This window comes from Athene noctua, chromosome 6 (assembly GCF_965140245.1).
Source record: "Athene noctua chromosome 6, bAthNoc1.hap1.1, whole genome shotgun sequence".
NCBI classification, from domain to species: domain Eukaryota; kingdom Metazoa; phylum Chordata; class Aves; order Strigiformes; family Strigidae; genus Athene; species Athene noctua.
In genome coordinates this window covers 43,096,412-43,157,359 of record NC_134042.1, presented here as the reverse complement: position 1 = coordinate 43,157,359, position 60,948 = coordinate 43,096,412, and the positions used below count along the sequence as shown (strand labels likewise).

At 40.0% G+C, this 60,948-nt stretch overlaps 2 protein-coding genes across 3 annotated transcripts; both read right to left on the bottom strand.

Moving 5' to 3' along the window:
• Positions 1-1,464: 1,464 nt before the first annotated feature.
• Positions 1,465-3,462, bottom strand: SIVA1 (SIVA1 apoptosis inducing factor). Of its 2 annotated transcripts, none has more exons than XM_074909313.1 (4): positions 3,328-3,462; positions 2,927-3,145; positions 2,361-2,520; positions 1,465-1,866 (listed from the first exon to the last, which is right to left on the bottom strand). In XM_074909313.1, the coding sequence occupies exons 1-4, from the start codon at positions 3,443-3,445 to the stop codon at positions 1,809-1,811; spliced, it is 555 nt and encodes a 184-aa protein (XP_074765414.1). In that variant the 5' UTR covers positions 3,446-3,462; the 3' UTR covers positions 1,465-1,808. The 2 variants fall into 2 exon arrangements, with proteins under 2 accessions (XP_074765414.1, XP_074765415.1); XM_074909314.1 differs by having other exon boundaries at positions 1,470-1,866; positions 2,361-2,517.
• An 11,738-nt stretch (positions 3,463-15,200) lies between these two features.
• Positions 15,201-45,440, bottom strand: ADSS1 (adenylosuccinate synthase 1). Its single transcript, XM_074908784.1, has 13 exons — positions 45,192-45,440; positions 31,281-31,383; positions 29,797-29,859; positions 28,972-29,022; positions 28,566-28,632; positions 27,329-27,436; positions 26,895-26,976; positions 25,853-25,979; positions 24,516-24,670; positions 23,209-23,333; positions 21,156-21,253; positions 19,907-20,056; positions 15,201-18,525 (listed from the first exon to the last, which is right to left on the bottom strand). Exons 1-13 carry the CDS (start codon positions 45,372-45,374, stop codon positions 18,473-18,475), a joined length of 1,365 nt encoding a protein of 454 aa, XP_074764885.1. The 5' UTR covers positions 45,375-45,440; the 3' UTR covers positions 15,201-18,472.
• Between the last annotated feature and the right edge of the window lie 15,508 nt (positions 45,441-60,948).

The following is a 60,948-nucleotide window of genomic DNA, read 5'->3' as shown; positions in this document are numbered from 1 at the left end:
TAATACTGCACCCTGACTAATACTATCACTACTAGTTCACCTGACTGACCTGGACTTGTTTGTTTGTTTCTTGTGGGGGTGGGGACAAGATACATTTTACAGTTGCTCAAAATCAAGACTGGAGCAAGAACTAGTAAACTCTCCCATTTTAACTGGCTGCAAAGCATGCAGAACAGGCAAACAAACTGGATCCACCAGCCAGACTAGGCTAGCACACAGATGGTTGACCTAGTAGAGAACTGACCACCTCTAGGATACCCTAAAGGGCACAAATGCTTTTAAAGTGTCTCAGCATAGTTATACGAAGTATTACACTGGGGCTAGAAAGAATATTACCTTGCACCTCATTGTGATGGATATATCCAAAGCCACGCAACGTGCAGCTATGACGAAGTACTGCTATTCAGCCATGGCCCACCCTTTGCTAGAGCAGTTACTAGTTACTTTGCTAGTTCAGTTAGCTGTGGTATTCCAATATGTAAAAATACCCCACATGCTTTCAACAGCACGTCAAATACAGATGTCCCTACAAGAGAGAAGTAAGTCTCTCAACTTGCCTTGCAAAAGGGCCTTGCAATTTCTTCAAATAGAAGTGTCCAGTGGAAGGGAAGAGGTAAAATAAAGCATACTAATCACAGCTGAGAAGACCGCAAAGCGCGAGTGGCAGACTTTGCTTTGGGAATTCAGGACAAATAATCTGGAAAACAGCATTAGCTATAAGTGCCATGAGAGCATACCTTTTCTCTCAAATTTGTTCTTTTTTTCCTACAGTCTGAAATCAGCCCCTTAAGTCATTATTTTCCTGAAGTAAAGTACACTAGTTTTCTTATACATGATTGGTTTGCAAGATGAAAAGTCTGGTGTTTTTATTGTTAAAAACATAGCAAAAATAGTAAGAAGAAAATCACTTTGAGGAGCTTTTCCAGTAGTACTTAATAATAGCCTCACTCCTATAGCACAAACAATACTAAACAAACTGTTCTCTGCAGTGAAAGGAAAATGAGGAATGAGCTAGTTTTATGGAGATGTACGCTTGAGTGCTGACCATTTTTCAGACCACTTCATGAGGTATTTTTGAGTGGGTATTCAGGACAACATGAAGTTTACAGTGTAAGTGATCAATTTACAAAAACCTAGCTGCTTTCCAAGAAAGATCTTGCAAGGAGAGTACAGGAAAATTAGTCTTTGACACTTAACTATTGAAAAAAACCCTTTTCTACTCCAAGCCTGGTGTACCACTGTTCTTTCTATCAAAGTTACCATGGAAAGAACAATTAAAACCATTTAAGCTGTCAGTAATCTTAAAATGTTTGTAATAGTTTTAAAAAAATTTAACCAGAAATCAGCAAATTCTCTATTTGGAAAAGCCTTCAGGCATGGCTGATTTTCCTAGTTAGCTGACAAAGAAAGTGTTGTGTGTCCCCACTCACCTGAAAGCACACAAGGAGCAACTGATTTCTCTTCTGATCCCACAAAAGTGTGTCCTAACATGAGCAACAAGTGGAGAGACACTGAGTCAATGTTCCAAATTCTGTATCACGTAAGGAACACCAGGTAAGAGCACAAAGTGGCTCCTTCCAGACAGGCATACCACAACTATGGAAAAGGAGAAAGTTGACTCGAAATAATCTAGAAAGCCTTAAAATATAAAAGTTTATTTAGCTACAATATTAAAAAGTACAATATAAAGATATAAAACATAGAAATTCCATAATTAATTCACGTGCTAAAAGGATTAACTGACCAGCCGTAAGGAGACTTCATGAAATTTATGGACGTCTTAGCCATAAAGGCTATTTCATCAACTTTCAGACTTGAAATATTGAACAACCGTTGCAGAGAACTTGCTCTCCCATATCACCATAACTAGGAAAAAAAAAAAAAAAAAGAAAACCAAAAGAAACAAAGTCAGTGTGTCTCCTGTTTCTGGAACACAAAGAACACCATCCTATTCCATTATCAACTGTAACCGCAGGACTCCCACACAACACACTCAAGATTTCTTTATAATGTACAACTGTTAACAGTGATGGCAAATGCTTAGGATTACTCCTTGGAAGTTCATTCATTCATCACTAGCCAGCATACTCTATTGCTGGTGGGCAAGCAAGAGGAATTTTTGCCTCCTAGAACATTTAAATGAGAAGCTAAACTAGATTTGCACAAAGATTGATTAGACTATGTCACATAAGCATTTTGTCTTCCATGTTTCAGACAGCTTTACCGCTGCTAATGCAACATGAGAAAAGTTCAAGTCCTTTACATGGATAAGCTAGGTATCTGTTGGCTTTGCGCCTGCTACAGCCAATTTCCAGAGCATACAGAACTAAAATAATCTTAAAAATTCAAAAGGCACTTACTCGATAGTGGAGCACAAAGAGCAGGTAACTGCGTTACAGCAGCTGCAGAGCTTGCTGCAGTTCTGGCAGACGAACTGGTCGCACTGCGTACACGCTTCCTTGACATCAGCAGTTCTCACACACGATGAACAGGCTTTGGAAACTCCCACGGGTGGAACTGCTTGGGAAAGATGCAATTAAGACGAGATGTACTTTAGAGCGAAACAGAGAAAGCACCTGGAAGCTCCAAGGGCGGCAGCACGGGGTATCCCCCGCTCAGCGTCGCGGCCGCGGGTGGCAGCGCTTCACTGAACGCACCAGCAGGCACCAGCACGGGGCCCACTGCTTCAAACTTTGCTGGTGCTTTTTCAGCTCGACGGCAAGACCACTAAGCGATTCTCACGCAGACCACAGGCGCGACAGTTTCTAAATCCGCCAGTGAAGCTCTAATCTAACACTTTCTTTAAAAAAAAAAAAGAGGCGATACGGGAAGAACTACCAAGGGGCGCCCCCCGCCCCAGCGTTTGCCAGGGAGGCGGGGCGGGGAGCCGCAGCGCCGGTCGCCCGCCCGCTGCGGGGCCACTCACCCTTCTCCGCGGCGCTGGCGGGGGCTGCGGGGCGCCTCAGCAGTTTCCCGTCGTGGCCGATGAGCAGCTGCCCGCTCCAGCGGCGCCCCGCGCCGCCGTCCTGGGCCTCCCCGCCCGGCTCCGGCGAACGGGTGACCGCGCAGGTGGCGGTGGGGCTGGCGGGCCAGGCACCCCCCATATACGCCTGGGCACCCCTGAAGAGCAACCGCCGGGTCCTCTCTGCCGGCGGGAGAAGAGAGGAGAATTAGCGGCGGCTTCCCCTCAGGCCCCGCCACCGCCAGGCCCGGCAAGTGAAAGGCAGCGGCGGCTGCGGGGAGAGGCCTGTAGGACCAGGCCGAACCCGGCGGGGCAGCAGCCCCGCCGCTCCCCCCTCCCCGCCCTCAGCCCTGCTGCCGCCTCACCGCAGACCTCCCGCCGGTACTCCTCGCCCCGCACGCCGCGGCTAAGCTCACGCAGCCCCACGCGGGTTTTCAGCTGGAGCGGAGCCGCCTCACCGAAGGGGCAGGAGCGCTTCGGCATGGCGGGCCCGGCCCCGCGCCGCCTCCAGGGGGCGCCCGCGCCCCCTGGAAGCGGCGCGGGGCCGGGGCGGGCGGCGGCGGCGCCTCAGGCCCGGCCGCCAACACGGAGCCGGCACGGCAGGGAACCGATCGGCTTCGTCTGTAGGAAAATTTCTCTCCCTGCCGCGCCCCGAGCGCCCGCTGGGGTTGCCGTCGGCCTCCAACCGTTCACCCGGCCGCCGCTCCTTCACGCGTCTCGACGGCTGGCAGCCCTCTCCTCCCTGCGCCGGTCCCCGGTGTAAGAAACCCGGCGGGACAAAACAAAACAAGGGTTTAAAACCCGGGCTTGACGGTGAACTCTTTTTCCCCGTTAGTGTTTTTGGACTCGCCTTTTTCCACAAGACCCGCGGGTTGTGTTCGGGCTCACCTAAGTGCTTCTCAAGACTTAAACCACCTGCCAAAGTTTTCGCTGTCTAAACGCGGTAGAACCGACGAAAAACGTGCACAAGTGCAAGAATTCAGGTTTTTTTAAAAAGCTCCACTGGCCTGGGGGGCTCCTCAGCACCTGCTGACGAAAACCGATTCCCCGCTCCTGGTGAGGTTTGGGGGACTGACGCTCAGTTTCAGCCAAATCATGGAGCTCCCCCAAGATTTTCCGCTGGCGGTGTGTGGCAGGGAATTACTACAACCGGTTTGCTATTTCTAGGTAAGCTGTCTAGGTACAGTTTCATGGATTAAACCCCTCAAGTTCAATTCCAAGTAGCACTCAGCCCGGTTACTATGTATATGTTGAAAATACATTGTTTTCCTCTGGGCAAACAAGATCTTTCTAACTGGTGGTGGTGGTGCTGGTGCAATGTTTTGTGTCATTTGAGGAACATAATCAGTCACTACAGTTGTGTTTCTTCCAGAGAGGTTTCTGAATTCAGACCTTCATCTGTATGTACACTATGATTCTGGACAAAATTACAAGCGAGCATAGAAGTGATTTTTCCATCAATGAACACGAAAACCATGCCTCCATGAGCTGCTGAACTGCTACTAGTTTGCAGGTAGAACCGCACTGATTTCATACAGGTTAATGTGATTTGATCTTTTTTTTTTTTAACGTAGAGCTGATCAGCCCAGCCTTGTGGTCTCTGGAGTGGAAGCTATCGTTATAATGCACAGTAATTCACAAAAATCCCCTCTGAGCTCCAAAGTCTGACTCTTGCCACACTTCCTTTGCTATGAGAATTTCTGCTTCTGCTTTTTCTGCGCGCACTTGCAAAAGCACACTTAAAGATATTCAGCAGATAATTTTCCACTGCCCATTGAAAACTCACAGTCTTTTCTTTCTCTTTAAGGATTTTTTTTTTTTTTTTTGGTAAATATTCATTAGATACACACTGATGTCCCTGAAGCTCTCTGGGGAATATGGGTGAATCAGAATGTGACCTCAGTCAGACAGAGCCCTGTCAGGATGGAGGGCAGCAGATCCACACGTTTCATTAATATGACACGAGATAAGTGTGGATGGAGCTTGACTGCTCAAGAACTGGATGAAATACAAAGAAAAAAGCTAAAAACGCTGTTCTGCTTGTAAAGAAGCAGTGTTCTGAAATGCTGATCTCAAAATATGAAGTAGATTTGAAAGTGAGTGGCACATGCTGCATCAGTGCTGCTGGTGCTGTCACTAAAGGGTAAATTTAAGGGCACTTTCCTAGAGGGCTGATTACATGTGACATGAGCCATTGCCACCCCACTGCATGGCAGATGCAGAAATCTTCTGTTGCAGATATCCGAATCAGCCTCAGGTGATGACATCTTTTAATTGCTTTGCAAGCCTCAACCTTAACAACATCTGTTGCTGATCAGCTATTTCCTATTCCTAAGCTACGAAGGCAAAATAATTGTCTGGTCTGTATCAGCGTATGGACAGGGAGGGAACTGGTTCATCTGCCAGTCTGCTGACTTGCTACCCAACAGAATGATTCCGAGTATTTCATAAGTTTATAGCAGTAAGCCTTGAGGAATATCCACTGGTGATTTGGAAGTAGAAGAAAGGCTGAGATCTGATCTGGTGAAGCTTGCTGTCATTGAGCGTTCATGAAAATTAATACTGACAGTTTCCCAGGTTAGTTAATGAGATTGTGTGTTATGTTACGTAGCTTCTGAATGTGAAAAAGTAACCCAAACAAATCCCAAACCACTAATGGTAATTGTGAAGTATGATGATTTGGGTTTATCCTTGAAAACATGTTTATGAAAGAAAGCAGAGAATAAAAATTGTCTTGCTACTTTGCTTCTCCTGTGCCTGTGTGAATATTACAGAGAAATTGCCTGGCTGATAGCTTTGTCACTTACAGAACAAAGAAAGATTGCATTTCATTTTTTTCAATAGTTTCCACTTTCAGTAAGCAAATTTAAAGAACAAAATGGACTGTGTTCACTAAGTCTGTCTTTCCTAATATTCTGTTTCTACCAGTGCTTCAAGAAAGTCAGGACAGATGCAGGAGGACTGTAGCTATAGTTTGCCTTCATTGCTTCTAGCAGTTTAGAGTTCAGAAATTTTCTGAGACAAAATTCCATCAGGATCTTAATGTGTAATAATTGTCAGGAGGCCCGCTCTTCAGGAATTTATCCTGTCCCCTTCTCAAAACTGGTAATGTTTAAATACCTATTTTGACTAGCAAGGTCTATAACTTAGCAATATATTATTTTTTTAAAAATGCTTAATCAGGTTTGTTTTCAGTTTGCTGGCTCTAAATTTCCTTGGGTGTCTCCTATGTCTGGATTTGTAAAAAATAATGAATAACCATTCCCTATTGACTCTGCATAACATCCACGACTATAAAGACATCTGCTCTATCACCTTCCTACATCTTTTATTCAAGCCAAAATATTTTGTCACGTTCCTTTGCAGCATGTCCTGATCCACATCACCTGTGCCACATCCCAGTGCGCGGCACGGGGAGGCCCAAACATGCACTGTTGCTCTGGAGAGCAACTGGGGTGCGTGGGGAGGGAGCCCTGAGTGCCCCAAGAGCTCTGGGCAGTGGGGGACTAGGCAGCTAAGTGCCCCCAGCAAACCTAGGCTGCAGGGTACAGCCATCCTCAGGTCCCCTTTTCTGTACCTCTCACAGTCTCTAACGTCCTTCCTGAAGCTGGGTGGCCAGTGCAGCAGCTGTGGGCATGCTGTACAGCTGGACAGCACAAATCCAGAGGTGTTTCCTTCTTGGTCCCTTCCCTAATAATTCCTAACATCTCATTTGTCGTTTTGATGACTGCTGAAGAACCAAACAGATGCTTTCAGGGCACTATTCATAAATGGTTCACAGCATCACTCCCCTGAGTGCTGATCACTTCATTCAGAACCCATCACTATGTATATCACCGAGGTTATTTTTCCCCGACATGTAACTGCGTACTTACAACACTGCCAATTTCTTGCCCGTTTGGTATCGTGACAGCCTTTGAAATACACAGCTGTAGCTCTTCCCAGTTGGCTTTTGGATTTGACTTTTAACACTAATGCAGGAAACACTGATACCTCACTGCTCATCTCCCTTCCTCAGAGTACTTTTAAATAGATTAAATTGCCAGAAGCTTCCTCAGGTTTACTGATATACAGTCCTCAGGACTACACCAATCCCCTTGCAAGAACTGGCATCGCATTTCTTTTGCACTGAGACCAGTTTAATTAAATATATCACATTCAGACATGAACTACAACAGACTTTGCCTACAAAATGTTTAGATTTAGATTTTAAGTACTCCAGTAAGCAATTACAGGTTTTAAGAAATTTGTTTCTGATTCATCTGTAAGACAACAATAAATGTTTGCCTGTTAGCCAATGCTTCCAATGATTCCAGAATATAATTAGAAATAAACAGGTAGACTGGAATAAAAATCACAGACAGCATAAATCACAGGCACTGCAAATCAAGACGGGGTGCTTTCTTAAAAGGAAGAGAACTTACAAGCTTGGAAAAGAACAAACAGGGGAAAATTCTGCCTTCTGTTTTAGGAAGTGTCAGACAAAATATCCACGATGGCTGATTTGGCTTTGTGAATCTAAATATTCACCAGCCGTCTTCCCCTCTATGCCTTGTTTTGCAAGCAACCTTTATCCATTTACTGTAACAAGTTAAAAGTGTTCCATTTTAGGAACAGATGGCAGATAAACAGCAATCCAGGAGGTGATTATATTAGCTTTTAAACTGTTACAAATGCCTAATAGGTTCCCATAAGCATTGGAAGGGCCTTAAAAATACTTTGTCTTTCTCTCCAGCTTCACTTATACCAAAGCCCTTCCCTCCATGGGCTTGTAGTAAAAAATTCCCATTTATTCTATTCTTTATTAGGCCATTAGAAATAAAATGAAACACAATACCTAGAGGTAGGACTCTGTCTCTTATACCACTTTAAATAAGGAGTTTCCTTAATGATTCCTCTCAGTTTGTATCAATATAAAAAGAGTGGGTTTTGGCCAACAACTCACTGGGTTTTTTTCTAATTTTTTCATGCTAAAATGGTGAAAGCAATATTCTGGAAATTCTTTTAAGTGGAATATATATTATAGTGGCTGATGTAGTGGGCTGTGCGCCAGCATGCAGCCTGTGCTAAATCAGCTGGACTATCAGGATGCTCACACATCCTCGGTGTGGGACTGAAGTAAAGCACCGTGCCCCGTGCACTCAGTACCACTGTACTCTTCTGTGCTCTGCAATATGGAAGATATTGAAGATATAAAAAAAACCTCCTTGAATAAACCTGTTTGTGCTAGAATAGCTCAGGGTCATTTCCTTTCTTCTGTCCTCTTTCCTTTTCATATAGTACTGTGGCCACAGCCAGCCTGAACAGACAACACGTTTAAAACTCAGACCAAAGAGCTACACATGGTTCAGACATTACCTATTTGCAAGTGCCTGTCTTTTTACTGTGACTTGTTAGCAACAGAGTTCGTGCCCTCATCTTGATGTGTTGATTTGTGCATCAAAAAACGTTTGATAAACCAGTGATGTGCAGGATTAAGGGCTGGCTCTTGAAGTATACTGCTGTTAAACCAAGGTTCTGCCATCTTGGCGTGTCAGCCAGTATTCACTCTTAATTTAGCATGGTGTAGTTGAATTTCATTGCATGTTACTATTCTGCCAGCTATGAGCTACACCAGTTCCCCTCAGTAGATCAAAACACTGAAAGGTCCCACTTATATTAGAGGGCACTCTCAAGACTATAAATCCTTTTTGCTGTTGCAAAGATGTTATTGTTCTGCTTACAGCGATGTGCAGGGTTTACAAAGGAGATGCTTTGTCCAGTTTGGGGTTTTGTTTTTTTTTTATCGTTGTTGTTCCTGGCCTTTCCAGTTGTGTGGCTTCATTTCTGCTGCACAGCTTCCTTTTATTTTTCCTCTTTCCAGGTTATTTTAATCTATGAAGAAAAAAGGAAATTGAGCTCTGACAGTGATAACTGTCATCCTTGACCTAATGTGCTGCCATGGCATTCTGGTTTCTTTCTCTGAAGGCAACAATGTTTCTCATTTAATGCTAGGTGGTTGTCCAAAGAACTCCTTAAATCTGTGTCCAAATGGTGCTATTCCATTATTCAATGTGGATTTGCCTGGTAGAGGTTACAGGTAGCTCTGTCCTTTCACCAGCCCCACACAGTATAGGACATCTCCCTCACATGGCATGGGAAGGGCTGGGCAAAACCTTCTTCTCTTCACGTTGCAGCTGCATCCAGCCCTGGTCTTGTTGTTTTGTTGTGGAAGTGAATCTTTGCTTCAAGACAGCTTTGTATGTTATGCCTCACATGCTCGCCTTTATCCCCTCCCTAAAGCAGCCGTTTAGCTGGAATAACTCAAGCTACATCCATTCAGCTGGCAAAGAACCTGGCTCTCTGCATTCACTATGTCTAACAAACGATTCCCCAGCAGCAGCCCACAATGTGTGTTTTTTTTAAATATGTGTGGCTGTACTGTCAGTCCTGGATAGAGATCTCTGTCCAGAAAACAGAAGCTGCACAGAGCCCATGCAAGTCCCTGAACGTTGCCAGGATAACATGCCACAGCTACAGGAACCATCACTAGGGCCGATGTGGAAATTTTGTTAGAACAAGCTTTTTTGGTTGAAATCTGTTTACACTGGGAAGTCTTGAAGGCACTCATTGTCTTTGCTCTCTGCTGAGCAGTTTGGACGAGTGGTGTGATATCAGCTATAAAAGTAGTGTTCAGTCCTAGGCACTGCCATCCAGGGTGTAAATTAATAGAATGAGACTTTTTTGTACTGCTGGCATGTTTCCCCGGGATGGGAATCATCAATACATTTTGTGTAGGGCTCAGACTTCCATCAGTACTAGCTCTGGTATTTTAATTATGTAGTCTGGTGCAAATCAATCTCTAATAGACAAAATGTCTTATCCAATTTGTAATGCCTTAACTAGCCAACATCTTTTATTTCTCCCACTTGATCACTTTTTCACGTATATTAGAATGTATTATAACTTATTCTATATATATTCATGCTCAGTATATTCTTGCCATTTATATGCATTCATCTTTTTTCTTTTTTCTTTTTTTTCCTGCTCTCCTGGTTTCAGCTGGAATAGAGCTAATTTTCCTTCTTTGTAGCTAGAATAGTACTGTGTTTTGGATTCAGTACGGGATTTGATATGAGAAGAATAGTGATAATACACTGATGTATTTAGTTGTTGCTAAGAAATCAAGGACTTTTCAACTTCCCACGTCCTGCTAGCATGCAGGTGCATGCAAAGCTGGGAGGGAGCACAGCCAGAGCAACAGACCCAAATTGGCCAATGAAATATTCCATATCATCTAACGTCATGCTCAGTATATAGATGAGGGATGGTCGGGAAGCTCTGGCTCTTCTGGGACTGTGGTTTGGGGATATTCTGTTCTCTGGGATTGCTACCTGGGGACCAGCTGGGCATTGGTTGATGGGTGGTGAGCACTTCCATCGTGCACCATTCATTTCTATATTTCATTATTACTATTATGATTATTTCAATTTTTATTTAATTTCAATTATTACATTGTTTTTATCTCAACCTACAAGTCTCCTTACCTTTACCCCTCTGATTCCCTTCCCCATCCCCCGAGTACGGGAGGGTGTCTGGCTGCCGTCCAGGTTTAAACCATAACACCTGCATGAGAATTTCAGAGAAGATGTTGGTGTGACATAACCATACCTTCTTTTCTTCCATTTTATCTTTCTTGTCTGCAAGATCTCCAGATTGATGGTGAAGGTGTTCAGTATTGCCTGTTTCTCATACTGATTCTTTATGACTACCCAAACTCTAGGAAGGACTACCTATACATACAAATATGTCACCACTGAAACTGGTGCAAATATAAAACTGTAATATTGGCATTGAATAACTGACTGAGTAATGGGGAGAGTAACCTGACAATTCCTCCTAGCCCTTCAAAATTCCCATCCCTCCAGTGTTTGTCCCAGACACTAGCTGTTCTTTTGGCCAAGTTCAGCACCCATCACATGAGTCTGCTGGTGGTTTTTTCCAACTTCAGTTCTTGTGGCAAAGTTGAAGATGCTTCTTTGTCCAGCCCCATATTTATTTCAGTACCCAGTATAGTAAGTCGAGATCACTGAAAGTATATTCTTAATTTTTCTGCAGAATGTATACGCTTAAAATCAGTGGACCGGATCCTCAGGAAATGGGGTTGATGGATTTGTTACTTTTTCCAGTAATCTTTAGAAGCTACAGATAGAAACTTAACACTGTTTCAGAATGGTAAGGCAAACCTTTTGCAAACTTACTCAGTAAATGTCTTCAAACTATATTTTATCTCACATAGACATGATTATGACCCTGGTGGTACAAACTGCATTCCTGAATTCTGAAAGAATGGCTCTATGCAATTGCAGGACAGGAAGAAATGCTTCTAATAAACTTTCCAGTTGAGAGTGGTATTGTATTATCTGAGAAATAAAAAGGTAATACTTTTAAAGGAGGCAGTGAAAAAATTATGCTGACAACCAGAGGGTTAATAGTCTAGACTCAGTAGTTTGCAAGACTTCAGCAATGTTTTCAAGGAAAGGCTCACTGAAAACATGGAGGTAATAAATGCAAAATGGGATAAAATGCAAAATGGACTTAAAAATAGATGATCCCTGAGTAGCCTGGATAACGGCTGATTTTATGGACAAAGGAAATGCAGTGGTTATAATCTACTTAGACTTCATTAAGCATTTGATATAGAACCATACAGGGAAAAATTAGTCATTAGTTAGGGAATAGTATAAAGTGAACAAAGAACTGGATAAGGAAAGATGGAATGGCTGATGTTCAAAAGCTGTGTCTATATTAGCAAGCATTGCAGCACTACAGGAACAAATATACCAGGTAGTTGGTGCTCAGGACCCAGTATCCACGCTGTAGGTGGAGGGTTGCTTCTGACCAGCTCTTGTCTGGTCCCATGGTCCGAACTCTGATTAGCATCTGGAGCACAGTGGGGGCAATGCTGGAGAGCATCTCTTGCTTAGTTTCATCTGAACACAGCCCAGTTTCCACGCTGGCTGCACTGCTTCGTAGTGCAAATCAAAGTGTGGAACAGTGGTAACAGTCACTTCAAGCATGATGAAGCCACCAGAAGGGCACAGCCTCAATTGCTGGAACAATTAAAGCAGAATAAATTTGAGTATGAAACGCAAAGTTCAAAATTTGAACTGCATTGCCCATTTTTGATGCTATAGGATGCTAACTAATCATTAAAGTTGTAACCGTGGCACTGACATACATGTGACAGTGCACTGGGAACGTAGCTAGTCTTATCTGTAGCAAGGCAAATTCTTGAAACAAGAATGTCACATCATCTCCCCAGTTCTTTTCTTCTTCACCCATTTACTAAGGATACAAAACGTGCTATTACAATGGATGTCAGTGGACATTTAGTACAAAACAGTGGTACTACTCACCAACACGAGTAATGGGAAATATCTTCCCTCCATCTCCTGGCCATCATCCTTCTTGTATAGCCCAGCAGGCCATCTGCTTTATTCAAGATGAAAGTGCACTGTTGGCTCACATTCACCCTGACACCTGCTGTAAACCTCAGGTCATTTTTGGAAGAGCTGCTCCTCAGCCAGGTGCTTCCCAATCTGTTTTGAGACATGGGGAACCCTGCACTTCTTCCTGAGCTTCATGAGCTTTCCGTTGCCTCACCTTACCAAGGTCTTTGACATTTGTTGTCAGCCAGTTCAGAATTCACAACTCAGAGGACAGGTTTCCATTCATGATAGAGCGCTGCACTATTTTAAGAATCTCGGTGGAAACGTTAAATACAATAGTTTTGTAACTGGGAATTTCCTCTTCAAAAGCAAACATCACCATGAAACACCTTTTTATGATAGCAACTAGTAATACACTGTATTTACCAAGTTTGTAATTTTGCCAGACTCACCAAAGATTGACTCCAGCACCCCTTGCATGGGACCATCTCCATTTACAAGCCAGCCAGGCTTCCACAAACCTCAGCAGCAAACACCATTTCCACACATTTGAAGAATCAGGCCCAGTTAGCATTAGCAATTTTGTCTCCTATAGGGGAAGATGAAGATGGATACAGCCACTCTGCTGTAAGGGCGCATGTAGCTGACTGTGTTCTGCAGTCCTTAAGTAAACATGTCTCCAGTGCTTCTGCCCAGGATATTTTAAGAACTTCAGCAGACATCTAAACTGTCTGAAGTGCTCTGCCACTTATCAAGCACTACAAAGGTACTTCCTGAAACCTAACACTGTTGTGTGGGACACTATTTACAGCCTGCAATGTAAACTCCGGTGTGTGTACTTGAAGGTAATACCTGTCAAAGGAAGGGTACGTTATCTCAAGACTGTGTAAACATTCAAATACACTAGTGCTATCTTTTTCCTGACAAAGACATTTCCTTGCCAAAGACATTTTTGTGGATTGTTAAAATTTGTACTGTTTCCAACCACTGAAAAATGCAGCTCAGCTGCTGCCCAAAATTTTCAACATTAAAGGAAGCTATAAAGTGTATATGCATACAGAAGAGCTTCCTTCCTGGTTTTTTGTTGGTTTTTTTCTTACAGTCTCACAGAGCTGATGGGCAAATATTTAATGCACAGTCACTAGTCCAGAAACGTATGGATATTAGTAACACATGAAGATATCTTAGAACAACTAATTTCCTGTAAGTATATATGAGATTAAAAGGCAAAATCTTGAAATCCTTATTTCAACTTCACTTCTTTAATGACTCACTCTATGGCTGAAATCCACATGGATAAATTTTACTTTAAATTTGAGCGATATGTAAGGGTTCAGCCAGCCCCATCCAAGAGTAAAAGGTGTTCTTTACTGAAGGCCCTTTGTGATGGACCTGTGATCTGGGAAAGAAAGAACCATTTCCTACCTCCCTGGAGCAGGCTGTAAAATACCACTTCTCTCACACCACGAATCCCATGCAGCACTGCAATGGTCAAGCAGGCTCCACGCCTCAGGCATCCTCTTTTTCACTGGCAACACAGATCTAATAAAGAAACAAAACCAGCACTAACAAACTCACTTAGATTAGTAGCCAACAAAATCCACACGCTATTCCCCTAATAGAGTGTCTATACCACAATCAAGGATTTCTAAAGATGGCTGGAGCTGATTTTTCTGTCTTGCCTGATGCCTAGTTAAAAGGGTGATGTCAGCTCATCATTTTTGCAGACATCCAGCACTTGAAACCAGCTCTCTGATGGGTATGTTACTGTAAAGGAAGCTGGGCCTCTTCCACAAGGAATAAGGAGTGGACTAGACCTTGACCCTATGTAGAGTATTTACTAGAAGAGGGTAGGGACAGGAAAGTCATCTATTAATTGCAGCTCTTCAAAGGCAAGACAAGTCACAGCCTTCACATTTTTACCAGGCTATCTTCTTTCCTCCCTCCAATCATAAGACTCGGATCTCCAGGGGACAGAAGACAGACCAGTAACAAACCAGTTTTCCCAGTGGGTAATTTCAGCAAAGAGAGACTCCCTCAGTTGGGGTTTTTTTTTGGTTGTTGTTTTTGGTTTTTTTTTTTCCTTGAGCATTGCCAGCATCACACAGTTAGATGAAACTGCTTCAGATGCTTTGGCTACCAAAGACCATTCTACATACATTTTTTTTATATATACGATACAAAGGAAATGAAGAAACACTAGTTGACTAGCAGAGCAGTTCTCATATGCTCTCAGACATTACCCTTAATTGTGTATTAACCTGCTGCCATTTACTGGACAGTTCACTCACCTGCTGTTCCAGGCTCCTTTTAAAACAGATGAGAAAAAAGAGTGATTTCTATAAAGGCTTCTGAAAGCTCTAACTTGTCTGAAGCCCACTCATGTTTTAAAGGCGGTATTTATCTGAGTCAGTATCTACTTTATCAACAGCACCCTGTGAGAAAGGCAAAGAACTATATGAAGTTCATGGCAGCTGTTCTGAGCCAGCTGGTAGAGCAAGAACATTTTTGCATCAATTATAAAATGCTTTTTTACTTCATAAAACCATTGTCCACTGAGGTGAGCTAACTAAAGAGGACTAACCATGAATCCCCAGTGGTAAAGGTAGATCCTGCTCAGTTTGTAAGTGGGAAAGTGTGACTGTTTATAGAATACGATAAAAAAAATGTCAAACACTCAAAATTCATGGATTTAAATAAAATATCCATTCATTCAATAATGCTGCTAATTATTTTTTTAAATCTATGAAATATGGAACCAGGTTTTTGTATGAAGTGTATTGTGTTAAAAAAGACACCAAGCACTGTTACTTTAAATCAGTTTTAATGTGTCTTTCAGGACAAAATGAACAGGTGTGGATCCAAAATTCATCTGAAAAAAATCTGCATAAGGTGTAAGTATAGTTTGCACATTACTATGGAAATGCTTAATTTTCTTTCCTTTTATAAAGTGCATTATGCCAGAACTGTAAGACCATATATAGCCAAATTAAAAATTACAAAAGCTTAAAAATCCTATACTGCATGTGTTAGGAAGCATACACCTGAATATGAAGGCCATATTGTAAGGGTAAGTGTGAGAAAATGTCAAATACATTAATGTGCATGACAATCAGTAATTGCTACTTTTAAAAAACCATAATCTTTACCACAAATCATGCCATTTTGTTAGACATTTACTCTTATTCTTCCATCCAGATATCTAACAGGATGATGCATCAACCAGTTTGTCATTATTATTGCATTTGGCTGAGAAAGAAGAAATTAAATTCATCACAGTGATTGTTATTAAAATGAAATGCCAAACAATACAAAGTAATACTCACGGGAAATGGCCAAAATGAAAGCAAATTTACATAAAAATGTTCTTATTAAGTATTGTGTCAGTAGATTAAAGAGCTTTTTGATAAAAGCCTGAACTTAGCCACATTTAACTCAATGACAACACATATGAAATTCAATAGGAGCAGAACTTTAATTTAAAAAAATCCATGCTATGAAATGAAATGCATATTATTTTTACGGTAACAGAGTAAGTCAGAGGATAATTGCCTGTTACATCATGCCCATTGACAACATCACTGTTTTTTTTATGAATCCTTGAATGCAAAGACAGGCAATGTGGATCTAACAGAGACTTAATGGAAAAATTACTTCATGGAAAATAAAAAGATTAGATGAACAAGAGAAAGTAATCCTGTGAAAATTAAGCTATAAACCCTAATTTTTCAATATGCCAAATACTTCATTTAGAGTTGATCATTTAACCCAGTTATTCAGCACACTGAGTGGCTTGTTAGTCATTGTGAACTTCGCTTGTAAATCAACCAAAGCTTAAATATAGCGGCAACCTCCAAGCACAAACGCACGGATGCAGATGGGGCCAAGAAAAGGAACGGGTCTAGATCATCCAGTAGGCAAATGTCACAAGGTTAAGCCATATGAAAACAAAACTTAATTACTGTACCTCCAAGGATCTGTTATGCTTAAATTACCTCATATAAATGAGGCACATTTCACAGTGCTTGTATTAATTAGCACTTACCAAGCACCTTTCAGAAGTGCGTGGCAAACATTACATGAGGTCAGAAATCTCATTGCTCTTTCATTAGAACACCCATAAATACTATGGGGCGAGTTTCCTCATCAATGACAGAGCAAGGACTGCAAGGCTTGACCCATAGGCCTCCAAAAAAACAGTGCAAAAGTGGTGAGGGTGTAATCTTAATTGCCATTTTACAGATTGCAAAAACAGCAGCAGGGAGATTATTTAATGTGTCAAAGATCAACAAAGGAGTTGTAGGTGAATTAAGGATTCATGGCTTTGGGCGCTTTTTTTTTCTGTTTTAGAGATAAAGGGTATTTGCTTGCGGCATAAAGCCAAAGTCTGTGACGAACTGGGGTACAAAGAATGCACTGCAGCTGGAGGGTGTAAGAATTCTGCCTTACAAGCAGCAATACCTCCATAAATAGTTAAATTTAGAGCTTGCTATGTGCTTGTACCAGTACTTCCATAATTGCTTCCTGACACAAATGGGTTTGAGTATTAGCTATTATTTAAAATTGAGCAAGAAAAAACAAAGGGGATTTGCATGACACAAGATAGTCTGGCTAGGTTTTTCTTTTTCATCGTTTTGTATCCTTGGAGTTCTCAGAAAAGGGATATTATCACACACTACATAATGGCATTACGGGGGTTGTGATGCCATTTCCACAGCCCCTGGGAATGATACAAAAATACCATTAGAGCTCTTTGAGACATATATAGAAAAGGAACATTTACTAGGAAAATTCCACAGTTAGGGAATAACTCAGTTTCTACAGTATTCTTTTTCCTCTACAAGAGGTAGGCCTTTTTTGAAAGCTCTTGATGTATAACCATTATAAATTAGAAGATCCACAAAGAAATCCAAGTTTATCCTTCAAGATTCTGGGACCTCTCCACGGCTTCTACATGTCCCAACCCTGGCTGCCACATGTCATCCCCATCTATAAATAGGTATTACATTTTGCTGAGGAAGGTCAAAATGTGTGAGGGGTGTAAATACTGCAGCAGTCATCATTAAGTCATGCATTGATTTATTCTTGGAAACCTAGGAGCTGTGGAAGCGAGTGTGCCTTACAGGGCCGCAAGTCCCAAATTCCTCAGCAGAGAACTACAGTAAAACTTTGGAAGTTACAATCACTGCATTAGCAGGAAGAAATGTCTCCGGTTCACTGAGAAAACACAGCGTGCTGTCTCAGCTCCACTCTTCCCATGTGTTTTGTACCCTGAGGACTCCCTTCCTTCCACCTTCACTCACTCCTTCCCTACTGCATAAAATAAAGACTGCACACTGGACAGTCTCCCCAGGGATTGTCTGTTAGTACACAGGGTGTTGGAAAGAATTTTTAGACAGGTCAACTTCCTCCAGTTTGGCCCCTCTACAGATGTTATCTCAGTTATTAGAATAGGCTCTGTGATAAAAATATTTTAGCTGCTCTCCATTCAGTTTAGTGGGCTATTAAAAAAATCATTATATAAAAATTATAGATAATTGTGTTTGTTTTGTGCAGTCAAAAATACCTACCTAACTTCACCGTTATTTTAGAAACTGAAAAGCTGTATAATCCAACCAATTTAAGTACACTGTATCTGCCTTATTAATGCCAACCCAGATACATGGACATCTTAACATTTGAAGTTGAACAACAAATCCAAGCTTCACAATTCTAGTTACCCAGTAAGTACTGGAAAAGGCTTTAATACTGGTTTCAGCAAGAAGAAATAACTCTATATGGATGTAAAATACCTTCAAATAGTAACATGGCTCAAATTTAAAAAAATATTTTCTCCTTATTTTGTTAAGAATACTTCTATGAATTGTTTTTTTATGTTGACCATCAAGGAGATTTTTACACTTGAATTTACTGAGAACTTAAAGATAAATAAAATGTTATAATACAGAATATATGTTTTGTTTCTATTCAATTCCTAGAAGAACATGTTGGTTTTAAATAGCATCTCCATTTAAGAGGAAGCAGTAAGGAACAGATGAACACTAAATTGTGCTTCTCATCACTGAAGTTCTTCATTTGTTTAGAATAGCTGGATCATCGATTCTCTTGATTTTCCAACTCCGACCCATTTAACTAGGGAGGAAAACACATTTATTAGAACAATTACTGAATGCAAATATTATAATCAATGAATTGGAATAATTTTCACCTTTCATCACACTTCACTACAAACTGGCCAACTTTGTGCTGAAACACAATGCTAGGCAGTTTTACCGCCAAAAATCTCTTTACTCCTGCTGCATTACCGGACTAGAAGTGAAACATACTGAATTCTGAAAGCATGAAATAATTATACCATAAACACAAAGTATTGTAGATGGAAGGCCTAACAGAAGGTCAAGCATGCTTGTTACAGGTTTAACTGTTATTGCCTTGAGTGATAGGATGTCTAGCTAAACCCCTGCAGAGAGGAAGCGAGAGCTCTGCCAGACTGTGAAGTTTTCCTGCTGTGGACCAGAAGATAGCGATGCACACATGCTATAATATTATTAAATGTAAGGCTGCAATTAAAAACATTACCCAGTGTGAGCAGCCACCCAAATACCATATAATTGTTCCACTAGATTTTGTTGTTCATGGATACACAGAGAATTGACTGTAGGTAGGTCTCCTTTAGCCAAAGCCAGTAAGGCACCCTGCCTTCACACTGAGAAACAGAAATAAAGTAAGGGGAGCTTTATTTACATATCCCATCACACACATCTGTGTCCACGACCTCACACGGGACATTCACTGAGTTTCAGGCTCTGCTATAAAATGCTTCCTAATCCTAATCCATGAGCAATACTGAATTGCCACAGTTGTAACTGTGTTGAGGTGTTTGATGGAAAACAAAGTACACATGCCAGCTTTTAAGTTTGCTGCTGTGGAAATTCCCTTCCAAACTCCACCACTGATGATATACCTAGGTCTTGGCACCTCTAGAGCTCGAGCAACTAGACTGGAAGAAAACAGGGTGGCTTAACGTTTGGAGATTATCATGTTAAGATTCTAATTTTCTCAAAGCGGCAGAACTGTGCTAAACAGTCTTGTATCCATTATGCAATACATCTCCTTATATGGGTAAGTATGGAAGAGGGGGGTGAGGGGGGGAAATAAAAATTAAAAAAGAAGTCTATATTCCAACAGGGATGCAGTGCAAGAAGTGAAGCGAAAGGAAGAGATTAGGACATTAGACTATGCGCTGAAGCATGGTGCACAGATCCCTAAGCTTTCACTGGCAGGCAGCAGCAGTTTGCCAAGACCAATACGCGTTTACCTCTCCTCTGGTTCAATACTTGTCAGCAGCAGCTTGGAGCTCTCTGCAACACTACAGACCTGCCTGCAGAACACCACCCTTTGCAAACTGTCATTTACCATCCTCAGTCCAACCACAGGTACCTTTATTGCCTCCTACACAAGTCAAGACGCCCTGCTGTGGCATCCTCGTATGTACAGCTCCAGAAAGATTTACCTGGCACTCCAACATGGTTTTCCACACAGCGGATGTAATTCTGGGCCTTGGGTGGGAGGTCCTCCCATTTTCGCGCACCAGTTGTGTCAGTCTTCCACCCAGGCATTGTTTCATACTCTACTTCCACCTTCTGTAGTATCTCCTGATTAGCTGTGGGAGAATAACTTTTGTCACAGTTGATTTTAGCTGCTCTACCTTAAAAGAATACACCTATGGTTCCTGACCAAGAAAGTCTTCTGACAACATTGAAAATATATTAAAAACCAGTATTTCTACTGGTTGGTTCATTCATTCATTGTTAATTTAGATTAATTTCTGTTACTGAAAAAGATAACACTGATTCAAGATGATCCAGGAATCCAGTTTGTTTTTCTAAAAACTGTAGATGCACTCATGTCGTCAGAAGACTAGAGTAATATTTTTGAGGAAACGGGTTATCTTAAGTTTACAGTAGTTCCACTTTTTGGTTCAGATTTGCACATAATAAAATAGAAGTCCTCCTGCAGACAAGGCACTACTGTCTCAAATGCTTTTATCTTTATGGAACAGGGTTAAATCAGTCTTGCTAAAAACTTAATAGTCTGCAAGCTTTCCCCCACTAGAATTCTCACTGTGTCCACAGCCAGGAACTACCATCAGTGGTGGGAAAGCTCCCATATCTCGACAATACAAATTCCTCATCTTGGCGCAGACTGTTACTGGTATCTTGAAAACATCATTAACATGAGAAAATTACACATTATTACATCTTAAAAGTTTTATCACGGATCATATCGAGAGGCAATATATATTTTTATTAACTACAGTGATGCTGCTGTTACAGTTATATGACGGTATACCATAAGCAGCTTTATTCTGCTTGTATACGTCTCATTTTCACACTGCTAAGCACTGCTTTATTTTTACTTTATTTTATTAAAGGCTATTGCCAATGATACACAGTCACTGACTTGAGTCTTGCTGACTTTCAGATCCCCGGTGTTGCCAATAAAAAAAACAGACAGAGAGGTCCTAACAGAAGATTTAATTTGGTCTGAATTTGTCACCATACAGAGATGCAAGGTAAATGGAAAATGCTAATGTACTGATACAGCAGTCTTTATACTGGTACTACAGTTCTCCAAATTTCTACAGAAGGTCTAGTGAAAAAGCAATCAAGCCTGATTTGAAAAAGCAAAGGATCTTTCCCAACAGGTATGACTTAACAGGTAGGAAAGAGAAAAATATAGATAGATATTTAACAACATACCTGGGAAATATGGAATTCTTTTTCCACCCAATTTGTAAGCAACACCAATTTTAATTTCATCAAGGACGTCAAGAATATCCAGCTTTGTTAACGCCAAACTGTACAGAAAAACACCAGTTAGGAGTTACACACATGATGAATCTCCTCTTCAATACTTTCCACCTGTCTCTTTTTATTCTTTCTAGTTTTGTATTCACAAATCCAGCTCAGGCAACCCAGAAAGCAGAAATACACAAATATGTTAAACTATGAACATTATTAATTGAATTCACACCTCTGGGATGAATACATGGCTGAATTACTAAGACACATTTCCAAATGCTTGGCTACTCATAGGTGCACAGTGTTCAGTTCAGTGCATGAAAATGCAAGCTGTGTTAAGTGGCACTTACTGGACCCTGTTTGGGTGTGTATGACAGCATATCACTTTGTCACTACTGGTGATTATTTCTGTTACTCTTACTGATTCACAGCCTATAAGACAGACTTATTTACTAAATTGCACTTTTAAAACAGACTTCACAAGCGTAATATGGCTACTAAAATCACATATACGGTTCAGTAGGAAGGGTCCCAGGCTGAATTTCAGTACCTGGGCTGTGCTATCAGGGTTGTCAGTTTAATGAACCTTTTTAATCTTTTGAATGAGTACACTGGAACACAAAAATGGAACCTCAAGACAACACCGTAGTATTCACTGATCAGAATAAAACTGCATTTTAAAACTAGTCAAATTCTCTAGAAACAATATGCCAGACCATGCTCAGTAAAAAAAAAAAGATTTAGACAGGTATGTGCATCAAAGTCCATGCGATGCTAAGTATATGATGGACACAATGATTAAGTTAAAAGACCTTTTGGGATAGAAGCAGCATAGACCCAGTTCTTCAACTTTTTAAAGTTTTTATTTCCCCATTTTTTTTAACTGTCACTGTTACCAGAGATGAGTTTTGTTGACAGAAATGCAGTAATTGTACAGAACTGAAATGGAAGGAAACATAACACCTTCCTAATACTATTTCCACATAAACTAGAGCTCTGTAAGTTGAAGCGAAATATAAATCAAAGTAAAAAAAAATTTAAACCCTTCTCAAATTAATGAACGAAGCTCATTGTTCATTTTTAACATTAGTAACATAGACAATATTAAATTAAGTCGCAGTTTATAATATATTAAAATGCCTGGGGTCACATTTTTTCATATATTAACAAGTTTGCCTGAATCCATGAGTAAGTCTACGCTTCATACGAACAAAACTAATGGAACTTTTGCAACTTCTGAAAATACAGATTGGTAGTTATAAATTAATGGCTTGTGACAGTTACTAGCATTTTAGCATCAGACATAAGCTAGCTTGATGGCATTATGTCTTGAACAGTTCCTTTAAACAGCCACTTTTCCTTTAAAACGTCAATTTAATAAATATTTTAATTATAAAATAATTTATCAACAAAGCTGCTCAGTCCCAAAGAAAATAAGATTTAGTCCATTAAAAGCAGATTTTATAATACAATATTAGGCTACACCTTTGTAAATAAATGAACCTGTCAGGACTGGAATGAAAGTTGTGCCAGTTGCTGTACCCTTTGTGACATCCCCCTTATTTCACTTCAAGAGGTAGTGGTTCCAAATGATGCAGAATTGGTCCTACAAATATGATCCCCTAGAGTAAACCAAAGTTCAGAACCAGTGGGTTTTAGATCACAATGTAATTCAGTGTGAAACCACTGGATCAAGAACACTAGAACAAACTGTTAGAAAATTGATATGTTGATCCAATCTACATTAGCCATCTCATGTAAGCAAAGTGAAAACATATATTAAAAAAAAAATCACTGCTATGATGTTGTAAAATCACTTGATTTGAATACAAAAAGTCGAAGGAATTAGATTATCATTAGCATTAAGACAATTCTCAGTTGCCTATTGTGAATTACTTTATTGCTTAAAACGTAACACTTTACTGGACTTATATTAATGTTACCTACATATTTATTCTGCGAAGCACAAAATTATCACTTCCAAATGTAGCGCAAAATCTGTGATGCTTACGCAGTGAATCCGTTGATCATATGAGCATATTTCAAAATGACAAGATCTAACCAGCCACAGCGTCTCTTTCTGCCTGTAGTTACTCCCCATTCATGGCCACGGGACTGTAAAAGATCTCCAATTTCCTACAAGAAGACAGAAAGAATCCTAATGGTGTTTCACTGAAAAATAGCAGGAAAGCAAATCTAAACAAATACAGAAGAACAGCAAGTAAAACATAGTTGTTCAATTCCAAGACACTTTTGTAGGAAACAAAGAAAAAATGTTGTTTTATTAGGAGGGGACTAATGTTTTATTAGGAGGAGAATAAAGACCCTTGTGCACAGGATTTTTGTATTTCATTTGCTAGCACTTCCAAAATACTTATTTAACATGACTATTTCAAGTTCTAAGGAGACATTTTTCTTCCTCTGATAGCAAGATGTCCTTGACAATTCAGTCCTATTTTTAATTTTGTTTGCATTTACTTTCTTCATTTGTTTTTTTTGAATCTACTGTTCTTGGGGGCAAGACTGTAAACACTTAGGACAAGTTCAATGCTTGTACAATGTCTAAGTCAACCAACTCCTTGACCATGCCTAGGGCTCTTGGGTTCTACCACAGTATGAGATTGCCAACCGTTCCCTTTGAGCTGGCAGTGTTTATGATGTGTAAAAGACGAAAGAAATTTTACGCTTATGATTCATAAAACTAAAGGATATCACCAATTCATTTGAGCCATTAGAGAAAGGATTTTAGTGACTAAATCCTTATATTGGATTTGGATCACTGACCTAGAGATTGCTGCGTGCATAGCTTATAATCAATACCCTGAGCTTTCTAGTTTCTTGATAATGAAAATACAACAGAGTTTAAAAGAATCAAAATGTCTCCCCTTTTTATTGATCAATTTGTGCATGACTGGCTGATGCACACAGCACATTTGTTCTATAAATCACATACAACACAGGCTGCTGAGCACAGAAGTTTTATCTTGTAATTTAAGCTTTCCTGTGATGCGCTGACAGTTCCAGTCTCACAAACACTCACCACTGAAAGGCACCTAACAATATTAGATAAAATAATGAAATCTGTTTTCACATCATTCATTACACAGAAGTGTTGTCACTGCAATACATCATTATCACACTCATGTTTCTCTCCTCCGAAGAAAAATACATTAAGATTATAATGTAGTTCTCTCTTGTGAGTGCGATTGCTTGGCATTAGTATTATGGTGCTTATTTATCATAGGTTACCCTTACCCCATTCCATTGACCTTATTTTTTGGCAACTGTATATATTGTATTTTGTAACATTAAACCTACATTAATCTGCTCAGTGGGGAAGGCTCCAATTCCCACCCGAGTAGTATATGCCTTCACCACACCATACACATCACCAACGTGCTGGGGAGGAACACCAAGTCCAGTGCAAACACCACCTACGGTGCAGTTCGATGAAGTCACGAACGGATACGTTCCTGTCAGAGAAACACAACAGCACAACCCTATTTCAGCAACGGTAAGAAACAAAAGACGATTTTTCCCTTAGGAGTTGAAATGAGATTTTCACCAGTGCGTTTGGCTTTAAAGCTAAACTGAAACAGCAGCCAAAGAGCAGGGCAAATTCTTCTTATTACATGGCCCCATTTTTCCTTTAAGAGAACAAATTAAACTGTTCTTCCACAAATTGCTTCCTCCAGTAGTGAATGTATTTGGATTTCTAAAGCTCCACAGAAACCCCTCAAAAATGAATCAGCTTTTAAAAAATGCTTCATCCTGGCAATTTGTACAAGTTATTAGTGAGCAACAAGTTCACACAAACAAATAAGAAAATACACTACTTTATTATACTTGAGGAGTTATCCAGCATGTGCTACCTGTTGCAATGTGTAAGTTTTTCTGTATTCACCCTTTGCAACTTTCACTGAGGATTGCCCACAAGGGAGAAATTTAAAAGCATCTCAACACTACTTCCATCAGGCACTGGGTCTATTATAGGATGCCACTGATGTCTAAAGCTTTTTTCACTGTCCTGTGTATCACAAGGTATTTCCACTACATCCACAGAGAGCCTGGTGGAAAGGTCACAGTCTGACATTCCCAGTGCTCTGCACAAGTAGCCCTGAGTATCTGCAGCAAATGTTCTAACTCTTCAGAGGTTATACATGATTTCTCCACTCTGACTCTGGATTGGAGAATCTCTCCAGTTCTTCATTTCATCTTCATGGACACCTAAGTGGTTTAATTAGACTTTTGCTAAGAGAGCAGAGAAGCGATCAACTGAAGAAGCTAGACTTACAAGTTATCTGCACCAGTTTAATCCTCCCTCCACTGCAGAGGAATTCTCAGCAGCACTGCAGTGGGTGCCTGAAATGTATGGCAATGTGCACACACATTTAGAAGTAATAAAGACAAGAATATCTGGAGTGAAATTTCAACTCCACTGGAATAAACGTCAGTAAAAATCAGTATCTAAACTTTAAGCACTTAATCCTGTTAATGTTACAATCTCTGTCTTACTGTGCTTTACTTTAGGGAAATCTGTTCCTATTAAAGGAAAGACTATTTTGTTTCGCTGTTTTCCTGCTGTTTGCAAAGCTGATACAAACACAAATCAAAATAAAACTTAGGAGTTAAATTAAGTTTAGAGTTTAACTTACCAAAGTCAATATCAAGTAATGCTGCATTGGCTCCTTCAACAAGAATCTTCTTTGGAGAGCCATGAAGAGCTTCATACATAAAATACACACCATCTCGAACCATGGGCCTTATTTTTTCAGCGTATCCCTGCAAATTTGAGTAGAAATGTCAGCTTCCCCAGACAATGGCTGGAAGCAGGTAACACTGTGTTCACTTTTGAAGCACAAAACATACGGATAACCCTAACACATCAGCTTCAGTAACTGAATGTTGCCTGAAAAATACAACCATTAGCTTATATTCTACTGAAAACAAATCAATGTACTGAACCACTCACATAAGAAAACTATTCTAATGCCATAATTTCTGTACCATTTCTATTCACAGAGATGTTGTATACCTACTTATTTTGTTGGTACAGTCTCTATATAGTGTCTATAGTCTAGACACACAGAGTAGGACTTAGAAATAGTGCAAGCTCCAAAAGAAAAAAAGTCACTAGTCATGAATATTTTAAAATATCTTTAAAGGTAGGGTGTCAGCTCTGAACAAGTACCAGACAAAATGTGGGAAAGGTAAGAGATTTTTATAATCTTTACTTATATATTCATAAAAAAAAGATGTTTTACCAGTAGCTCTTCTGAATTTATTTATAAAAAGACATTTCTCTTGTAATACCAGGATCTTGAAACACAGCTTCCACAAGCTAGTATAAGCATGGAAGTCTCTTAGACAGACTACATCAGTTATGACTGGAGACTGCTGCGTCACCTTGCATTCTCTTGGTTACTTTAGCAATTATTTTACATCAAAAAAGTAAAATATTATAGAAGAATAATCCACAAAATTTATTTTAATACAATAAGAAAACATTATATGACAAAGCACAGTGCTTATTAAAAGGTTTTATAATAATGAAGAGATGCATTTTTAATTTAAATTAGTTTGACAAGTAGTAGTTCTGGTATACTTAATTTTTACTTTCTTAACTAAAATTAAAATTACTGTTTTCTTCTATACTTCCCTGAAACTGAACAAATAGTACAAGCATTAAATCCCTACCTTTAGCTTTTTCAATTGTCCTTCTATATCTATGTCCAGTGTGGGAAACATTGACTTGTATTGTTGTGCCAGATTCTTAAATCTGTAAAATATTGAAATCATACCCATGAAGAACACTGAGTTACTGGTCATGGAACCTTTGGCAAGAACACAGTTTATATTATATGCAGGATATACTGAGAGCTATAGGGAGAAAATACTCAGAACTTCAATACTTCAACCAGTGCATTTCCCAATGTACATCATCACAATTTAAGTGATGAGAAACTCTGAAGTACAGGAAATACACACACATTCTTTCCAGTTTTCTTTTCCTTCTAGACAATTTATATACAAAATTCAGACACATATTTAAAAACATCTCCCTTAAAAGCAAATCTGTCAGCCAAAATGTATCACTCTAACATAATATTTAGAAATGAAAATAGTTGTACCTTGAAGAAAATTCATCAAAGTCAGAAAGGAGGTCACAAATTCGAAGGCCTGTTCGTGCAGCTTTGGAAGAGTATGTTGGTCCAATCCCTTTCTTTGTTGTGCCAATACTAAAAGAAACCCCCCAAATGTATAAATAGATGGAAAAATATGCTTTATGCTAAGTAATTTTGCTAAAGCTCTTCAATATACCATATATAGTGGGCTGAAGATTTGAGACAAAAAAGAGACTAAAGTTCTATAATAATAAATATATAGCAAATTTTATGTTTCAGTAGATTTGCATCAATATTGCTAATATTCATGGTATGCAGTAAAGCATTAAGCCTTGAGTCTGACAGACAAGCTTGGCTGAAACTATGTGTGCTTATGTACATATATATACATGTATGTGTGCATATATGCATATATTATACAGTAACAACGGTTACTATACTGTCCTGTGGTACTAACACATTCCTTACCACAATAGGAAACAAATGTCATTTTCACAGAGTTGCAGGACTGTCTATAGTTGTAAACAACAACCAGTTCTGTGAGTGATCAAACTGGTTTCCTATGGCTTTGGCATTATTCATATAATCTCTGTCCCTACAAACTCTTGCTGCAGCCTTTACCTTGATGATGATAAAAAGGAAACTGCTTCCCTACCCACATGCCTATTTTCATGTGCATTTTAGAAATGCAGTAATTGTGAGATCTCTATTTGTATGTAAAGTTTGTCTGAAATTTTCCTATGTGATCAAAACCAAATAAACAGAGAGAAAATTACAATGTATTCATATAGATCTTTGTTCTCTCAGAAACCAGAATAATGAAGTATGAATAGTTACATACGGTGCTAAAGTTTAAGACTGAAAAATAAAATAGAAGCAAGTATGTCCCTGAAGTGTACGTGAATATACAATTACAAGCGTGGAACCTAATTGTGCTAGCATTTTGGGCTTGATTCAAAAGAGCACCACTAGTCCAGTATCAAACTGGTATTTTGAGGACTTGGTAGGAATTTCAAAATGCCTCTATACATCGCAGAGAACTGGAAAATAGAAATATGTAAGAATTCATACCCTGCCTTTTCAGTAATACCTCAGAGTTTGTTCACTGGAGTAGAACAGAGTCACAGAATTAGTAACATCAACAAGGCCCTTTAGAGATACACTGCATTTCTGTTTTCCCAAATTACACCAATTTTTCAAATTTGCAAATTATTAATGAAATGAAGGTGCTGAAAATATTTACTTTTTTCCTTCTTGTGCTTGACGTTGCACTTCCTGGAGCCCATCTACTGCCTGATGAAAGTCAAACACTGCAACGGAAAGTCAAATTGACATAGTGGGAGACCAAAGGAGAAAAACATTCTTTAAATCACAGACATCCATAATTGCAAGACAAATTGCCTTTGTTATCATTGACAGTTCACAGGCCTCCTCATGTGAAAACAAAGTGAGCATTCCTTAAACACTGAAAACATGTAAAACATCACTTTAGCGGATACAAATTCCATTATAATGCTTCAGATACACAACATATAAAGAAGCTGTGTCAAATCAAATACATGACTGCTCTGTGGAGTAATTATGTAGTTCAGCACCATGAGCTAAGCAATCATTTGTGAGTTGTTTTCCCCCCTTCAGTCACCACTTACCTATATGTGCTCTATCTGATATAATCAGTCTTTTCTCCCAATCTTTTAAACCTATCAGAAGATATAAAGAAAGGTAGGATTTCAGCTGCACTGATTGGTCAGACTTTTGAGATTTGCTTTTAGTTTTTCTATGTCTTCTAGTTTATATAGCTTCTTGTTAAGAAGACTGTAGACAAAATGGATAAAACATAAGTGAATGTCAAATATCAGCACTGTTTTTGTTAACAAAGTTCTGTCACTTTTTACTTTTTCAGCCTTATCATTTTGGTATGGACAAAGGCACTCACTTCTTAATGCCAGAGTGCTGTGATTTACATGCAATCCTTATTTTAAGAAAATATTCTTGTTTAACTCACTATATGACAAATCACTTAAACTCCATTTGTGCCTCAGAAAATAGAGAATTTTTATATATAGAATCAAATAACAATTTAAGATCTAAGAGACCTTAGGTCATCTGGCCCAAAGTCTTGCTCAAAGCAGAACCAACTGAGTTTATACTTGGGCACAGAAATAGGGATACAGAAACTCTGGTTTAAATCATCTCAGTTTGAGGTCAAGGGGAGTTTTGCCACATACTTTAGGATTTTATTTTCTACCCAATGTGGTATCAAATGCCATAAAACTTCCTGAAACCCATGAAAAGATTGGCTTTGAAAAATCTGTCTGAAGACTACACAATCAATATCTTAAATGCTGTTTTCCTCATTATTTAAAATCCAGAATGCTATTGCACTGAATATTTACGGTCAGAAACAAAAGCTTAAAAAACCCCTCAACCTGGTTGCCCATATAAAGAAAGGTTAAAAATTACTTGATACAAACCTTTCTTTTCATTCTTTTCAGCTTCTTCAAACAGGCCTGGTAAATGTATAACCACTCCATTACCTTTGGGAATATAAATGATTTATTTTAAACCAAGAAATAAAATACCCATTCTTGGGATGTAAGGCATGTAAAACACTTGCTGTCTGAAATTTTATTTAAAAAGACTAAGTTTCTCACATTTCTCACAAAGTGATCTGGAGAACTTTTTCGATAAATACTGATTTTGGTTAAGCAGCTACAAGCCTGCAAAAATCAGAAAAACCAGAGCTTGCTTGATTCAGATGTGAATGCTGGGCCCGCTCCGAAGCCAGCTGAGGTAAGCGGATTCTTGTCTTTGTTTGTGGTGGACTTTGTACCACGACTTCAGCCTCAATTGTTCACTGCTAAAAGCTCAAAGAAGTCCATGGCCCTACAACACTGAAAAGCCTGTGTGACAATATTTAAATTTTCGTCAATATTCACATATTTGTTTTAAACTCAGCTCAAACTAGTGTTATAATACATTAGCAATGCCTCCTCCCTGCTTTTGAGGTACAATATAGAATGTATGAGCAATACACAGCATTACTGATGGGACATGGAGGATTAGTGATGTAGTGGGCTGGAAACAGCTGCTGCTTCCTTCCTGGGAACATCAGAAATCTATGCAAGAACCTGTCTCAACCTAAATTTAGGATAACTTAAGTTATACTCTTTACTAACTAACAAGGAAGTGAATTGGAAAAACAGATAATCCACATATTTAGCAGAGAGAAAAAAACGTTTCATATATTTCAATCATCCATTCAGAAATTATCAAATGGAACAAAACTGAAATTCTGTGACTCACTAAAACTTACACTCATCTCTTGCACAATCTGTAAAGCATTTCTTCCTGTCAAAGAATCATAATTTTGGACAAGTAAAAGGCTTAAATTTCCCTACAACTTAAATATGAGCTTAACGTCCAATAAGCAATGCAAACTTTTTAATGATGCCATCTGCATCGAATATCTTTACATCACCTTGAACAGCTGGTAATGTGAACAAAAAGGAGGCTGGATGATAACATTCCAAGCAGACCCCTGTATCCTGGGGCCCATTTCTGAAAACTCAATAAAGAGATACCAGAGATAGGTTAAATAGAAAATATAATTTAAGTGCTGGGCTTTATGTCCTCAAAGAAGAGCATATATATTTCTGAAACTATAAAAGGAGTGTACAAGTAGAGGGTGGCATCCAAATTTGTACCATAAAGTATAAGAGCAACATGATAGAAAGAGGGAGTTGTTACTTTCAATTTCCTAGTAGCAGAAACTAAACTGATACTGGAAGTAGAATAACTCTTGATGTTAAAACAAGAGTGAAATAAAACTCAAAACAGGTGAAGCTAAAGCAAATTCAACTGAGTCACCTGTATTCTTTGCTTCCTACTATAAAATATGGTTGCAGCTACCCACCACGTAAGTTATTTTATCTTATAAGTTCCAAAATTGTCTTACCAATAAAAGAAATTGCCTTTGGATTAATGATGCCACTAGGAAATAGGTGAAAATCATATTCTTTTCCATCAACAACCACCGTATGTCCTGCGTTATTCCCACCCTGCAACACAAAGAAACACTGAAGATTAATGGTCTTATACCACCATCCTAAACTCTCAGCAGATGATTTGACAAGATCATTCTTTTTTATTTATACATTCATGTCTTAAGTCACTGCTTTCTCCACCTTACAGTTTCTTGAGATGCTGTATTATTGTAAAAAGGGCTCAGACAGGACAATTGGGAGACTGAAAGATTTCAGCAGGACTGTGTAGAATTGCAAAGCAGAACGATAACACAGAGTTAAGACAGGGCTGGGGCAGAGCTAAGGTAAATGCAGGAGCGGTGGCAGAAGCTAGAAAAGAACTGAAGCTTTCTGGGAACAAAACTGGATTGAACTACCACCTACAGAGCCCCATCTCTGACATGCCTAAACAAGCCTATCCTCTCTGGGCATCTTCTGTGCATGGTCATTTCTTTGGGTTTAAACCTACAATGCCCAATATTTCCTTTCAAATGGAAGCTCCTCCTGCCTGCCCATCCATAAACAGCTACTACTCCTCTAGGTGTTCAAGATGGAAGCTCTGTACAACGTTGGGAGCATGTGCAGTCTTTGCAGCTTCACAGAATCTCCCTGTCAAGGGATGATCTTCCCAGTTAACACCACCACTGCTTTTATAGTCTGCTACAATTCATACATTATACAACCACCTACAAAACTCGAAAAAAATGCTATTTTCCTCAGTAAACTTATTTTTCACAAACAGCTTTAAAAGCGAATGATGAGACAACACATACTTGGGAAGAGGTGAGTAAATCAAGGTCACAAGTTGATCTGAAGAGAAACAGTAAAGAGTTTTAAAAACTGAAGGCTTAATGTCTGTTGCTGTTCTGTCATGATGTAACTTTTTTCCTATTGATAAGGCTGGGAAGTCTGACTACTTGTCTGCTCTGGTGCTACAAGCCTTCCATTTTCCAAAATTACAAATCTTTGTAGATTTGATATGAAGTCTGAATGATGTAGAAGTGACTCGAATGAGTGCAACTACTGGAAGGAAAATTGTCAGTGATAATCTGCAAATAATAAGTGGAATTATTGTACGAAAACTCTGAGAAAGGACAGTCATTTATAAAAATTAATAATATAACCCATGTTCTTCCAGAGTTTAATTTACCCATTTCCCCATTTGTTTGCATGTAATACACAGGAAATGGCAACTAACATTCTTTTTAAAATGTGGATATATGCTGAAACATTAAGAAAATAAAAGCTACAGGTTTAAAAAACCCAAGTTTTTTAAAGCAGTGGGATGGAGGAAAACATTAAGAAATATGCCTTTAAATGTGACAAAAGTAATTCATGTTTTGGAAGATGTGAGCTCAACAATGAAGTTTAAACATAACCCGCTAAGGGAGAGCTAAGCAGTTGTAACCGAAGAACTGGGGCATGCACAAATTTCATTTGATTTACCTCATTTGGGTAGCTCATCTTTGAGCTGAAAAGGACTCCCAAGTGTCTTGCTAATGCAGAGTTATAACTTGTCCAGTGAATCCTGAAGGAAGCAGAACAGTCCTGGGTATTTAGCTTGCCTCCCATATATAGGCAGCCAGTTGTAGGAACCTGGATTTAGCAGGCTAATAAATAATTCAGGAGATTCCTTTACGTATTTAAGAGGTCTGAGACTGGATGGATTGGACTGGTTGAAACACAAGTTTATTTTATTATAGCACTATTGGGCTTGAGAAAGAGGCCAGTAACTTCTGAGACAATCAGCTTTCCTCTTCTGCTTGCCTATAGATGATGGCAAGATTGAACTTTATAAGAATGAACTCAATCATTTAACACTGATTTAATCTCCACTACAAACAATAACTTTCACATTTCCTGAGAAAATAGGGAACCAGGCTCCTTCAAAAGTATTTGTTGTCACTGATGCTGTAATTATATTCTGCTTTTCTTAACCAACATCAACAACTGAAATTAGGCTTAAGGACTCACAGTTTGGGATAACAGCACTCCTAAATTATAGTCAGAAGTGTTTCTTGTATCCTAAAATTTTAAAAGGTGGGACATACCAATGTTAGAATGTTTATGAAAGATAGTTTACGCTTTCAGAAATCTTCCTGAACAACTGATACCCAGAGAAATGCTGTCTCCTTTAGCAAATGCTTAAAAAGAAACATCAGCTGTGAAAGGTGTTAAAATGCTGAAGCACAGAAACATCACCAGATTTAATTTCCAAAATCTCTGAATCCACTTTCAATCCCTCTGGACAGATAATATAAATCAAGAACTCAGTGACAGACCTTATAAAGTAGCACTTCTCTAATTTAAAGCTAGTGTTGGCAGCATGTACTGCTCATGTTGGTCTGTGTTTCCTGAGTATATTTTTACAGCTCAATACATTTTACAAATATAATTAAAGTAGTAGCAGAACCCTGAATTGCCCAGCAGACATGGCCAAGCTTGCAAAATATACCACTGGTCTGAAGAGATACTTGCTGTTTATTATCTGGTCATCTCATTCTCATGTTCAGTTTCATAGATATTCTAACAGCATATTGTCAGCCTAATAGGTCAGATATTAAAGATAACTACTCCTTTTCTAGTTTTACTTGAGCTCTGAGAGTCAATATAGGGTCTGCATAAACCACGTCTTTTGCTAGCAAAGTATAAGGGGAACCTAAAAGTTTGTATGGGCTTAATTTGAAGATTACATGATTGAAGGTGCAGAGAATTACCTAGTACACAGCAACCATGTAAGCTTCCTTCTTCTCTTCAAACGTATTTCATTAAATTGGTGTCACACTAACACACCTAGTGACCGCATTCTCTGGACGCTCAGAATGCTTCCAGTTGGACCAAGAGACCTTTGGTGTCTCTGCTTGGCCCTTGCTTCAAATGCAAATCTGTATAATGAACTTCCATTTAACATCCATCCCAGCTCAATCTCTGCTGAGCACCACTGATATCACCTGAATTTTATTTATCTTTCATCATTTCATAGGTCTCTAGAGATGGTATCTGCCGCCTTTGTGGTTCTTCAAAAACTTCTCCAACAAAGGGAATGTTAAGGCAACAATTTCAGACAGATTAATCACCAGTGCCACTTTGGCATCCTCTGTGTTGCAAAACAACAGTATGACCAGAAATAACAATTAGCATTTGTTTCCAAATCTGGGAAGCCTGGGCATTCCCAGTAAATTGCTCCTACATGGGAGGTTCTGTTCCCAAGATGGAACCATTAGGGAAGCTGCTGAAGCTCCCAAAGGCTAGGAGTACAACTGGGATGACAGCAGCATCTTGAACATTTGCATTCACTTCAATCCGAAGCCCTCCTTACCGCTCCTGCAGTGATTCTGACAGATTCAGTAGCACTTGTGTCCCTTCTGTTAGGCCACTTTAATCTCCAGTGACTCTAGTAAAACTGTATCAAACGCAGGAAACCTACCAGGTGCAGGTGACTGGGGCTATCAATTACAGCAAACCACAGCAATGAAGTGGGACTAGGGAACTAGAAAGTATTAAGCATACCAAAGACAACAGGATAGATAAGAAAGTAATAAAAAGACCTAAGTATTATTTAGGAAGCTCATCTCCAGAGAGCACACAAAATCCTTCCTTTGAGGCACTGCCTAGATATAGCAATATTTTCTGACTGTGCAGCCATGGTTGTTCGTTTTATCAGTTATATTAAAGTTTCAGAGCAGATAAATGCTTGTCCCTAACAGTATTTGGTAGTTGTTAAAGTTCTTCACATTTAAATCAGGCATCTAAATAAAAATAACTTCCACTGAAGTCATGCATAGCCTGCAGTGGAAAGTTAGTATTCAGCCTTTTGAGAGTACCCACACTACTTAACAAATCAGTTTTTATTAACTTTGAAAGTGCTAGAAGTTGAGGCTCTACTAACAGCATTAAATATGTATAATTCAAATACATTTTGCCTAAGGAATGCTCTATTACCTTACGATGCTGCAAGCTATGCCTCCTTTCTTCTAAAATCCAGCAGACACCAGCGATGTGGTTTAAATTCAACAACCTAAAATGCCTGTCATTCCAGGTTGGAAAACTGACTCTAAGTTAATAGAAAGAACTGCTGTTTTGAGAGTTAAACAAAAAGAAACATACTAGGCATTATTTTCAGAGCAGAGTAATTGTATAGGATGAGGTTTGGGGTTATTCAAAAATTTTTAAAGAACGTTTAAGTTGAACTCAGATAAAATAGAATTTTTTCTGGAAGATTTGAATCTTAATTTTCAGACTTCTAATAATCAACGTTTAAAGATATATATTGTCCCATAGCAGAAGGAGCTACAAGACCTTAAGCTACCTCATAAAACACACTAACGGTTTTAGTACATTAGTTTATTTAACAAGAAAAAGTATTTCTAAGCTTTTTGTGTTCTACTTGCAATATTGGGTTCTTGCACCAAAGTGATGTACTTTACTATTCTACAGTATGTGAACACACGAACTGCATAAATACATTAAATCGAGAAGCTATTACATCTTACTAGCATTAACAACTGTATGCTGGTATAAACACTATCTTTCTGGGAATTAATAATTACTATGAACAGTTGGTAGAGGAGAACACTATCTTTATCTTTTTATAACTTACAATAAAGATGAAAAAACAAATCCACTGTTTAAAGCGCTCAGCCATTTAGAGGCTAGTGCTGTGTTCTGTATTGTTTTAAAAATCATCTCTTTATTCTCTGCAGTCGAAACATCCCAAGGTAGAAACAGAATTTCTATTCAGAGCAGCAGTGAGAATGTTCAGCAGGAACTCTTTCCTCCCAGCTATTCTTATGTCTGAATAGGAATGCAATGTGTCCTGATGCTCAGATGTTTCTGCCTGCTCTTGCCAGCCAGGTAATGTGCAGGAGACTGCATTCCGCATTTGTGGGAGGAGTGTTTCCAGATGCTCTGCTGGTTTCCACTGTTCAGCACATCTTTCATTTGCTCAGTGCTCCCCACAATGCCCAAACATAATCTGATTTAGCTAGATTGACATGAAAAGTCAGAGCACATTAAAAAAATGCCTTAAAACCTGATGACAGTTCATAACTAGAGGATGAACACGAAACAGGTATGTTTGATGGGTCCCACAGTGATCAGTTCTCACCCTCTTCCAGTCAGCAATGTTAATCAATGCAATAGGGAAAAAACAGAAACTCATTACTGAAGATCTGCAACTGACACAACTATCATTTAAGTGGTACCAGCAGTACAAAGCAGTCTGAGCTCCTGAGCCAATTGGTATATGCAATGAATGTATAATAAAATGTCACGACCAGGTTTAGAATAAATTAGAAACAAAAAGGTAGGCCAAACTTTGGATGGGAGATATCTATGCTAGGAAGCATGTGGAGGTGTTTGAACACAGTTTCAGTACTGGTTGATATGCCTAAGGCAAACTTCACATGGATAAATGTGAATATCAAGTAGGAGTTGAGATTGTATTACCTCTCCTTTTGGCAGTGGTGCAAGTGCTACTAGAATACTGTGTCCTTGGTACTCGGACAAGATTACAAGATGATCCCCTCTGGTATTATAATGTATGAATTGGAATACCAGATACAAACCAGCAGTCTGGGAAGTCTGCATCTCAAAAACAAATGCTATGATTCTTGTCTATCTCTTTTCATTTTAAGTGTCCCAGCTCTACTAATTCCATCCATTGACAAAAAACATTTTCTGAAATTCAGCTGCATCTGCAAGCCAAATACCTTTCATCATACTATGAAAAAGACTACAAAATACTTCAGTTTTCTTATCTGCATTGAGTAATTTTCTTCCATGTATAACACTTCATATGTGATTCTGAATAAACAAGAAGCAGCACTGTTACAGAAATTGTTTCTTCTCTCTCTTTACAATTTAATTAACAATGGCTATTTTTACCTTACATTAGTAACTGCCTGGAACTAACGAATAAATGCAGCTAATAAGCATTACCAGCGTAACCGGTTTTGACACGAACTTTATAATAATATAAATCCATTGCCTTTCATGATATTTCTCTTGATTTGCACCGCTGCAAATGAGCATAGAACATCACTGGTTTAAAAAAAAAAATCTAACACAGACTAATGCAAGGCATTATGTGCTTTGAACACAAGGCCCTCAGACATAATGTCATAGAATCACCTGTGTGTGAAAGCTTTTGTCAGACGACTGAAAGTGCTGTATATTCTGGTTGGGAGGTTACTGCCAGAGGTGCTCGTTACCGTTTCCTTTACTGGAGTGTTTTTCTTGCTAATTTTTCCAGTTAAACTATTTCCTGATAGCACCCAACTCACCCCAACTCAGTTCCAAGAAGTGGATCATAGCTCAAACTCAAGCCATTGGAAAGAGCTGGGTTAGGAAATAATCAGAAGTAGACCAGAAGTAGTGAGGGAGCAGTGATTTTTAAAGCTATGGTGGTGACAAACAGCTGGAGTGAGCTGCAAGTATGTATCTCCTGACACCAATCACCATCAACTGAAACTAGTTTGCTTTGCTCTTCTTCCCAAAGAATGTTTGCAATAACAGTTTCAAGTAAGAACAACTCTGCACAAACTCTTACATCTCATTCCCACATCTGTTCAAATGTGTTCCTACTGTATCCCTTCTCAGTCTCACAGAATAAACAAAATCTACAGGATCCCACCCTCCCAATTAAAAATGATCTCTTCAAAAACTCCTGAATTCCCATGGAAGGAGACCTTCTAAAGCCTAATGAGATAATTATTATGATTATAAACACAGTCTTGAGAACTGAGCAAAACTCTTGACCTTTTAAAGAAATATATAAAATTTGTAGCACGAAACCCCTGAAGCTTGTATCATATTTTGCACTGAGAGTGTGGTATTTTTCCTTTGCTACAAATGAAAAGTGACCCTAATTTATAGGGATACCTTGGTCTTCCTAAGTATCAGAAAAATGGAAAAGCAAAGTCTAATTCAGCTCAGTTTTTAAACAGCAGTCAGTGTAGGCAAACTAGACACTTAAACTCTAGTTATTTTCTCTCAAACTGAATTCAAAGTTTTGTCAAACCACAAAAACAATCGACTATGACAGACCATTACAACAGAACACACACTGAACTGCAGCAGATGTAAAGGAAATAATAAATTCAGTGTATACTAATAGAAAACACCGTACTACTAGAAAAAGCATTATAATGTTAGCACAGTCCTAAAACAAGGGAAATCAAACATGAAAAACCTAGGCATGTCTGCTCATCATTAGTCCTCTCTTGTGAAGAAGTGTAGTCATGTCCCTGTGGGAAGTAATATGATCCAAGGATATGAACATAACTTTTCTTATATCTGTAAACAAGTTAACAACAGCTAGTGAGTTACAACAAGAATGAAAAAGAACAGATGTCATTTCAGCTTAATTTTCAGCTGCTTTCTTTTGATGCTTGTGGAGGATAATAAATTCATCAGGCTTTATAGAAGGGATTCAAAATTAAGCTTGCTTTCTTATGGAGATTTGGAAACTTTAAACCTGACCTTCTCATACAGTATTTATAATCCTGGTGGTCCTGAGATGATCTCGCTGATGCCCAAAGGAGAGGCTAGTTTAAAATAGCAATGTCGCCATGTTGTTCTAAAGCCTAAACTGACACAGTGTAGCATGTAAGCATGTACAAGCAAAACAAAAAATAAAATTTGGATAAAATAACCGATGACAGATTTCTATGAAAATAGTTTTAATTTTCAAAGGGTGGACTTCTGTATTGTAGCTAAGGAAACCACTCGCACATAATGAACCCTCTCCTGTGCTAAATAACACAACAAAATCTATTTGGTTTTTCGCAGGGAATCTTGTAAAAAAATTACTTAGAAATATGCCTGTATGAAGGTACACGTACATGGAAATGGGATTATCAACCTTCCTGAACATTACAGAAATCAAAAATGACAGTCCTGCAGTGGCTGCACACTCATGACTCCAAGGTCATCAATCTCTTTGCTGAAGATCATCAAGCACTAAATCATTAGGAGATTAAAGTCTTTACATACTACTTTATCCTGTAGGGAGAAATTACACTAAATATCAGGGTTAAATCTCACTGAAAGGAGAGCAACACATGATACATACACACAGAGAAAAACAGTAGCCAGCAACCCCCTCTAACTCCACGTAAGCATCACATAAAACTGTCCTAATTTAATCCCCATTGCAAACAGTTCCAGCAGCCCATTATCAATAGGGACAGTCACAACAACGTGTGGCTGCTTTGCCCTGCCACGTCAGCAGCACAACACAGGAACAAAGGAAACTGTCCGGTCTCGCACCTAAACCACCGAGAAAAACTTCTCGTCTGGCATTTCTGCCACGTTTGGTTTTTATTATTCGATCACTCTCCCACAGAATATTCTTTGGCAATCCTCAAATTACCATTTCTAATATATATGGCATTTACTTTGCATTCATCAAAATACTAGAACAAGGAAATAAGGAAACTGTCAGTTATATGCAACATTTATTTGTATTGTTAACTGTTGGGCACATCCCTTCACCCTTTCCTAGATTGTTCTCTGATGTTGCAACGGTATCTCAAACACAAAATGTTGCCAGACTTTTCTTACTGGTCAACCCCTCTCAATCTTATTTGTAAACATCCACTAAATTGGGAAAACTAGCCACTCAACATCCTTGGAGTATGACTTGGTCCAAATGACTGAGAACTACTCAACCCCAAAAGACCTTAACAGCAAGGTTTTCTGTAACTTTTTGAACCTCCTTAGCGTTTCTACAGTATTAATATCAACTGTACTTTCTGTACATCTGTCTCAAAAGATCAGATGATCCCTTTTTAAAGCCATTCTTAACTTGAAAGCATACTGACTTGGATAGAGGAAATGTCTTACAAAGTGACTGTGTATTTAGCAAAAAGCACGTTAATATGAGAAGATCAACAAATCTAATAACAGCTCTTCTTATTGCAATAGCTTTTTTACAATTTGGTGTTGTTTCTTCAATGCCAGTTCTTAGGGGAACACTGATAACATCAGACAGATTGTTTCCAGACTTCCAGACGCTAGAAGCGTCATAGGTCTGACACATTCAGCATCAGCATGGGCAACACTGGAACAGTAGTGCTAAATGAAGGCTTGAAAAAAAAAAAAACCAACTTAAAAACTGCCCTGGACTAGTCACTGCTGTTGAATCACTGTCACTGGTTTTGGTACGAAGTGAAGGAAAGACATGCATTGTGTTGCAACTGTTTTACCAATCTATTCAGTAACCAAGATTAAACCCACTGCAGGTAACAATTATTATCACAGGGGCCCTACTAATTTACTCATAACGTTTTTTGTATCTTTCACATTGAGCTTCCCTTCAAACTTTTGACCAAATTGTTTATGAGGCATTTTCCTACAGTGCTTTTGGATGCTCCGTTGAAAACCAATTTATTGCACAAGAAAACTTTAAGAGGAAATGCAGAATTGTTTACTCTCCGTTACAACAGGAATTCTTAAGAGATTCTTGGCATGCACCTAAATTATAAAAAAGGAAGTGTCTCATGAGTAATTTACCATTATTGGCAAAGATACATGGTACTTCTCTGCCATGTATGACGATGCACACTATTTCCTTTTCCATTCACACCCATACAGAACTGTACACAGTAAACATGTTCAGTGAAAAGTTATTACAAGCATACCTTACGTAGTATGAGCTTAAGGAAAAAAATAGAACTGTGTGACCACCAGCTGTCCTCAGTTAACTCTGAACTTACTACAGCAACTCTATATACAACTTCTTGAGAACAGATCTAGTTCAAGTGGTGCCTCTGGAGGCACATCACCTCACCACCACCAGCCACAAGCTCTAGCTTTGAAGGTAGCCACACAAGAATATATGAGGTGATGTGAGAAACGTATAGCTGGAATGACAGCTGCCACTGGAAAAAACGTGTTCTGAAGCCACATTTGGAACAATGCCAAACCTCTCTTCATTAGTGTGTTATATGTACCCAAATTACTTAAACTTACATTAAGATTTCTCGTTCTATAACAACATGCTAAAAGGCTAGGTAAAACATGAACTTCCCGCTTTACCTCTGATATTCTATCAGTTTAAAGCTTTAAACAAAGGCACAAAATCTGGTTTTGAAGGAAACCTCAAAATGAAGCATTGACAGTTGAACTCTTCGATTGTGCCCTTCCCTGAAAATGCACTGGGGATTAAAAATATTGTGCAGCATAATGTGACTGTTCTATACCCCAGGAGGCCACAATAAGAAAGAAATACTAGGCTCCATCGTTTTGGTTTGGAATGCCTTTGCTTGCTGAAAGAGCAATTCAGAGGAAAAATGTCCTTTATGTTCTCCATTAATAACCCAAACCTACTCAGTTCCTTAACAGGCCTAAACTGCCTGCTACTAATTTATTTATAAATATCTCTTCTGCTTGTTTATATGGGTACTTGTGTTGCATATCTGGTATTTTAATCAAAGCAGCCTGTGGAAAGTTTTGTTCAGCATCATCTACAATACCCAGAGATCTTTTACCTTTAAAGAAACATCCTCTTTCACAAGGAATGCTTCAAGTACACAGGTGAAATTAAGTCAATTACTTCAAGTGAACCAAGATTTCATATCTAAATTATGTCAAATATTTCAGTGTGGCTCCTGTGAAAAATTAAGTGAACTACAGTGCGTACCTAATCCATTTGGATTTAGATAGTGTATAATCTAAGTACTGAGAAAGACAAACACCATGATCAACAACTTGAGACTCTTCAATTCATGTGAAATTAAATTCTGAAAGCTTGGGAAAATTAACGAGGCCAGGGTTTTAATGCAGAATTTTGTTTATTTAACATATTTTGAAGCTTCCCTTGTGCCTCTGAAGAACTTCCTTTTCTCATTTGCCTGCCTGCCTTTGTGAGAGACGAGAAGAGCGGGACGTGCCAGCCTTTCTTTCCTGTATCCCAGGAAATACTTAATTTCCTCTGTAGTAATCTCACTGTCACAGAATTTTCTCACAAAAATCAACATACTAAAAATACCTGAAAACATTTAATGAAAATTATTTCCTTTCATAGAAATATTAGGAAACTACTATTTTGAGATAGCTCTTCAAACTCAAATTTGGCCCTGAATTTAAATTCCTATTTGGGGGGTGGGGAACACACCTTTTTTTAAAATGTTAGCTCACAGTATCCTACTGTGATGAAGAATTAGCCTGAGACATTGTTTTAAAAGACATAAACATCCCCCTTTCAGATACTCATTTTCTAGCTTTCCCTACTTTCATTTTGCTGAGGACTGTTGAACACCATTTCCATCAATGTCTTAGAAAATAGAGTGGACAGGACATCAGGAAATAATGTCAATCACCATATTGTAAACCACAAAAAATTCCTGATGGAACCTTTTCTGACATGTTCTCTAAAGTCTCTAATAAGAAAGACATTCAGTGGTTTTTTTTTTGTTTAAGCAGTCTCTTCTAGTACACAAGTGCTATTGCACTTGAAGTTTTTCTTAGTTTCTAGAAAGAATGTGAAGCAAGCAAGATTCTGGTCCAAACAGTGACATTTTCCATTGAGGTACACATCATTCATGAAGTCCCTCTCAAACTGATTACAGCTGTAAGTCAGGGACCTACCATTATCACACAAAGAACGCATCACTACTGTTGACATGCTTAGATATTTACACATCTTTACTAAACCTTAACAGTCCCATCTGAGTTCCAACTGGTAAAACACCATTATCTACTTGCATGATTAGCTTTGAAAGTATGAAATATTAAATTATTAAAATGACATTTTCAAAAAGCATCCTCAAAATTGTCAAATGCACAAAACCCCCACTAAAGTATTAAAAAACCACCTCACTCCTCACTTAAGTTCTATTATTTGTCCTACTCATAAATAACTTATTTTCTTTCAAATCATTATATTCTTCCCTAAACTCTAATCCTGAACAGTTCCATCAAATCAGTGCCTTGGTAATCCTATTGTAGTCTCATACACACAGTGTAGGTGCACTCATGTATCAGTAAACACTATACTGAAAAGAGTCCAGAGCTCTTCTAGATCCACCTGTCTTCCATCCACCCCAGCCTCATCACCAGACTACAGAACGAGATCTCGATGTGCCCAGCAGCACATTAAACCATCTAAGCCATCCAGCCTGTTGTTAACGCACTCTCCCGGCACTCAGGCGAGAAGAGTCCCATATCCTCCAAAGGGTATGCTGAGGCTGCACCTGGGGCCATTGCTTGCAAATTATTTCTCCGGACGGACAGCAAATCAATCCCTCTTGAAAGCAGCCTCAAGACATCCCTCCAAAGCAGGTCTATAAAGAACCGATATAACTATTTGCAGTAGTAACAGGAAACCCACGAGAAAGCACCGCTTGACTGGGGCCTATGTGGAATGCCTCTCCTCAGCTAAAACTTTTTTTTCTGTTTTCTCACCAAAGCAATTAGGAGACCTGTGTTTAAATTCCAAGCAACACACTAATGGGGGAAGGGAAAATAAACATAGAAAAGTAGCTACAGTCCTGATAATACATATTCATTAGTTAACTTTTGCAGGGAAACTTCTCCCCAAGGTGATTCAAGATCTTGGGAGCTTAATGACCCCATTGAAAATACTTCCTCCACCTTCTAAATATTTAACTTGCATGACAACATTTATTTACATAACATTCTCAACCACACAAACGTCCTTGGATTTATCATCTCAAATTCAAGGATATCTGTAGCTTTTCAATACCTACCAAGCATTTGAAAGGAGAATAAATTTCATAGTATGTATCAGCTGAGCTGGACTAAGCTGACTACTTATTAATGCTGTCACATAAAGGTACAACTGAACAGCTGCATTGGCCAAATATGATCATAGTTAATGGCTGAAAACAGTTCTTTTAAAAGTTATTACTATTATTTGGGATAACCTTTGTGTCTAACTTGGTTAATACTGGGCAAATAGATGGTTTTATGAATCCTTGTATGACATTTTATTCAAAAATACATAAGCAAAGGCATGTAAGATGTTCCCTGTTTTCATCGAACTGTTTAAATCTTGTATTTTTACATAACTTGTTTCTTCCGTTTTATTCACACTCCCTTTCAAAATATTTCGGCAATAAACTTCCAGACGTTTTACAGAGAACACAACCTGCCTTTCCAAAAATGTCCCTAAAGTAAAACTTTGCAAAACTCACGATGTTTATTAAAGCTAGTCTTCAATGCAGCTCGTAAGGTGATGTGTTGGGTTTGGTTTTTTTTTCCCCCGGAAGAGCACCAAGGCCGGAGACACGGACCCCCTGACCGCAGCCTTACAGCCCGGCGAGCAACCGACCCCACCCCAGGCCCCGGGGCTGCGCTTCCCAAGACAGCCCAGCGCCGGGAAGCGTCCGGAGCGCGGCCCTGCCCGCCCCGCCTCAGGCAGAGGCCCCCGGCCCCCCCCCGCTTCTGCCGGCACCTCGGGATCTTGTGTCGCTTATCGTGAAGGGTCAGCTATTTATATTTATAGTTCAGGCTTTTTCTTTCCGAGTGGCATTTCGAGGCGCAGCCGGGGAGGGTTGGGGGTGGGGGGAGCACATGGCTGCCCGCCGGGGCACATTCGCGTCCCACCGCTCGCTGCGGAAGAAGTGACGGGGAGGCGGCACAAGGAGCGGGGAGGGGACGAAGAAAACCAACGGCAGCGAGGAGCGGCAGAAGATGAAGGCGGGCCGGCGGGGGGAAGCAAGGCGGGGGGGGAAGCACGGGAGAGGGAGCGGACTCGCAGGGGAAGGGAGGCGCCGGGCTGAGGGGGAGCGCGGGGTAAAGCGAGGGCCGAGGAGAGCGCGAAGCGCGGAAGCGGCGATGGGGAGCGGCGGGCAGAGCCGGCCCGGCCCGGCACCCACCTGGCACCGGCACACAATGTCCGACTCGGTGGCCAGCAGGTCGACCACCTTGCCCTTGCCTTCGTCCCCCCACTGCGCCCCCAGCACCACCGTCACTTTGTTACCGCCCGGCTCGCTGCGCGCCCGCTTGAGCCCGCCGCCGGGGTGGCCGCTGCGGTCGTTGGACGCCCGGGTGCCCGACATGGTGGGTCGGAAGGTGGCTGGAGCCGCCGCCTCGCGCTGCCTCGCTGCCCGCCGAGCCCGGCCCCCGCGCGCTGCCCGCGCCCCGCGCCCGCCGCCCGCCTTTAACGGCGCCGCGCCACGCGCCGCCCCGCCACGCCCCCCGCGCGGCGCCGTGACGTCCGGGGACGGCTGCCCCGCCCGTCACACGCACACGTACACAGAGCCTCGCACACACAGTCAGCCTCCACACACACCTCCCACCCGTCTCCACACACCTACAGTCTTCTCACAGACACACACGGTCTCGCACACCCCCACAGTCTCCACACACACACTCCCCGTCTCCACACTCTGTCTCCTCACACACGCACACAGAGTCTTGCACAGCCGTGCACAGGTGCCACCTCCACACCCTCACAGTCTCCTCACACACACACACACGCAGTCTCACACAGCTCCCCGGTCTCCACACACAACGCACACCCCACCACCACCCTCCCACACACACTGTTTCTACACCCTCAGTCTCCTCACACACACAGTCTCCACACATGCACACACACCCCACCCTCTCCACACCCACCTGTGTCCACACCCTCACAGTCTCCTCACAGACATGTGCACACACCCCCACTGTCTCAACACCCTCACAGTTTCCTCACGCACACACACATTCTCCTCTCAGGCACACGCTGACCTCTGAGGCACCAGGGCAGTGGCACTGGGAGGCACCCCCAGTCCTGAGGCGTGTGTGTGACGGGCAGCTCAGAGGGACGTGGGCCTGGGTTACGCACTTGTCAGATGCAGCCAGGCCTGTGGCACAGGCAGACAGACAGACAGACATTGGGCTGAGTCACGTGGGGCTGTGTCACTGGAGGCACACTCACGCAAAGGTCTGAGGCGTGCGGCTGTGTCACGCTGACACGGGGCTGAGGCACACGGCTGCGTGATAGAGACACACAACACACAGGTCCAGGCTGTGTGGCTGTCACGGCGGTCTGAGGCCCATGGGGCTCGTCATGTCACGGGGACGCATGGACACGTGGTGTCCTGAGGCGCGTGACTGTCCCTGTGAGACACATGAGCAGTGCTGAGGTGTGTGTGACAGTGACACAACGAGACAGACCCACACACTGGTCTTAGGCACAGGGACTGTGTCTCTGTGAGAGACATGCAGAGTCCTGACGGGTGAGCCTGTGTCACTGCCAGCCAGCCAGGCACTGGCCTGAGGAACATGGGCCTGTGTCACTGCCAGACAGACACTGCTCTGAGGCATTGGAGACTGTCGCTGTCAGACACGCAGAGAATTACATGCGCAGAGTAGCTTGATGTAGGCACAGGTACACTCAGAGTACCCCGTGGCAACTAACAGTTGGAGGGAGAAGGACAGGCACACAAGCTACTCCAGCACACACGGGTCATGAGACACAAACATCCACCCGCTGGCCCGAGAAACATGGGCAGGCACACTTTGAGTTTGACAGACACACATGCTAGCTGAAAATACATACGACTGTTGTTACTGAACTGGCACATGCCCCGTTGGCAGGCACATACATAACCTGTCCTGGTGGCCTGAGATACCCGCGACCGTTTTGGTGAGGCACACATGCACACCCACACATACGCTCACACACTGACCTGAGAAAACACAGGACTGTCACTGTGAGACAAATAAAGGGAAGCACGTGGAGCTGTGCCACAGGAACAGACTTAGCTCCCGCTTTCCCTGGTGTGACAGGCAAACAGACAGTGCCGGCCATCCAAAACCCCTTCCCCACGCATGAGCTGTATGCTGGGCTTGACTTTTTCTGTAACACGCATCCTCTAGCTCCAGGCAAGCAGTACCACGTCCTTGAAAAAAGCAACTTGGAAAGTGTAAGCTTACCGACTAGGCTGAGGTACATGCAGCTGTGTTGGACAAGGCATGTATACGCACATATATGCCTGCACACAGGCGTGTGCACAGAAGCAAAACACCAGCAGAACACATCAAGTTGCAGCTTCAGACAGGGGGGAACTGCACCAGCCACTGCTTGTGCGCTCCTCCTGGCAAATGCATGCAGGTGATTCCTACCAAGTGAGCAAGTGACAGAAATTCAGCATTTTCAAGTGACACATTCTGTCTCTTACACAGTGGCTCAGATGAGGTGCCGTGATGTGCACGCAATCACACGCATCGTGTATGCGGTAGTCAAAATGCAGAAAGGTACTCAAACAACGCGTTACTCTGGTGTAAGGATGAAAAGAAAGTACTGGAATGCTTGGAGCTCCTTAGAAATGAAATTACAGCAGGATGTACTGCCCATTTCAAATGTGCGTATGTGGGCTCTGTATGGGTGTGTGTATGCATATGCACAAGCCTCTACCTCTGCCCATGCACACATACACGTATGCATTTACGTATGTGCATGTATAGAAATAGTATAGAACATATTCCAGACTCCAGCACTTTGTAAGCGTGCATGGTGACAAACAGAGCAGACATTTGCTCTACTTCATTTTTAGCATTTGCAATATTTCCTGTAGGAAAAAGAGGTAGGGAAGATTTAACACTCTGTGTGCTCCAGCTGAATATTTGGCATCAATCAGTAGAGGTGATAAATATTGAAAACTCGAAGGGACCTCCTGATGTCTGCGCCTAGTTTCCCCTGCTACTGCAGTCAACAAAATCATATACCATCTCACTGTTCCTACTGAAAAACTGTTTCAGAGCTGTTCTAGTTAGAAACCTTCACTAATTTCTAGCCTTCTGGCCAATTTATATCCATATGTTCTGTGCTGACATTGCCATTTAGTTTACTTCTTCCTCTCCGTTTCCTGTGTATATATTTATAGAAGGAATTAAATCCAGTCCCTGACTTTGTTTTGCTCAGGAAGACAAGATCTTTTCCTCTTCTTCTTTAGAGACCAGGTTTCAATTCACTGATCAGTCTCATCTGCCTGCCCTGCCTGTTCTGAATTTGGTTCATGTTATTTGAACATGGGCAGCTACACCATGATCCACACCAAGTTCCCTACTACCCTCTATATGGGAATTACTGTCTTCTCCTTTCAACTGGAAATATCTCACCTAAGACATTCCCAGACTTGTCAAGTTTCACATATGTGATAAAGGTCAGCTCCTCTCCCACACTTCACTGCACTGCCAGTATCTCACACCACAAAATACTGCTACATCTCTCTGCCATTGGCACCTCACGTGCACAGTGCAGCTACTTGGCATTTCACATATATATGCACAGCCAGGTGCCGCGTGCGAGCTAACGTGGCCTGAAAGACAAGCCTCAGCTCTGGTTTCAGAAGTTTGCATTATAGAATTTTAACCTTTACTTTTATTTTGACCATAATTTCAAATGTAAGGATGGAAGGTTACTGTGGAGTCTCTTTAAGACATTTGGTTCCTGTAGTCTAATACACACCAAGTGTCTGGCCCCAACTCCTTGAGCTTTACACCAGACTCTTGGGCTTCCTGGCCTGGTACCAGCCAGTCTAGGGCTGCCCAGCATCCCAGACCAGTCAAGCTTGAACTTGTTCCACCTGACATGGGAACAGCCAGCACTGGCCATGTTTCTCTTCACAGCCACACATTGACAGCTCATGGACCTCATCTGAAAAACTGCACTGGTCTACTATCTCCTAAATCATTTCCTGCCAGCCTGGTCCTACTATGCACAGAAATTCTTGTTAATGACTTAAACTTCTCTTCACCTGATACCTTCGTTCCCTTTGTAATTGTACTGACCCCAAACTCTGCACCACATTGAGTGTCTTAATGAAGTCCATGTCCCCTGCATTTGGTCTACCTTGATATTTGGCAAAGGAAGCCGGTGCCAGTAATGTGTTTCTGCTTTTGCTCATCCCTTTTGTACTTTATCCCAGTTTCATTCCCCTCCAGGCTTTTATTTTCTTTCAACATTTCCTCTAAAGCTTTCCTTACTGTTCCATCAAATCTTTCAGATCTTTTTGCCACTTAGTAACAAAATAATTTTGGCTATTAAATAATAAAAGTTGTGTCATCTTGTTTTGGAATAAGTATTTGTCAGACATTTACGGTTATTTTTACAATTTGAACACGAGCACCAAGGACAGCAAAATGTAGCAGTGGTGTCACTCAGTTCCATCACACAGACACACACTAATTCTCCTCAAAACTGACAGCTTGTGAGTCAACTCCACACAGCTAGAATATAAAAATACCCTTTGCTGCAAGAAATACATATTCCTGGTGCTGTTCCTCTGCAGGAGAAGCTGTATACAGCTACATTTCAAAGTCAGAGAGGATCCCAGAGTTATATTTATTATTATTTTTATGGCATCTAGCAGTGCCATTCTTGCATTTTTTTCCTCCTCTACAATATTCTACACCTATTAGTGTAGGAACTCAGATATTCTGCCAGACTAATGTTATTGCTATTCTTTTGTTTGGCTGGTTGTTTTTTGGTTATGTGATGCCTGTTAGCTGATGCCTGCAAGAAATTGGTGCTAATTGCTGTAAGGGGCCTCAGACAAGAATGCACCCAAGGACATAATTTTTGCAAATGTGATGGGTACATCCTTGGGAGAGCAGAAAATCCAACAGACATCTGAGGTAGTCAAAGATAAGAAAGCTGAGAAACTTTACAGACAGAGCAATGAGCCAAAACAAGGCCTTATATGAAAAAAAAGCTCAAGAGTTCATGGAAAGGACACTAAGATACACCTCTTCAACAACCACTAGGGACCACCACAGACCACCAAAAAAACCCCATGGAAGCCCCTCAGAGACCCCCAAATTTTAGTACGATTGCGTGCTGTATTAACATATGCATTACATCCTCTGAAAATAGGTGTGTACTTCTCGGAAATAGTATGAATGTTCCTTTCTTTTATTGTATATAATAAGTGTGCTTTTGTCTTCCGGCATGCACGTTGGGCAGAATGATCCCCCGTGCATCCAGCGCTGCAATAAAGAATGCTTGCCTTCTAAAAACTTCAAACTAAGTCTTAGAGGGTTCTGTTGAGACCGAACTTATGGTAACATATGCTCTATCGTTTTTTTTAAAAGCAAATCATCCTGGCATGGCTACATGTAAGTTGCCCTGCTCACGGATAGAATCTAAACTTTTTAACAGGAGATGAGGGTGTTTTCAGCTGTTTGTTCTTTGTGACTTTCAGCCAGTTATGTTAATAGCTTCCATATATCTTCAAAGTGACTGGCTTGGTGGAAATTTCTGCATATTTTTTTTTTGTACAAAGAAACATGCATTTTCTCTGCTCTAATAGCCAGAAAGTTTTCTACAGTATTCTGTGGTTTTCTTTTTATGTTAGTTCAGATGTAGCAAACTTGAAAATTTTTTATGTTCTCTTCAGCATTTCTGTAATCAGATCCACTGTCATTCTGAGATGGTCAGAAACTCCAGTTGCGTTTTCTTTTCAGTGCCAGCAATGTCAAATCTTCCATTTCTGTAAACTGTTTTATATGAAAAAATTACTGGGCATTTTGCGAGTAAACTAATCATCCAGGGGAACACTTCCCTTTATAAAAGTTCAGACCATGTAACAGCACAGAAATAATATGAAGGAGTTAATTACTTGAAGTGATTTATTATTTTTCTTATACCAATTTAAAACCAAACTCAGTTCCTCCAAAATCAGTGGATTTAAATCCATTTTGATGGGCAAGATGAAAAAAATTAAATCTTCATGGTAGATTTTGCTCAGTTAAAAGCAGATGTTTGACTTTTAAATTGAGTAATACATGAAATTAAGAGTGAGGTCATGCAGAGTGACATGCGACTTGTAAGGGCTGCAGGTGTGCAGCATCTCCGTCCCCTGTGAGTCACTTGGTGCTGGGTACTGACAAAGACAGGAGTGAACCATTAGCTCAGTGTCTCAGAGAGCTCCCTGTTCCTCAGAGCTCTTCCATTAAAACCAGTTCACCTGACAACACTTGACCTTTGCAGTTTCACAGAAAAACTTGTGAGCATTTGCCTTCTCAGATTAAAAACCACAGTGCTTTTTACTTTAGGGCAACTAATAGGAGCAAAATGTGTCCACATGATTAAAGCAGTGCACTTTAGATTTACTGCAGAATAAAATAACCAAAACTATACTGTTTCATTTCAGAACTACTACTACTAGCAAGCACTTATTTGTTCACAGTCCTGATAAAAATAGTAAAATGGTGCAAAAGCATAAGAACTATATTTGGAGAGTAGTAAAGAATATTTTATTTGGACAAAACAAACATTGAATTGTAAAGGCTCTGTTTGTGGTTCAGAATTTTTTGCTGTTTCCATGAAAGACTTCCAGGGTGCAATAGAGTGCATTTATTGAATGTGCAGATGGCTCAAAGCTGGAAGTAACAAGAATCATGCTGGAGACCAGGATGTTTCTCTGAATAGGAGTCAAAATGTTACATGTTTGTGAAAGAAGTCAAGCATCCTGCTGAGATGGAAGAACAACCTGTAAAACGCAGGAGGATGTCCTTCCATTCTCCTCAGCCCTGATGAACCACCCAGCAGGAGATCCAGTACTGTGTTGTGAGAAGATGAGATCCAGCTGAGGAAAATCTAGAAGAGTGCCACAAGTGCATGAACATAAAGTTGGAAAACCCTAGGATGAAAAAATTAGGAAAGCCCCAGAATGAAAAACTGAAAGTGCTGGGGCTGTTTAGTCTAGGAAGAAAAAGACCAGAGGTGACATGATAAAGCCTCCAAACACACAAAAGACTGCTGCAAATTAAAACGGGGTGGTACCATGTTTTCTCTGTGGTGGATAGTATGAAATGAAAAGAATTTGCATCTTTTCTCAAGCTAAATCAATTGATCTGACAAACTTGAAGGCATATAAAGCTCTATTAAGCTGTGAATAAAACCAGCTTTGCTCCAACACTACTCCTAAGGATAGCATTTTAGCACAGCAGCACTTAAGCATCAGCTTAGCACAGCAGCAGCTTGTTCAGGGTGCAGGGTTTCTGTGACCTTGGACATTTTTTGACAAGAGATTTAGCAAAAATTATTCAGCATTAACTTCTTGGAGTTAGACTAACTTAGAAGTCTGTAAGTCTCAGCGCCATAGGTCTTTTCTGTAGACTTTGGCCCAAGCCCTCAAAAAGTATGTATCCATCTGTTTAGATGCCCACATCAAATACTTAAGCAACACTTAAAAAGCTGCTCAGCTGCCACCCAATTCTGTAATCCCCTACATGTCTGTGGGTGGGCACAGGGGCACAGGCAATTTATCCCACAGTTCGGCTTGCTGTGTCAAGCTGTGAGAGGGGTCTCACATCAGGTATTCTGCTTTGCTATGAGGTCCCTCCCTCGTGAACAGTAAATGTATAAACCAGAGCAAATGCCCCCCAGAATTGTATTTGGACTATCCCCACAGACTGGCTGAGGGGTTAAGCGTCTTGGCTGTGATGTGACAGACACTGACTTGTTCAAATCTGTGTTCTTCACCCAATGAGACATGAACAGGAGCTTTAGTCTCTGGCATCCTGGGACGAGCACTTTAATAGCTGAATTATGTAGCATCTTTCTCTTACTAAAAAATAATCAAGCTGATATCAAAACTGGAGACTTCTTCACATTATTTCAGCTGGTTGAGAAAATAATATGCACTGAAATAAGACCACATAAAACCTATGGAAAGATTTAAAAACACATCTTAATGAAATAAACTCGAGTTACCTCTTCAACCAATATAATTAGTTGGAGATTCTGCAGGGCAATTTATCTTTTTTAAGAGAGACTAAAGGAGCACTACAATATGGTAATGCTCCTTTATGCCTCTGAGAGCATGGCCTGAAGTCTGCTGGGCTACCAGTAAAAGAACTGTGGCAAACTCTTTGAACTCCAGGGCACAGGGTCAGGCTTTGAAAAAAAATATATATCTTTGCAGTTTTCTAGAATTCATGTGGAATCAATTTAACTGCTTAACAGTTTTACATAGACAGATGCAATTAAGAAGCTTTTTCTCGTTCATTCACCATCTTATTTAGGAGATTAAGATCTAGACAGTCTGTTGTGCTTAAAAATAAACAAAAATACCACAACACTTCACAATCAGCACAGGAAAAGTAGTGGTTTGGGATTTTATTTGCTAGTATGCAATTTAAAACCACAACTAATATGCCTCACAGATTCAGGTACATTTCTTTGGCTCTGCTTACTAAAATGAACATACACAAAAGTGAAATACATCCTGGATTACAAATACATACTAGAGTACAATGCAGTTGTGAGTTCTGCATTGAAAGTTGGACTTATCCTTAATACACAGTTTTTAAACAATCATTACATGCTTTAAAAAAGCAAATCCAAGCAATACAACAGTAACCCAGGAAGCAGGAAGCTTGTAGCAGCTGAACATTTGTTTATTTCCCTGACTCTTAAAGACTTAATGCTTTTACTATTGCAAGACCAATTTATGCTGATGACATTTATTATATATTAGTTTATTACTTACAGCCACATGGATAAGTCCCATGTAAGTAGAGACAATAAGAATTTTGCCAGAAAAAAAGCTCTTGTATTTCACACTGAATATATCAACATAAGAAGTTGGACTGGAGGTCTGTTTTTGCAGTTGGTTTCCATATGTAACAATGGTAGTTATGCTGTGGAACTCCTGTACTGTTCATCAAAATTTACTTGCTCTTCATCTTTTAATAGCATTTCATTTTCTGCTGCAGTTGCAGTATTAGAGCTACATACATAAATTTTCACCAGATATTTACCTGCACATTTTCATTCTTTGTTCTTAAGTGGTTTTGTTCTGTTGCTTACTCTGGTCATTAGCTGTGTCCCCAAATTTGCATTAGAAGCAGCTCATTTTTTCACTTGGTTAGCCAAAGAAACTTCTATATGTTTTTTCTCTTGAAATACCATATAGAATTGGTCTTTGCAAGTATCTGGTACAAATCTCCTGAAGAATTTAAATGCTCAGTAATGGAAGCTGCTGCAAGAGAAGCTGAAGAAAATAAAGCAGGATAGTTGCTTAATCCATTATCAAGCATTGAAGGAACCCCCTTAATGTAAATACATATGTAAACATGTTCAGAGGAGTTAAAAAAGACCCCATATGTCCAAGTCCCTGAAATCAAGAGGAACCTGTCACCAAATTATTTTGGAAATCCTGTCTTCAATTTTATTCACAGAAAAGTTGTTTTTAATATGTGGAATCAAGTAGGATATTGCTCTGTTCTCTTGATCATGCCATACATTTGAATTTTGGTAACAAGTTGTGACTCAGCTTAGTTCTCAGCAGTTTTCGGTAGCTGTAAACCCTCCCTTATAATCTGTTAATAATACATCAGTGATGGGTGCTTCTGCCTTCACCTCTTCTGTTTGAGCGCGGGAGAGTGAGATTATTGCCTGCCCTAAAGAGACTTTTCCTCTGTGTGCTCTCTGTGGCAGATCTGTCAACTGCAGAGAAATGATCCTCAGACAACTGGATAAACCAGATATTGACACTGACAGAGCATGTGACTGGAGTTAAGGTCAGAGATTCAAAGACTGTAGGATTGGGGCCTTAAAGATTTAGGCACAGGATTACCCTGTGTGCTGTATATTGCTGGCTTCAAGGGAAATACCTGCGGAGTTAAAGGTGTACTTAATTCTTTGTGGAACCAGGCCTTGATAATCCTGTAAGCACATGCTAATAGGTTTTCACCAGATTTACTGTCTTTTCATTCCCTCCTTCAGAAAATACACACAGAAAATAATTACTTAACTTGCTAATTATAAAAAAACTATAAAAAAAACCCAAAGAGTTTTTACGTAGACTGAAGGTTGTTAAGATGATCTCCAACATCCTGCCAGGCCAGATCTGATACTCTCTATAATTTGTATCACCATATCCTAACAGAGATTAAAATAGATTAAAAAAAATGCCTGATTCTTGTTGTCACCAGTGCTACGCACAGTTTTCTAAAATAAGTACTGAAAAATAATACAGAGTCTAAATGCTCTCTCATGTTTAAGTTTATATCCCAACAATTAAATCCACCTTCTCACAAAGGACCAAAAATAATGACAGTTCCATCTAAACTGCATGTTGGAATTGCAAAAGGTTCTTCTGGTCTCGTGCTTCTTCTCTTCACAGGGTTGAAGCACACCTTTAATCCTTACAGCTACTGAACGTCACTTTGTAATTTTATTTTACTGTATACTAAGTTACTATTCTGTATTTAAGGCAAAAAGGTTTATTGTTTTAATCTGCAGCTTTACATGAAGCATGTTATGACTGCGAAATATGTAAAACATTTGCAGTACAGCTTGTCAAGACAATATTAAAAACTTTGTCTTGGACAGCTTCAATTAATTTTATGCATTTTTAAAACATATCTAAAGATGAGTTACTGTGAAAGAGGAGCAAAAAGAAGGCCATTTATTTAGACACCAGATACAAGGAAAAACACAGTCTTCCAAATGGTGAGAATCTAGTGTAATATTTACATGAACTCCACGCAGATTTATAAATGTCATTTTTGCAGTAGTTCTCTGAAGAATCAAGAATTGTACCAAAGGTTATTGGCAGAAATCTTCATGAAAAGTGAATGTCAAGTATTTGCGAAAATAAAATTTTAAAATATAATGTTATATAAATGCCAATGTTAGCACCAGAAATGCTTCACACCCAGGTAGGCCCAGCACAGCAAAGGATTTTCTGCACTTATGTCAATCAGCTGTTCTTCAGCAAAGCACAGATGCTCCTTTAAGCGCATACATAACAGTTTTAAGGAATCAGGCCCTTAATCAGAAAAAAAGCAAATGTTGTAGTAACAGTAATGTGTGACACAACTTGCCTACCGCAGTGACACAGCGCAGCTTGAAATTCAAGTATGAGCAACTTTCTATACTCCTAAAAGTCTTCCAACAACTATTCACATAGATGGATATCACTCACCTCTAAGCAAAATGGTCGTAACTTGCTCATTGGGAGTGATATTTTTTCTAACATTCCTATCATGTTTTCTTCCAAGCACTCACATGCACCTGCAAATTGATTTTTTAGTATACTATCTGCTTGAACAGCTACATCATCTGTGGCTAAATAACTCTTACTGTATTAGATCAGCCACAGCTAAACACAGCTAATAAAACCAGAATTAATTTTTGTTAAATGTACTGTTGTTTTCATGCTCTCCCTTTAGCCTCTTCGCATCTTCTTCTTTAAGCTGTTTTTTCCTTTTCTCAGTCTTTGTAGCTTGTGCCTTCCTTTCTTGGTTTTCCTGCATTCAGAAAGAATGACAAATAAAAAAATAAGAAGAGTTACTGAAGGAAAATCTGGTTAAGAAACTCTGTATTTGCAATCAGTAGCTACTCTGAATATGCCCTGTGCACACTTAAAACTCTTAGCTGCTAGGCTTTGAGGGTAAATAGCAGAACAGAGCTTCCTGGTCAATCCCTTTGGCCTTCTCCGTGTGATGATGTTACCAGCAAATCATTTCACTAGTTTTAACTGCAACGTTTGACTACAGACTGAAATGCATTCTTCTGAGTTAGTCCCTTTGACCACAAAACAGAACATTAGTTTAACTTAATTAGCATTCTAGAGATTTATCCCATAGCAACCTTGATTTTCTATTGTTCGTATTCAGGGATTTCTATCAGAAATTTCAGGAACTCTTCAACTGTGTTAAACAGCAGTTCACAGTGTCTCTTCAGGCTCCCATTAACTTTGCCAGCTGGATTTCTGCATTAGTGTTCAGTGGCAGAGTCCAGGCTGGGTGTCTGTTGGTACCAGTCATGCAGCTGCCAAGATGGCATAAATCCTGTTTGGATTTACACACACAGGCAGGACTCTGGTTTCCACAGAGCTGCTGGTACTGGGATAATATGATTAATGGAGGAAGAGAAAGAAATTGAACAATTACTTCTCATAAAGGAAGACCTTTACTCAGTGGAAAAGTATTTCTGTCATTTGATAAGTAGCACAATTCTAGGAAAGGGTAGTTCTGAACAACTGGGATAACTGTAGCAGAACATCAAGATGATAAAAGCCATTTTCTTAAAAGCTAATGCAGTTCTTGTTCCAGAGCTGCAGTCATCATCAGAACATCGCCACCACCACCTGGATGCTTGCCTGCTTTTGACTGCAGCCCGTCAGTAGCTAATCTACATATTGTAGGTAGATCTGTAATCATTTGGCCTGCTGTCATAGAGATTTGTGATGCTACGAGGAGGGTCCTGCTCTGTCACATTAAAAATTTAATAACGTCCAGGAAGATGTTGACGATTTGGTGTAGATAGGATTCTTGATGAGACACGTCTGGTCTCCTTTGCAGAAAGGTTGGCAGCAGAAAAGAACTTTCCCATTATAGTGATAGGTTTGGTTGATTGTTATGGATCATCTGCCACTATTTCCATAAGATGAGCAGAAGAAATCCCAGGAAACATGAACAAGTTTCTTAGAGCCTTTATAGAAATTAAAAGCCTAGGATCCTTTAGTCCAAAGAAATTTCCAGACAAATAAAGAAAACATGTGAACGTTAATAGAATTAGTCTCTCTGAAATATAAGAGAATTATAAGCTCAAGGTTATGGGCACCTTCACTGGATGCCTAGAAAAAGAGAGGAAAACTGTGTACTCCTAACAAAGAAAGAAAAGAATATGTTTGCCCTGAATGGAGGGTGGTTCTGAAAGAATGAGGTACAGGTGGTTAAGTCTTAGGCAGAGGCTAAAAACCTTTCATCACTGTATGCTTCCTATGTGCTTGCCTGATAAATTCCTTCTGTGTCTTAGCGTAAAGTATTTGAGATATTATGGCTGTTGAGAGATTTGCAGATCTGTGGGCCCTGGGAGTAGGTCGCTATGTAAAATGCCACAAGAAATAAAGGAGGTGAATTCAGAGATACATTGTCCTGCTACTTGAGGAGCACACACACGCTACTGAGTACAAAATGAAACACATTAAGAATAAATTTATGGATTGAGCAAGTCTGAACTGTATTGTTCAGAGAAATAAAAAAAACGATTCACTGCAAACACAGTTAACAGAGTTTCTTCAACACAAGAAAACCACAAGGTAAAGTGGTAGCAAGTCAGAGTAATGAATATTCACAATCATTTTTCCATCTCCTGGATTACTGAAAGCAGCTGTATGGATGAGATTAAATGAAACAGGGGTGTCACTTTGGATTTGCAATTGTGGGACTTCAGATACTTGCTTGATCTTTGAATTAAAAGATGCTCCATGACAACTGTTTATCCCTACACTATCTAAAGCACATCCTGTTCCAACACCATATGCACCCTACTGAGGAGCAGCTGCTCCAGCTCGGTTATCCTAGGGGAGCACTCAGAGGAACTATCCCTGCACAGAGCTGTCTGTATAACCTCTGTCATCAGCTGAGCACTTCCTAGAGCAGATTTTGTTTAATGTTTTTTCTCCTTTTCCTGAGATTAGACAGCCTCTTTGTTGGGAGCTCCCCTCTTTGAACAGCTGCAAGTGCTACGGGAAATCAAATGTTTCTCCCAATCCCCTATAATCACACAGTGTTTCTTTTCCCAGCAATTTTACAACTCAGTTCTTAGTGTATCTCCAATTCTGTTTTTTTATCTTTAAGCTGGGAAGCTATTTTCTCTCCGTCTCCTTCCTCCTGCCATCTGCTCCTTTTATTTTTTGAGAGTTGGTGAAACAGTCATCAGCCCTGGGTGACGAACCAGATCCTTTTCACTGTGTCAGTTTTAAGGATCATTTTGAGGATCATTTGGGTGTTTGAAAAGCTTTTTTTTTTTTCCAACTCTTCAAGTAGATGGAGAAGAGGGTAGATTCTTCTTATAGTAATTTCATTTGTATAGCTCATTTTTTGTTACCTGAAAGATAAGGGAGCAGAAAGAACCCTCAGGGAATGAAGAAGGATTTTGTTTAAACAAAGAAGTAACAAACCCAAAATATCTCTAGGTAAGCTTAGGAGCCATGAAGGATCACTATTTATCAAAATTATTTCCCTTCTTATTTGATATGAGAATGGAAATGGAATACTAATGATTTTGATAGTGCTAAGAGACCTGCTTTACACAAAAAAATCGTCTCAAAATACAAGTCACACCTTAGCCTCAAAGCTTATGTCAAATGGCACTGGAAAGAGATGATGCATGTGGCTGACTGGTGTAAAAATCAAAATTACAGAACAAAAAGATGCCTTAAAAATCAAAACCTTCAACTTTTCAGCATGATGCTGATTCAAGCACAGACAGTGTCTTTCCTACAGCAATAGGGAGATAGCAAGACAAACAGGAGAGGAGACTACAAGTCTGCAGTGGAAGTAGCAGATGCACACAGTGTGCCTAACAGCTTCTTTCTAGTTTCTTCAACCTGGCTGTGAGCAAGCAGCACCCAAAAGAGTAGTTTAAAACTTCTGCAGCTGTACTAGGACACTACATAACCTTTTTTGGGGACTGTTTCTTAAAAGAACTGCAGTTGCTGGACTTAGCCGTCACAGTAATTTACCAGTATAGCTCTCCACAGATGCTGAACCATTATGTTCTAGACTCTCTTAATTCTTTCCTTCCTGCCTAAAGTTTTAGGAACTCTAAGGATCAAGTGTATTGCCAGACAATCTGTGGTTTGTAGGGTTTATTTTCCAGACTGTTTGTGGTGCTGTTGCATTGTTTCAGAGCCTGGGTAGCTGTATTGCCTGCAAAATTGAAGCCCAGTGCCTCATAGGAGAAGGTGGCAATGGGAACAATACAGGATATTTTTTTCATCTTCTAACACTTTCTTAGAAGCTTCTTTGTTTTCATCTGAAACTATGATCTGCCCTAAAGCACTCCTTCAGCCTCTCTTGCCTTGACACTGCTCAGCATAGCTGTCTGTATTGCAATGCTTCTTGCAGTGTAGATGATCCTCTCTGTAGAAGTCAAATCCAGCCTGGGGCTCTCCTGGAGTCAGCACAGGAGTGGGTGACTGTGGCTGTTAAAATATATAAATGTGAAGCTGCGACCACCTGGCATTAAGAAAACCCTAGAGGAAATACATCAGTTCAGGTGTGAAGTATGTAGTAGGGGATGAGAAATGGAGTTTTACTGGAGGCTTACTAATGGAAAGGTGCTCTACACAGCTTTTATGGTGAAGTTGCTGTTTTCTTATGCCTTGTTACAAGGAGTAAATTCTTATAAATTAATAAAGTGCCAAATATAATCTCTTGGGGGATTCGTAGTTTTGGACACAAAACATAATATTTTGACGTAACTAGTACAATGAAATACCTACATGTTAACAAATCTTCCAATTAGTCTGTTGGCAAATTTACCTTTTCCCCTTGTAAAAGCCTATAAGACATGTCTGGTTGCTCATTCTTTCACGTGCCACTAAGCTCCTATTTTACTGAGGCCTGATTAATAATTTTGATAGAGGGAACAACAACTTGGAGGGTTCTTAGTTCTCCATAACAACAAAACAAAACAAAAAAATTAAAAAAAAAAAAAATCACATTCTGTATTTGCCCACATGCTCATTTCTTGCTGCAGTTTGCAAGCAAATAAGCAGTTACTTTCATTTATTTCTGCAGACAGGGTTTAGGCAGCCCAGCTTGGAGTAGAAGGAAAAATAAATCCTTGCTTGCTTTAAAAAAAAGTTCTTAATATCTTTCTAAACAGTCACA

What these genes read in the sequence shown, in the direction of transcription:
- SIVA1 (XM_074909313.1), bottom strand. Translation starts at nt 3,445, where the DNA reads ATGCCGAAGCGCTCCTGCCCCTTCGGTGAGGCGGCTCCGCTCCAGCTG. An exon ending in GTACCGGCGGGAGGTCTGCG is followed by an intron (nt 3,146 to 3,327) that starts GTGAGGCGGCAG and finishes TCCCGCCGGCAG; the next exon opens with AGAGGACCCGGCGGTTGCTC. An exon ending in CGCCAGCGCCGCGGAGAAGG is followed by an intron (nt 2,521 to 2,926) that starts GTGAGTGGCCCC and finishes ATCTTTCCCAAG; the next exon opens with CAGTTCCACCCGTGGGAGTT.
- ADSS1 (XM_074908784.1), bottom strand. Translation starts at nt 45,374, where the DNA reads ATGTCGGGCACCCGGGCGTCCAACGACCGCAGCGGCCACCCCGGCGGC. An exon ending in TGAAAAGAATGAAAAGAAAG is followed by an intron (nt 29,023 to 29,796) that starts GTTTGTATCAAG and finishes ATCTTCTGATAG; the next exon opens with GTTTAAAAGATTGGGAGAAA. An exon ending in AAACCATGTTGGAGTGCCAG is followed by an intron (nt 18,526 to 19,906) that starts GTAAATCTTTCT and finishes TTTCCTCCCTAG; the next exon opens with TTAAATGGGTCGGAGTTGGA.